Source organism: Phoenix dactylifera, chromosome 2 (assembly GCF_009389715.1).
Source record: "Phoenix dactylifera cultivar Barhee BC4 chromosome 2, palm_55x_up_171113_PBpolish2nd_filt_p, whole genome shotgun sequence".
Lineage (NCBI taxonomy): Eukaryota > Viridiplantae > Streptophyta > Magnoliopsida > Arecales > Arecaceae > Phoenix > Phoenix dactylifera.
The window spans coordinates 21,755,854-21,827,942 of NC_052393.1; the positions used below are offsets into that span (position 1 = coordinate 21,755,854).

The 72,089-nt window shown below is 38.3% G+C and overlaps 3 protein-coding genes across 3 annotated transcripts; all 3 read left to right on the forward strand.

The window, feature by feature from the left end:
* The first annotated feature begins 4,426 nt into the window (after window positions 1–4,426).
* On the forward strand, window positions 4,427–31,111 carry LOC103716993 (myosin heavy chain, cardiac muscle isoform-like). Its single transcript, XM_017845176.2, has 9 exons — window positions 4,427–4,689; window positions 9,758–9,955; window positions 10,152–10,274; window positions 12,222–12,259; window positions 12,341–12,503; window positions 17,341–20,982; window positions 21,139–21,243; window positions 27,604–27,743; window positions 30,013–31,111. Exons 1-9 carry the CDS (start codon window positions 4,609–4,611, stop codon window positions 30,242–30,244), a joined length of 4,722 nt encoding a protein of 1,573 aa, XP_017700665.2. The 5' UTR covers window positions 4,427–4,608; the 3' UTR covers window positions 30,245–31,111.
* Window positions 31,112–56,395: 25,284 nt separating this feature from the next.
* LOC103716994 lies at window positions 56,396–66,567 on the forward strand. Its single transcript, XM_039123660.1, has 8 exons — window positions 56,396–56,592; window positions 56,676–57,864; window positions 59,687–59,805; window positions 62,073–62,738; window positions 62,863–63,166; window positions 63,635–63,797; window positions 65,908–66,010; window positions 66,132–66,567. Exons 2-8 carry the CDS (start codon window positions 56,749–56,751, stop codon window positions 66,247–66,249), a joined length of 2,589 nt encoding a protein of 862 aa, XP_038979588.1. The 5' UTR covers window positions 56,396–56,592; window positions 56,676–56,748; the 3' UTR covers window positions 66,250–66,567.
* Window positions 66,568–67,824: 1,257 nt separating this feature from the next.
* LOC103717010 (purine-uracil permease NCS1) lies at window positions 67,825–70,332 on the forward strand. The gene has a single exon (XM_008805235.4). The coding sequence runs from the start codon at window positions 68,461–68,463 to the stop codon at window positions 70,150–70,152; it is 1,692 nt and encodes a 563-aa protein (XP_008803457.2). The 5' UTR covers window positions 67,825–68,460; the 3' UTR covers window positions 70,153–70,332.
* The last annotated feature ends 1,757 nt before the right edge of the window (window positions 70,333–72,089 follow it).

A 72,089-nucleotide genomic window follows, 5' to 3' on the forward strand; every position in this document is an offset into this window, starting at 1 on the left:
AATTATAATATAATATATTTTTATATTATATTATAAGCATAATATAACATATTACTGCAATCATAATACTATAATATTATAATAATAATAGTTATTTTAGGATAATATAATATATAATAATAATAATAATAATATAATATACTATTACAAATATAACAAGATAATATATTAGATTATATAAATAAGTTTTATTATATTGTATTATATAATTATATTATAATAGTATTATATTATTATAATGTAAATATAAAAAATAATAATATAATATTTAATAATAATATAATATTATTATACTATAATATAATTAGAATGTGAGAGGTATGGAAATTATCTTTAACTTTATATTATGTCTTCTACTTTCACAAGCCCATTTTTGACCTTTTAAAAACTGAAATACTAAATATGTTGCCACCACTAGTCCCAAGAGCGGATGTCTATCCAAGTGCAAAATGAATATGGTTCTACCTTTTAATTAGAGAGAACCATTTGGTTTTGCTTTTCCAACAAGAATGTGCTGTTCTAAAACTGGGTTTGGAATTTTAGTATGTAAATTAAAAATTATTGACTCCAACAAGATAAACCCTTCCCTTCTCTTTTATTACTTTTTTTTTCAAGTATGCAACTTGCTGATTTTTTATTCCTTTTCTTAAAAAAAAAATAATCCTCGAATGCCGCCTTCTCATTCACTCCTTGATAAGAGCTATGTTAGTAATTTTTTTTTTATGCTTTTAATGTTATTTTCCTCCTCTAGAATTTTTTGCATAAATACCCTCATAAATATCGAATTTTATATAAATACCCTCCCAAAATTAATATTTATATGTATACCCTTGTAAAATACTTATTTTGCTATTCTATTTTTTTATCTTTATTTTTGCATATGTACCCACACCATCTAACGTCGTTAAAAAATTAATAGTTTCAAATTAAAATAACTAAAATATCCTTAATGGGTAGATGTACAACAAAAAAAATTTACAAGACGATCGCGATGGAGGACAAAAAAAAAGTAATTTCAAAATTTATTTTATTTTTAATTAAAATAAATATAGTTTTAATTAACGGTGTTAGAAAAAAGAGGATTTGTGCAAAAATGGTGTTTTGTGGGAGTACAAAAATAAATATAAATTTTAAGAGAGTATTTATATAAATTTTAATTTTTAGAAATGTATTCATATAAAAAATCTTAGATGCATCATATCCCTTGTATCCATGGTACCTGATATATTCATCATGAAATTCTATTGTTTAACTAATTTAAATGACTAATTACCTTTTCTAATTATAAATTGCTCTCATTGCCCCACTCCAAATCAAATTCATGGCTCATGTGAGCCAGTAATCTCAGTGATGCCTTCATTTTCAGCTAACAGTCATTAACAAACAGTTGTACCCTTGTAATACCCTACTTTTTTCTTTAACTCTAGATAAAGATATTATGATGTCATGATAGGTGTCATCAACTGTCGGCATATGGTGTTTTGTTATACAATAACATAGAAAGGATATTAAGATACTACAAATGATTACAAATATAATGCTGTTGTAGCGGTCAGTAATGACAATTACAGAAAAAAAATTATTCTTTCCACATATATGGTGGAGTATGTATTCTATAAAGTGAAAATTCTGGGGCCATTCTCTATCATTGTGGACAAATAGCCCACATCACATGGTGGGGGCTTAAAGTGCTAAAATCTTTAACTCAAAAATATCAACCAAAAAGTCACTCAGCTGGTACGGTCTATTTTGATTGCTCTCTTCGAATTGGTATCATGAAATGTGCCGTTTAATGTAGCAACAACTGGCTTTGCAAGTCACCTGAGTGAATTTTTTTGAGTTATTTTTCTGAGTTACCGAAATGAAGTGAGTAATTAGAACTACGTTGGACTTGACTCATACATAGCCTCCCTTTTTATTGGGGTACAAATTCAACTTTCTTAGTAACTTTTGGGTTTCAAAACACTTGATTCGTGTGGGTTGCGGAGAAAAAGGAGAGAGGAGAAATAGGAAGAAGGAGAGAGAAGAGAGGAGGAGAAGGAGAAAGAATCAGGCTTTTCACCTAGCTCCGCTCAGAGTTTCACACGCCAGAGCTCAAAGAAGGAGAATCAATTTTCATTCATCATAATCTAACCCTAAACAATGTATGGACCCATATATATAAAGTCACAAAATAACAAAAAAGACTCCTACAAAAAAAAATTACATAAAGCCCTAAAATGACAATATAGAAATAAACCCATAACATAAAATCAATTCAAAATAAAATCAAGCTAACTGGTTGGCTGAACTAGTTGGATCCTGTAGCGATCGTAGACTTGAGTGATGACTGATCTGGCACTGGTGTCCGCACCACCATGGTAACATGTCGACAATTGGGAAGATAATTTTGGGATGAAATTCTTGCCCTTTTTTGAAGCTTTTGTAGAATCCATGCACTGCACCTTGTCCTTTTTTGGCTTTTGCGAAGATTGACAGGCCATCCGAAATGTGTTTGTAATACTAATCCTAACCATAGCTATTCATCTTTTTTAATCGGCCAAGCCAACCTCTCCATTTTAATTTATAATACTAATCCAAGAATGACGCAAGCAAAACAGTTCATTTTAATTTAGCATCTCTTTTTCTAGAGCCTCTTTCGTTATCTACTTTTGCAACGACCAATAAAAATAGCTCCATACGAGCTTTGTTTTTTACGTAATGCTGCAACTATCTTAAAAAAAAAAATACAAAGTCATTATTTGTGATAGAATGTTTTACCTGCATATTTGAAATCAAATAAAAAAAAAAACTCTCACCATCTATCTCATATGTTTCTTAAAGAACTAGTTACATTCACCTTCCATCCTGCAAGTTCTAATTTATGCCAATCTCACACCCTTGATCATGTTGGATACCAGAACAAAAATGCCATTTTTTGACTTTGAACTGCCCACAAATGTCCATGCATGATTCGTATTGACTTCTTGTATAATGCCATTCTTTTCCTAGGCATTATTATGCCTGAACTTGCGGATGGTAGTGTCCGCTGGCTGTGTAAAAGTTGGCCACAAAGGCAAAGCCCGTTTCCAAGGGGACAGACGGGGGTTAAAAAAAAAAAAAAAACCCTCTCATAGCACCCGTGAATCGTGATCGCTTTCGAGAAAGCAAGCTTTTGCTTTTGCCTTTTGCACCGTCTTCCTTAGACTAATCAGTGATTTGTTTTGTTTCAAACGCCAAACAAATTGTGATTAAGGAGTCGGCAATATATTTAGCGAACCCCCGTCGATGGGACCGTTACCAGTTAACCCCTTTTCTAATGCAAATTGGCTTGTAACGGCCATTCTTCAAATTCCACCCATTCGCGGTTTACGGCGGGGCAACGTGATTGGCCCCAACTTGCCTTGTGAATTAATTTTGGACAGCTGTCCGATTGCAGATTGGCTGCTGGTTTTATTTCGTACAACAAGCATTGCACGGGTGCTCGTTCAGCATGGAAACAAACGTCCGTTCCCTTGCGCCCGCGGCGCATCCAAAGCTGCCAACTGGCTTTGTTGGAGAATACTCCGAGGCCCAATCGGTTACCATCCTTTAGTAGTCTCATATACCACCTGGCAAGCGGGCACTTTTTTTTTTTTTATTTTTAATTTATTTTTGTTCTATTATTTTTATTAACTCAATAACTTAATCTTTTTTGCTGCTCGCCCGCAAGAGTGAGCGACGGACTGATGACGAGCTGCACGCGAGACAGAGAGAGAGCGCGCTATGAGAGAGCAGAGAAAAATCCCATTAGGGTTAGGGAGAAGGACCACCAACTTTTCGACAATAAGATGAAACAATCCGGTAGATAATTTTAGCTAGGTTCAAAAAAAAAAATAGGACAAGAAAAAACACTAAGGAAGAAATCATAAAGCAATTAAAAGAAAAAAATTGGTACAATATTTACGAAGACAGAGTTAGCAGAAGCATGCATAAAAAACTATTGGGGATGAGAGTAGTATACGAGGATTTCCAAGTTGTTAAGGCTATAAAATAATATGAGAATAAAACGATTGAGGAATTACATGAAAAATTTATTAAGCCCATAATTATTAATTTGGTGACTCAATAAATATATCCTACAATAAATTCCTATTAGATCCAAAAAAGGAATGAAATTTCGATATTGTAGATGAAGTCTAAGCTGGACAGCTAATTGAAATCTGCGACATTGCTTAATAAAAAAAAAAACCATATTTATTGATGGGGCGGATCCGCACTGCCACGTGGGGAGATTTGGTAACAGGATCGGGGCCGCATAGCAGTAAGTAGGTGCGTTCACATAGCAATCTCCTCCTGTTCCCCGGCCTTTATATCGCCCGACTTTCTAACTGAGAAAACGCCAAAACACCTTAAAGGCTACCAAAAAGAAATAAATTAGTCTCTCTCTCTCTCTCTCTCTCTCTCTCTCGATCGCTCTCTCTCTCCTCTAACCTCCTAGCGAAGAAAGAGACGATGGAATCTTTCCCCCCTCCTGGATCTCCCTTTTAGGATGGGGGGTCATTGATTCGCCGTCGTAGGAGGAGGAGGAGGAGGAGGAGGAGAAGAACGCGAGGAGAGAGGAGAGGAAGGGGGGCTGGGGGGTTGAAGATGTTCAAGTTGCACAGGCACAGGTCCGATAGATTGGGAGACAGGATCGAGTTCAAGTTCTCTAATTTCCAGGCATTCCAGGTGCTCTAATTGTTTTTGTATTTATTATCTTCTCTTTTTTCTCGATTTGATTTGACGCTAAATCGTTAATTATGTATTTTTTTTTTTCGTGTTTTCTTGCCCTTTTATTCTTCTTGGAACTGGGGCGGATTAGTTGGAGTCAGTGCATGAATGAAGTAAATGACTTTTGGTTTCTGGGAAGCAGTTTTGTGTGCAAAATTTGATCTTTGGAGTGCGGCATTAATCGCGCTTTGATTTCTCTCTTCAATTTTGGATTTTAATGGAAGTTATACAATTTTCTCCCTTTGTCTGCAACTGCAACTAGAAGCTACTCTAAATAAGGGATCTTTTTGGTGAAAATGGAGTAATAGGTTTTATCTTTTCTAGAGCATTCATTCTGCTGATAGTCTTCTTTGGCAATTAGAGTGATGAGTGCATAGTTTTAGGCAAGGTGGATTCTTGAAGATTATCTTCTTGAAAGGTGGGACTCTGCCTTTAAGCTCTCTTGACCTGAGACAATTAGAGAATTTGTCTGTGTTATTGGCGTGGAGGTTGGAGGATTTTTAAGGTTCATGCAGGAATGTGGGCATGAAAGAAGCAGAATGCAGTGGAATAAGGTTCTATCACATACCCATACAACCCAACAACGTAGCATGCAATAATTTTCCTCAAAAACATGCAAACAAGTGGATAATTGGTTAATGCAACTTTAGGAACCTCAAAGTCACATGCATATACTTGTACAGTTGCACCGATGTTAAATCCCTGCTTTGATAGGCTTGTCTGTCAGCATATCTGCCAGGGTTTATCATGTACCTCTTGCACCAAGAGCTAGAGAGGAGAGAACAGAAGAGTGCATAAGAGAGAACAGGAAGATGAATAAAAGTAGTGCCTATGGGTGGTGGGGGCTGCTTCCTTGTTATGTGAGGGTATGAGGGAAGCCCCGCTAGTTATTCTCCTGCTTATCTAAGGAGAGGGGGGCGCATGCTCTCCTTTATCATAAGCTAGGCTCACTAGCATGCTCTTCTTTGATAGGATTGGAACTTTTCCCCTTGAATTTAGGGCCAAGCAAACTCAGTGCAATTTGTTTACTATGCTTCAGGAGCTAATGTGTTGAGTCTAGGCCTACATACAATACTTATGGTCTCATCTAAGCGGCAACATGCGTTTCTGCCCTTTCAGGTATGCCAAATCACAATATAAGCTCATAGGACTCCACATGTGGGCTCAACTTTTTTTTTTCTTTTTAATAAAAAGGGTACTAGGTGTAAGATCAACTAAGATTAATTAATTGGACTTATGAGTCATGACATCTCATGTGAACCGATCAGCTAAGTTTTTAGTGATATGGGGAAAAATGTCGCAATAAGCTCTAAAACAGAATATCATGAGATACATCTCCCTACATGCGATGGTTCAACTATTTGTATTTTGCCTATCTACCCTATCAGTAACTTGTACTAGTCTTCCAGATATAATATTTAACACTATTGAATCCATATTTTCCAGAATAGGAGCATGTGGCGAATGAGGAACAATAGAGTTGACCCCACATAGTTGGGACAAGGCTTGATGGATAGGCCATGGTCATTTAACCCATAATTAATATGCTAACTCTATTAGGTTCTTATTTGATCAGACATTGCAGAAGATAGATATTTTATATTTATTTCTATGAAAATATACTTTACTGGAGATATAAAAATGAATTCTGATAGAAAAGTAGATGATTGAAAGATATCTGCTATGGCTTTTTTCACTATCTTGGATGTTTTAGTATAGAATGATAGAGGGAAAGATGATAGATGATGGTAAATCTAATATAGTTAAATATGAGGCGCTACTAACAACCCAGACCTTGTTGGGTACTCGGGTTATATCCATTCCTCTAGGTCATTGAGAAGTTAAATGTTTTTTAGAGAGTCTTGTACAATGTATGCTTGCACTAGTGGTTGTCATCTGATGTACACATGACTACAAGGTTAGAGCATCATGTGAAACTTGAAGTAAATCATTGTTAAAATAAATAAATAATAAATAGCTCATTATTAAAATTTGAAGTTCATTTTAACTCGGAGATTTGAATGATTATGCACCTATCATTTATATTTTAAGGATGTTGTGTGAACACTAACAACCCTAGAGGAAGGAAAAGTGGAGAACTGGCAATTATACAATATAGGCCAGTGAGCAACAACAATGAGAACAATATGTTGTAGGTAAGGTGTAAATGGGTAAGATGAGGCTTGTTTGAGCTGGGCTAGGAAATAAAATGGCCTTGCATGAGCTCGAGTCAAGTTGAGAAACCCCAACTCAAGCTTGGCTTATAGATAGTGGAGCTAGCTCGAGCTTGGCTCGTTTGTTTGAAAATCAAAACAAATCCTAACCCGAGTCCTAATTGAAACAAGAGAGAATGGCAATGAACTCATGGGGGCTAATGCTTGGATCTTCTACCCCTCGATGACCTTGATAGAGCGGAGTTGGTCCCTTTAGATTCCATGACTTCATCACCCCCACTACCAAAGAGGGGACGCCTCTGCCTTCTCTCCCCTTCCTACCTCCCTCTCCTTGGTGTCTTGGAACCGAGGTTGCATTCACCTCAATCCCCCCCCCCCTCTTGGGCAAAGAAAAGAGAGGAGAGGACCACTTTCTCCCCGCCCGCTGCCTTTTGGTGCCCCGGTGGCTAGGGATCTGGTGATCTCACTGGCAGAAACCTTCATGTACAAAAGGAGGCAGGGTTGGAAAACATTGCACGAAGGAAAGGGGAGGGAGGTTCCAGCTTTGTTGTTGTGGGCTTGTCGAGTTCTCAATAGATCTCATCCACCAGGGTGCCAGTGTCACCACTGCTCAATGACCTTGATGGGGTGGATGCCATGGAGAAGAAAGAGTAGGAGAGTGGCTGTGATGGGGTGGATTATCGCCAAAGATCGGAGAGTTTGGGAGAAAGGGCTTGAGGATTTTAATCAAAGCGGAAAGTGATCGTGGCTTCTATTGGTCATCACATTCCCATTAGATCCATTGGTTTTTAATTTAATGGCTCCATTATTTACTACATACAAATACACCTCTTTATTAGTTTCATTCACCACTCCGTAGGCTGCAATTTATGGATTATGATATATATTATCTATAATAATTATAATATAATATATAACAAAGAATAAATAATACGATATGTAAATAAATATCATATGATACATAAATACAAATAATATGATATAACCTAATGAGCTAACTCTTGATCCAAAAACAAACAAGCTGAGCCCAGCTCGAGTTTAGCTTGTTTAAACTCTGATCTTGGAAAACCAGCTCGAGCTCATCTCATCAACCAAACAAGTGAGCTATGCTCGAGCTGAAATTTGAGCCAAACATAAGCTGGCTCATGAACTGCTTGTCCGTTTCCAGCCCTAGGTGCTGGTGGAGATTAAATTTTTTAGATGGCAAGGGTAGACAAGAAAGGTGTTAAATGAGGATTACACATGGTACCAAATTGGATAAAATAACCCTTTCATGATCTACAATTTATGTTATAAACATGGGTCATTAGCTCCAATTGTCTGCAATAAAAGTCTTGCAGCACTATATAGCAAACTGATTTCATGGTATAAAGCATTAAATGCCTTGACGCAATCTCCAATCCTTAATAATATTATCGCATTTCAAATTTAGCACGTGAAAACTTCATCATAATATAAAGGAAGTCATAAGTTAACATTTTTAATAGTTATAGATATTCAAGTTTTATGCACTTTTTATTATACCACATTATTTTTTTTGCTTCATATCATATCTAAGGTTCATCCATGATATAATTGTTTAGGTCATGGTATGCCGTACCGGTCCGGCTTGAGACCGGTACCGGATCAGCGTGGAATCCGGTATCGGTACTTTATTGTTGAAGAACCGGTACGTGACTGGTTCGGACCGGCACGGGACCGGTTCGGACCGGCACGGGACCGGTTCGTACCGGGCGGGGCCACCACCGGTACGCCGACCGGTACTGGTACAGCGGATCTTGGTTCAGGTGTGTATGATCTTTTATAATAGTTGTCGATGACAATATCAATTGCTGACCATATTTAAATTCCAATATCAGAGCTACTCAGTAACATTTAGCTTTTATCCTCTGAACTTGCTTGATCTTTGAGGTTGTCACTTCATTATTATCAGTGAAGATTCGAAATTATATCTAGGTTCTTCATGGCGGACATGTTTTCTGTATATATACTTGATGCTGGTGTGTTTGTTTACTGTTGGAGATCTCTTATCTTTGAAAATGCTGCTGGAGCATATTGTAAGTGCAGTGCATTGTCTTTACGGAAACATGTGAATCCTAGAATTACATCTTGTGTGATGAAAATCTTAGCTTAATCTATCACTGGGTATACCTAAAATATCTGATCATGGCTACTCAGTACCGTTAGCTTCTGTCCTGGGAACTCATTTGAACTTTGAACTTGCCTTCATGATTACAAGTGAAGATTTGATACTTCATCAGATTCTCCTACCTTATGTCTTTTACGTATACATTTGATGCTGGATTTTTTAGCTTTCTACTGTTATGCAGAAACCACTGAAGGATAATGTAATTGTAACACTGCATTGTTTTTATTGAAACACGTGAACCTAGAATCAGTCTTTGAGCATGGCCATGGAAATAAATTCATCCAGTAGAAAACCTTAGCTTGCTTTGTCACCAGATACATCTAAATTATGCAATCCTAGCTGCCCAGAAACATTAACTTCTATTCTTCTGACTCACCAGATGTTTAAAATTGCCATGTTCATGATTCTCAATGAAAATTTGGAATTGCGTTTAGGTTATAACTTTTAAATACGTATTTATTGCTGATGCAGTTATTTACTAGTACACAGTGCTCTTATCTTTGTGAATGCTGCAGGAGATTGTTGTAATAACACTACACTGTCTTTATTCAAACACAAATCTAGAATCATTCTTTGAGAGTGGTCTTGCTAACAAAATTTCATTGATGAAAAGCTTTGCAATTTGATTTGTTCTCTATGTTATGAGCTACTTGAACTTCCATTCATTTAAGTGTCATTCCTTATTTATTTTTTGTTTATACAGGTTCCTAAAGGATGGGATAGGCTTTTTCTTTCTATCATCTCTGTAGAGACTGGAAAAACAATTGCCAAGTCCAGTAAAACAACAGTGCATGGGGGAACTTGTCAATGGACTGAGACTCTTTCAGAATCTGTATTCGTTTCTCAAAATGATGCATCAAAAGAACTTGAAGAATGTCAATTTAAAATTGTTGTTTCCATGGTCTGACACTCATCCTTGACTATGAATCAAATGCATATACATATACATACATAAATACATATATGAATGTATATATGTGTGTATGTGTCTCTATATATGTGTGTGTATGTATGTGTTTATCAAATAACGATTTAAAGCCAATTTTCATTGGCTGTATGTTAATGAAGTCGCTGCTCTGGTTGTTCTCTTGATGCAGGGATCAGCTAGATCTGGTATTCTTGGAGAGGTTACCTTGAATCTAACAGATTATCTAAGTTCAAGAGACTCTGGGTCTCTTTCATTGCCATTGAAAAAGTGCAACTATGGCACAATTTTACAGGTGAATGTTGTTCACTTTAGTCTGGTCCTCTGACTCACTTTCTGTAGCTTCTCATATATATACTTCATTGCCGTTGGTCTATTTTGACATCCCTATTCCAAAAAGGTCTTCTCCTTTTTATGTTGCAATTCCATTTAACTGATATATGTGTTTAAATGGAAAATTAATTATAAAAAAACTTTTGCATATTCTGAATTATGACAAAGTTACCTTCTAATAATGGCCAAGGAGATTGATGTGGTCGAAGTCAAACAAGTTGTAAAAAAGTAATAAGTGGTTAAATTTGGTTTTAGCGCAACTCTGGAAGTTGAATGCAAATTTGTCATATAATGAAAATGAACTATTTAATGTTGACATTTTTTCTTATAATTGATTTTAGATAGATGTTGGTTTTCCATGCTTGATCTGCCAATTTACAGAGAAGATTTAATGAAATGGATGAATAAATGCTTGTTACATGAACTTGGGTTCGTATGTTGGTTGTGGGTGGGTAAGTGTTGGATCATTATATTAAGAGATTTCTTCTTGCAGGATCATGCCCAAATGTCATAGCAATGTCTGTTGTTAAGTGTGGGATGTGGGTACTCTAGGCTAAATCAAAGTATACATGTAACATATAATAAATGTGTTGGGTGAAGTGGTGATTTTGATTGGTAGCTACATATGTCTGCGTGTACCTAAGGAAGTAGTTATCACTAGTGATAGGCACAATCAATGCAATTGAGAGGAAGTATGGATGGCTGCTATTTCCTATGTGATAAATGCATTCCCTCCCCTTGGCATTAAACTTTACGTAAAATGCAACCTAGCTCATTGTTGCCATTTTCATCATCATTGATAGATCCAAGGTTTGCTGAACCAATATTGGGCTCGTACTAACTAGCGACCAGTTTGGTGCAGTATTGGTACATACTACATACTGTACTAAGCCGAGGTGTATTGGAGATGAAAGATTGGGAGAAGAGGAGGGAAGAGATTGAGAAACCCAAATCCTAATCCTAGGAGGAGAACCGAGAGAGAGAAGATAAATGGGAGAAAGAGGGAGAGGGAGAAGGAGAGAGAGATCGGGGTGGGGAACATTGGAGACAAGAGAGGGAGCAAACCTAATCTTAACTCTAGAAGGAGGAGAATTAGGGGAGAGAGACAAGATGAAGGGGAGAAAGAGGAAGAGGGAGAGGGGGGAGAGGGATGGAGAGAGAGAGGTGTATCGAGGGAGAGGCATCGACGTCAATTGAGGACCCAAAATTGTGTTGGATCGAGGGAGAGGGCGTGCGCGTCAATTGAGTGAGAACCGTCGTTCAAGGGAGAGGGCATTGCTGTTGATCGCCGGAGATCGCTGAATGAGAGAGATCATTGGAAAGAGAGAGATCACAGAGAGAGAAGAATTGAGAGAGAGGGAGCGCTAGAGAGAAGCCTCTTGAACCTCTCGATGGTTTTATATATAAAAAAAAAAGAGAGAAAAAAGGGACTGCATCGACCAGTCGAACCATGTAGGTAACCGGCCGGTCCGGTTTGGTATTGCCTTAAACCACCTCATGGTTTGGTTGTCCTTGGTTCATACCAATACTCATAAATTTAAACAAATATAGAAAATCAACATCTTATATAAGATACGTCTTACTACTTCCTAAGATCTATGGTACCTTTGAACTTACACCTGAACAAGTGACAGTCTAGAATGTGATCTTCTGATATTTTTAAATTATAAATAAATACTTAAATCTGTTCGAATCATCGTTAAATTTTCCATTATATGTCCTGGTATTTAACTTTTTTTACTATTGCCAATTCTGAAACTTAGATAAACATCCAAATCAAACTAATATCTGTGTCCATACAACACTGTTATTTCATCTCTTTATTGAAGCCTTTGATATGTGAAACCATGTTGATTGCTTGTTGTGGAAATGGTTTTGATTGATACTCTTTGTGCATTTTTATCTGCAGCTCAGGATCCAATGTGCTACCCCAAAATCTAAATCCAGGTTTTGTACTTTTCAGTTGTGAATGGAGATTCTAGAACCTGCATAACAATAATGATTCATATCATTGTCCCAATTGCGCAGGGATAGAAAATCTTGGAGAGAAACATCACATCTTGAAGATCTAAATGCTAACAATGATGACATGGAAAACAAATCAGATGGATCCGATCATATGTTCAATAGACGTCTGGTGTCTTCGACAAGCAATAATATGGGCACTAATCCAGATGAACCTGGAAATAGGGTGTGATTCTCTTGCTCAAGATTAGTATTGATGCTTGCTTGAAAACACTTTTACATGGTTGCCTGATGTTAGATACTGATGTTTTTATGTTCTGGTACTAATTTATGTATAATCTAGATGCACTACATGTGTCATACACATATATCAAGGGCTCCCTTTAGTGTAGTATTGCATTTTTAGCTGACCATCTGGCAATAATAATGTTTGATGTAGTTATGAGTTTTCATAGTTGTTCCTCTTGAACTATTCTTATATGATCAGATTACTTGAGGCCAACATAAATCTGTTATCAGATCTTTGTTTGCTATCAGAGTGGAGGGCTACTAGATCTGCTTGTTAGGTCCTGAATTTACTTCTAGCCATGTTTTGTCTGCATGCTTTGTTAATGTGTTTGAAGCTTTGACCACTTTATGAAACAAAATTGCATCACTTTTTTCTCATATAGGTGTACCTTCCTTTATCTATGTACATTGGGTGGGTAGGATTATTCCATTTCCAACCACAAAAAACTATGCAGCTGGGCAAATCCACTTAAAAATCCTATTTTCTGATCCATTTCTACTCCTTGTCCTCTTCATCAAGTGGACATTTCTTACATCCTAACCTTATTTCCCACAAGTACAACAACAGCTACAGTGGCCAGTACTAATGCCAAGTTTGTGTATATTTTTTCATTTCTTCTTTTTTAGATCCATCTTGATTTTCTTCACTTTCCTTTAATTTTTTCCTTTTTCTTCTACTGCCAACTCTTCTTCATCTGACCATTTTTTCCTTTTTCCCATAATTTTTCCCTTTATTCTTCTTTGGTTGTGGCCTTGCAGCTTGCTGGCTTCTGCTTCCTGCCCTTCTCCTCCTCCTTTTTGCTAGGTATTGGCTATAATGGACGCAATATTGTTGCTACTCTCTTCTCATGGACTTTGGTCTTTCAACTTTTCAATATGAAAAATAGGTTTCACGATGCCCGTATCAGTGAAAAATAGCATATATATGATATATGCTCATGCTTTTTTGTGCATATGATAGTGATATATACAGTAAAACTTAGAAAGTTTTCCTCCCTGGCGATCCACCTAAGCACTTAGGCCGCCACCTAGCCCATATAGGGCGTCTGCCATTTGGCTTCACCTAGGTAGTTTGACAACCTTGCAATCATCTCACCTAAGGTGCGTCGTACCAGCCTGAACCCCATACCGATATTGTGCTAGTGTAGCACTGGTACATGGTTCGATACTATGACGGTGAATCTTGATCTCACCCATTGGAAATTCCTGCCTTAACATCACTATCTCAACTCACCAATGGAGACAACAGTAAACAGAAAAAAAAATATGCAGCAAGGAGTATAAAATGCCAATTCAAGAACAACTAAGATTGAGAACAAGCATGCTCTGGACAATTATGCAAATTCCCACAAATTAACAATCAAATAATAACATGCTGATTTCTGCATGACGAGACAGCAAGCACATAATTCACTGATTTCTAACTGGGCAAGAGCATTTTACTACAATGTTTGTCCCAATATTTCATCTTGATACTACAATATGCCTCAACAGAAATCAACTCATACAATCATAATCAGCTTTCAACAGCCCTCTTCCATGGCATCATGTGATTCATATGTTAAAGGAGGGCTACGATCAATTGACAAGACACATTGGATCACACAGATTCCATGCATTATGAGGAAACCATTGAAGTACAATCAGGATTGAACTTGTTGCAACCAGCACAATCAGCACAATCAAGATATATATCCCACAGCTACCCTTGAAATAGTGCAACGAGGAAACAACATGCCTTAACTGGGCTCCATACCATTGTATGGTATCAAAACAGCAGTTAAATGAAGAAATAAAAAGGTGATGAGAAAGAAGAGAAGCTGAGAAAGAAGGAGAGAAGGGAAAGAAGTAAGAGAGGAGGGATAAGAAGGATGCTGCAGAGTATAAAATTTACCATGTGGTATCTCTTCTATTGAAAAGGTATGCTAGTCACTAATTAGGGAAAAGAAGACATAAATGCCCTTAACAAGTGACTGGTCAAATATGACATAAGTTTGGGCCTTAATGGACTCCAATAAAGGACCAAAAACAACAAAATGAAATTAAAAAAAAACAGCCCCAAAATATAATAACAGCAGATTATTAAATAGAACTCCCTATTGATCAACATATATTGTTGGTAGTTGGATGTTTTATTAATTTATACAAGGATATCATATCAGTATGTTGGTTTTCCAGCTGAAAAAAGCTGTGCAATGTTTATACTAGTTGAAAAGAGGAGGGTATGGATGAAAAGACATGAAAATTGAGAATAACACATATTCCCCTGTTCTGCATGACTATCTAAATGACTAGCATCCTGTTCCTAGCCAGTTCAGAGTCTGATCTGGATTTTCCAGCATGCTATTCTTGTAAAAGCACATTAGGAAACTTAAATCCTTTATGAATGAATGCCCCATTTGTACATACAAAGCAAAGTGGAGCACATATTCCCCAATAAAATATAATTGGCTGGAGAGGCAGAACAATCAACCATCGGAGCTGAATTCTCTAACTAGATGCTTCTCATAGTACATGATTGATGCTATCCTCAATTTTGTAAGATAGAAAAAAGAGGGTAAGGGTTCTCACTTTTTTGCCTTGCTCTGTCATTTTTCATCCTTCGTTCTCAACTCTATGCCAACTTGCTTATTTCCAAATTGGAGATTAGATACAGTATACATCTTGACTAGCATGATGAAATCTTCTATACTAAAGCAATGAAGCAGCCTCTTAGCGTCAGGGCTGCAAAAAAGATTTATGATTTGCTGGAAAAAATAGAGTTGTTTGTAATGTGAAAATTCCTTTTATGAACAGTAGATGGAGATCTTTAGCGAGGTATAATAAAAGGTATGAAGATAGGAAAGAGGAGAAAGAAGTTCAGAGGGAAGAGAGACCTTAGTTGTTGGAAGCAGGGGCAGATTTGGTTAGGATTATACAGAAGCGGGTTTCTCAAAAAAATAAAAAGGAATAAGAAAACACTTAGGAAATTGGTGCAAGGATGAGTTTTCAAAGTGGGCATGCTACCTTTAGTAGAACTCTCTAGCTACTAAGAGAGAGATTAAAAAAAGCAGAAAAACCTATGCAAATGATTAAATTCATTCATAATCACCCACAGATCATACAAGATTCATCACTCTTTTTGGAACCATACATACAGGCATTCAATCAACTCTAAGACAATGTTTCCTAACCACAAAATTACTTCTTATACTTATTAATAGACTTAGGTCTGAATAGTTTGATCTAAAACAAAAGTCCTAATTTACTTCAAACTGCAGAAGATTAAAGTTGCTGCTTTCCTGAATCATCACTTCCCCAAGAAAAGGTAATGTTTGTGTTTAATGAATTTCTACATAGAAATCATGGAAGTTTCGTCAAAATGGAGCCACAATGACTAAAAAACTTTTCCTAACCTACTGGATCTGAGTAGGACATAGAGACAACAGTCCTACTCAAAATAGGATTGAACAATCTGCTAGAAAGTTAGCCCCAAGAATTAACACAAAAATCACAAAAAGTATAAAATAAAATTCAAACAACTGAAGTCAATGTATAAATTTCTGAACCTTAAGCCTTTGAATCCTGATTGTCTCAAGCATCTAGCATCTTCAAAAGAAAATGGTGAGAAGTAAGGCCAACAAGGAGGTGAAATGGGGTTAAAGTGGGGAATGGAGTAAGTTGTTATTAAAAGCTAAAGATTTATGTCTCAAAGCTGAGGTTTGTGAAGGAATGCAAGCTGGTAGGGTCTGATTGGATTTTGGAATAATCAAGACCTGATGTATTTGAATTTGGTGAAACCTTTGAATCAAAGCCTCATTTGCTTTTATGTGGTTTGGGTTGGATCAGGTTCAAAAAGAATTATTCTTTTATTCTATCCAGTTTTTTGGTCAAATTGGATTAATGATACTTCAAAATAAGCTTAGAGACATGTAAAGATTGCATGACTCTATATTATGTCACTAAACATATAATGCAAGAAAATAATTATAACACATATATTATCAACAACACATTTCATTTAAGACTAATAAGTGAGAACATTTAAAGTTACCATTAACAATAAAAATAAATGAGTACTATATAAAAGTTATTAGTAAAAGAACACTAGTCTCTTACATTTGAGGAGAGTTAGGATGGGTGGGAATATATGTAACTATGAATTTTCTGCGACTTTCAGGTTCAGATCAGGTCCCACATGACCTATTAAAATCCACATTTGAAGAGGGTTAAAATTTTTGATCCAAAACTCCAAATGATGTTGGTTTGGATGAGATCAGGTCAATTTATGTCAGTTTCAGATATGGATAGAAATCCACTTGCCATAGGATATATAAGCTTTGTACATTGTGGAATTTCAGGTCCGCTCTTCTGGATGGAGCTTGGATTTTAAATCTTCTAAATGATTTAATCACTCCTTCAGACCTCCTATTTTTTGGCTAGACGTTGGATACTCTTGTTTGCTCTCCCTGCATAGCACATTATAGTAACCAAACAGCCCCCTGTTGTCCAAAGGGTTATGTCATTTAATTAAATGTATAAGTTATTTCTCTCGGCAAGCATTGCATACCTTTTCTTGTTAATATATGTTATCTGAATTTTGTGAGACTGTTTATGTAATATAAGACAATGAATGGGAATATTTTTTGCATATTGAAAAGGAGATGGATTTGTTTGCAGCCTGTTATTATTGGTGATGTTTTGATTTGGTTATGAGCTACACTTTACTATGGGTATTTGACGTGTTTAGGCTTCTTTTTTTCCTTGTGTTCAGTGATGTTGCTTGTTTTCTTCAGGACAGAAGTTTCTCAGCATCAGGGTCCCATCGGAGTTCTGACTCGGGAGATAGTTCCATAGGAAGAACAACTTTTTCTCCCAGGAACAGCTCAAATGGGGGAGTGTACATGGGGAGACAAGATTCAACTGACTCCCATGTTAGTTCAACGTATAGTGCAGGCCCAGGTGATGACATTTCTAAATCAAATCAGTCATCCTTCAATTCTAGGGCCTCAGGATCCTCCTTGAATACAAACCAGTGGCAAGAGACTGCAGCACAAACATCCATGAATGGCCTTGCTCCATTATCAGTAAGACCCTCTGATTCTGCTAAAGATCTCCTCGAAGCTGCTGAAGAAACCATTGAGGAACTTCGTGATGAGGCTAAGATGTGGGAGAGACATTCTCGAAAGTTAAAGCTTGATATTGAGAAATTAAAGAAGGAATGTTCTGACAAATCCAAGCATCACACAGAACTTGAAATGGAGCTTTCAGCTGCATACACTGAACGTGATTCTCTGAGACAAGAGGTTGAACATGTGAAATCATCATTAGACGAGTTAATGACAAAACAGACAAATACTGATACCGGCTCTGCCAAAATTGAAAGTATGATCCATGTGCAAAAGGAGCTGGAAGATGAAGTGAAGTTTCAGAAAGAATCCAATGCCAATCTAACACTGCAGCTCAAGAAAACACAAGAATCAAATATTGAGCTTGTTTCTATTCTTCAGGAAGTGGAAGAGATCTCAGAAAAACAGAGATTGGAGATAGAAAACCTAACAAAACAAAATAATGTAAGTGAACTTGATGGGGACCTGAGGAGTCCAGCAATGTCTGAAACTGATGTAGAATGGAGAAGAAAGCTATCTCTAAAAGAGGAAGAAATCATCAAATTAGAAGAGAAGCTGTCTGATGTTCTGAATGCTCAACACAGTGAAATGGTATCTGGTGAAAGTCATTCTGACCTGATAAGAGAAATTGAAGTATTAAAAGCTAAAGTGCAGGAGCTAGAGAAAGACTGTGCCGAACTTACAGATGAGAACCTAGAACTCATATTTAAGGTGAAGGAATTAAGCAAGGACATCAAAGAAGGGAAGGATTTTCATGGTTCTAGCTCCCCCGAGTCTCAGGATAATAATTCACCTGATAATATTGAGTCTGAAACTGACTTACTTAAATCACATATATGTCATCTGGAGGAGGAGCTCAAGAGGAAGGAAATGTCAACTGAAGGATATATGGTTGAGTCATCAGCAGCCATGCTCAATGACCTCAAGAAAAGATGTGCTGATCTTGAGTTTGAACTACAACAATTTAAGGATCAAGCATGTGATCTTGAGATAAAGCTTCAGAAAAGCCGAGCGGACATAGAAGAAAAGAACTTAGAGTTAACTGAACTCCAACAAAAACTTGAAAACTTCCATCATGCTGACTTAGGGAGTTTTGACATAGTTACTGAAAGAAGAGAAACAGAATCATGGAGCACATCAGAAATGCCAAGATTATTTTTTGAAATGAATAAGCAACTTCATATGGCTCTCTCTCATGTAAGGAGCGGATGCTGTGACGGTAACTCTGTTGCAAATAGAGAGTTTGTTAGTGATCCTGATTTTAAGGTTCCCATCACCACAGATACAATTACTGTAAAGGAGCAGGCAGTGGTTATGAAAAATCTGTTACTTGAGTTGAATGAGCTATTAAGGGGCTGCAAGTTTATATTTCAACATACAGATGTAATGGTTGAGAATGGTGGTGTTGATTCCACTGAAATAGAAGAGCAGCAAAAAAATAAGAGTTTATTAGAACAAGAAATTGAAAACCTGAAGGAAGAAATGCATTCCAGAAGCAAGGGCATTAATAAAGAGTTAGAGGAAAGTAACTCTAAGATAGAGGAGCTCAAGGCTGGAATGTTGTTTAAAGAAAAGGAAACTGATATTCTGAAACATTCCAAAAGGGGACTGGAAGATCTGATTTCTAATCTTCAAAAAGATAAAAGTCAAGTGGAAGAAGATTTGGCAACTGCACATAGAGAAAACAGTATGACCTTGAAATGCTTGGAAGATGTGCGTCATGATCTTATGGAGCTTACTAGCACCATTGAATCTCATATATCTGCTAATAAGATACTAGAAAGGAAGTCAATTGAACTTGAAAGTTGCAAAAACGAACTAGAGTTGCATATATCTGAGATGGAACAAGAGAATGTACAATTATCAGAACGTATATCTGGCCTAGAAGCTCAATTAAGACATTTAACAAATGAAAAGGAGTCAAAAAGACTGGAACTAGAAGATTCAAGGTCTCTTATAGTGGATCTTAAGGATGAAATTGAAAAAAAGCAAGCTGAAATGGAAACACAAAAAGTGGAATTGAAACAAAAACTACAAGAATCACAAAAACGGTTGCTAGAGGCAAAAGAGGAAGCAGAGGTTTTGAGGAGATCCCGTTCAAAATTACAATCTACAGTTGAGAGTCTTATTGAAGAGTGCAGCTCTCTGCAGAAGTTAACTGAAGACTTAAGGAGACAAAAATTAGAGTTGCATGAACACATTACACATCTGGAGATCGAATTGGATGAGTCACAAACAAAGAGTTCTGATTTTTGTAAAAAAGTTCAGTTCTTGGAGGTAAAACTTTCTTCCCTGCAAAAGGATATTGCTTCAAAAGAGACATCACTACTGTCTGAACTGGAAAGTATTTTCCAAGAGCACAAGGAACATGAAGAGGGCTTAAGACAGGCCCATATCATGTTGGATAAGATTCAATCAGAAAAGACAGTTGAAGTAGAAAATCTTGAGAGAGAGATCGCACATCTCACTGCACAGGTGTCCTCAACTCATGATGAACAAGAAAGAGCAGCATTAGATGCAGTACACGAAGTCTCCAGCCTGCGATCAGATAAAGCTAAACTGGAATGTAGTCTTCAGGAGGTCAATGAGAAGGTTAAGCTGTATGAGACTGAGCTGCAAACTCTGCGACAGGAGTCTAAAAATAAGGTGCACGGGTTAGTTGATTTGCTTAATGCTTCCAAACAGAGTGAGGAAATGTTGATGACTGACATCAAGCATATGCAGAGACTAATGGAGGATGTCAAATCTAGTGAAGAGAAATACAAAAGAATGGCAAATGAACTGGAATTAAAGCTTAAAGCTTCTGATTATGAAAAACAACAAACAATGGAAGAGATTTCCAGATTAGAGGTTCAGCTGCAAAAAATAGCTCATCTTCAGGATGAAATCTTGGTTCTTAAAAGTTCTCTAGATGAGGCGAAGTTTGAAAAGGGAAAACTCGAAGAGTTGCTGCGGTCAGTAACTGAAGAATGTGAAGAATTGAAAACAGAGAAAGTTTCATTAAAGGAGAAAGTTGCAAATATGCAGAAGGCTTTTTATGATGGTGAAGACGACAGACGCAGTAGAATTGCCTTAGAAGAAAAGCTTCTGAGACTTGAAAGTGATCTGATTGCTAAAGAAGCATCATATGCTTATGAAGCAGAGTTGAAGAATGAACTTAATCGGATCAAGAGAACAAACAGTGAGTATCAAAGAAAAATACAATCATTTGCACAGGAAAAAGACGAGTTAATGAGGAAAGCTCAACTAATTGAGAGGGAAGTGATGCCAAACAATGATCAAAGTCGGGATGACAAAGTTTCAAGCGAGGTATGCCATCTGAATGCAGATCTGAAGTTTTTTACTTTCATCCAAAAGCTCAAGTTCCCTAAAAGCTTTTCTTATGTAATTTTCTATTCCTAATTGTTCAAGTATAAATGAGCTTTTCATATGCATACTGACCAAACAGTCCGACATTTACTACAGAGTGGGATGGAGAGACATACTAGTGAACACCATGAAATGGAGAGGCGAGCACAAAATTCTCAAAAGCGTGACAAGCATTTCAATGCTAGTGAACAAAAGATATCGGTATAATCCTTTGGTTCTATTTCATTCTTTATGGATAACAAATGCACGTTGTCAAAAGTATTTAGACTGCAAATGCATCCATATTTTTATGTGTCATATGCTAGTTTTGAACAAATATTTTTCTTGGGATCTAATATTAACAAATGTAGAAATTCAGGAAAACCATACAAGCCTTACATCTGAACGAAATCAAACTACTGATGGATATTAGTACTTCCAGTCATAGATGTAAATGTGATGTTATTATGAAATCCTCCTAGCTGAGTTCTTTAACAACTTTATGGCATGCTACAAATAAATTTTTATGTTTGCTTAAAAATGTTTTGATCTTTGTTAAAGAAGTTTAAATTTAGGCAATTCATGGATCCATCTAGAAATATCCGCACTAATTTCTTTCATAGTTTTCTTCCTTGTTGATTTTGAATATCACAAGTTCGTAACTGTTTGTGGTTATCGAATAATTGTTAGCTCTTAGATGAAGTTAATGAGAAACATCATCATATCCAACAAATGAGGGGATCTATATGCCTATATTATTATTATTATTTTAAAAAAAGCAGAAAGTGGAAATCTCTACGAGCTTTTAAGTTAAGAACTAAAATAAACAAGGTTTTTGCAAATTGCCCCTTATATTGTGCATTTATTACATATAAAGACCCCCTTTTTTATTTACAAATCAAGCTATTTTTTGTATTTTTGCATATAACATAAGGAGTTCACTATCCGCTAACAGAGAAGGAAAAGTTGTTATTGTAGGTGTTTGGATGGAGTTTTATGACAAAAATACCCTCGATACATTAAAATTAGCTAAGTTCCCTTCTTCACCCTTTCTCGTCATTGCAAAAGCCAGTGGACAAGATGAAGAGAATGAAGATGGGTTTGAGGGCATCGGTGGAGTGGGTAGGAGAAAGAATGTGATGGAGTGGGTAGCAACGAGGATGCGTTGGACACAGAGTGGAGGCCGTTGAGGCCTAGCTAGCGGATGGAGAGGGTGTTGTGATTGGAGACAAGGAACCAAGTAAGGGAACAATGAAGGGTGGCAATTAATATGGGTGGATTAGAGGACATACTTGCAAATGCAGGAGATGGCAAGGACAAAGTGGTGGAGGGTGTGGGAAATGGATTCGAGGTAGCCAAGGTTGGTGGGGAGGGGTTTGGAGTGAGGGTGAGGGAAGGAGAGGGAGAGACAGGAGAAGAAGCTAAACTTGGCATTGACGAGATGAAGAAGGGAGTGGCAGGCTAGAGGGTCTGGCTTGGAGGGATTAAGGGAGTCGAGGAGGTGGTTGCATAGGGTATGATAGCAAGTGAGAGTTCGCCGAACACCATCACTGCTAACATCCTCCACCTCCACCTCGATGACCCCTCCACCCCTTATGAACCCTCCTTCCTCAACCTCCACGTCCACTCCACCCTCCACTTTTCCCACTACTTTGCTGCCCTCCTCTCCAACCAATGGTTCCCTACTTGCAGCAACTCCCCCTTCTCCATCCCCTATTTCAACCTCACTGTCCACTTAGCAGTCACTATAGCCACTGCTAGCTACTCTTGAAGCCCAGTTGACCTCACCTCTCTGTTCTTCTCCTCCTCTACACACTCTACTTCTCCGACATAATCCTCATCGCCACTGTTGCCTTTGAGATACATGGCTTGATCTTGTTACCGATCCATAGCCACTCGAAAGTTGTTGCCATGAAGGCCTTTAGGTGAGGGATTTTGATGGAGGCATGCAGACATCAAAGGAAAAGAGAAAATTAGGAAGGTTTTCAACCTCATAGTTCATCCGAGGTCTAAGGTTCGCCGTCTCGATACCGGACTCTGTATCGGTGCCACATTAGCACTATGTCGGTATGGTATGGTATAGAGTTTTTTTTGACGTACTGAATGTCGGTACGCCATCCGTACTGGATACTGGTACCAACTGGTACGGTACGATATGCCCCATACCGACCGGAGGCGTACCATATCCATTTTGGCTGGTACGGCATACTATGCCGAGGGCTATCCTATCATTTGACAACTCAAGTTGCTTTAATCGTAGGTTGAGGTTAATTTTTGTAATGAACCATTAACATAAGATTTTATGTGCGAAATCATGTCGTTAGTTGTCTCGCTTTGTGAATAAGGACAGGAGAGTCTTTGTATGTCATAAGGGAAGGGGGGGGGGGGGCAAGATGCAGAAAGCCCTATAAAAAAATTGAACTGAAAAGTCAGAATTTCTGATTTAATATTTTGTGTAGCCAAAGAAAATATTTTTCTTAAAATACTTTTGGAAGGATTTTGTAATAAGTTATGCTTTCTTTTTGACTTGAACTATTATTCGTATCCAAATTTCCTTTCCATGGTAGAAAATTAAGGCTTTTTTGCAGATGGATTTTAGTACCTGTAAAATCCAACAATTTTGGAGTCAATGAGCATTCTAATTCCTCCCTACTTGCTTTCTCATCTCAATCAACTTCGCTCTTATTGAAGTTACTCTTGGATATATTAAAACAACATCCAAACAGCTTCCTAAGGTATAATGAACATAGATATGCCCTCATTCAAATTCATGGTGAGCTATCCAAAATGATTTTTCAACAAGTCATTACAATTTGCGTATCTTATTGTATGTTAGCCCAAATGTCAAGTGATTTGGATATTTTCTGCCATCATTTAAAATATACAATTTGTCTCTTCATTGATAATGTTCATCTTGTGACAACTTGTTATTTTTGGTAAGGCTGGGTAATGCAAATCAGGATAAGTGGCGTGAATTCTTGAATTGGATGGCCTACTATGTATTTTGCCATTAATAATAACTAAGTTATGCCTTGAGAGTATGATAACTACCCCGCTCATTTAATATCAAATCATTTATATTTTGTTTAAGTTGACTTCTGGGGATGACAAAAAGGCTTAGCTATCTACCAAAAATTTTTCTTAATCCTACTTTCACCTTGCCTTTGTTAACCATACAAAATAAATCAACATCAAAATACAAGGATCAGAATCTCATGTTCAAGCCCAGACCAGTAGATTAAGGTAGGTGGGGTATGGACCAGTCCGAGTTATTATTAGGAATATCAATTAAGAAACCTTTTAAACTTCTTTTTTTCTGATGTTTTACACCATTTGAAAGTGCAAACAATTTTGAGGCAAGCAAACTAATGACAAACAGATAAACTAGTAAATACGAACTTATGTACATGCAATATCTTAAGAAAATGGTAATAGAAGACATTTTCTTACATGATATTCATGTAAATAAGGAATTGTTCCCTATTTGACTTTAATAAAATAACTCAAAAGTACAAATATCTTAAGAATAAAGAGTGGTTTCTTAGCTTTAGTTCAAATTCCAAATTTTTATGGCTGGGCTTTTAAATGCTAAGATCTTTCTCAAATCTTAAAGGCCCAAAACATTTTTTTTGTCTAATAGTGTCAAAACTAAAATTTTAAGTTTGGCTAAAACAAATCCATTTTTGCCAAAACAGTTTGGTTTCGGCTGTGAGATTGAACTGAAATTAACATGAAGTTTTGGGTTTTAAATAATTTCAGCAGTCTCAGTCAATCTCAGTCAAAATTGACAAGTTTGGTCCAGTTTCTGCAACTTTGCCTAATTTTGGCCAAAATTGACTGATTAGCCATACATGTCTTTTAAGTTCTATTTTGATTTTTACAACCATATTAGGGTACATCTTCATTTAAGTAGATAGGCTATATAACTGGTTTTGAATAGAATTTTATTCAAAAGAGGTGATAGACAATAAGTTTAACCATTGAGGGGCTGAAACCTCTAAAACGACGCTTAATACAATACTTTATAATGAATAAAAATACATGCATTTGACTAAATAGCCACTTAACCACAAATATATTTAACAAGCCCAAATTCAATATATTTATGAGTTTACTTGAAATATAATATAACAGATTTTTGAACAATTGATGTTCAAGAAGCAAATTAGACATACATAGGCTTCTATATTTCACCTAAATGCAATATTAACCTCATCATAAAATTGCAAAAACTACAAAAATAAGGACCTACGTAACACAAAATACTCTAAAATGTTGGTAGTCATATTCCTTTTTTTTTTTTTTTGAATTTTCGAATTTTTCACCAAATCTTTGAAACTTAGAGCGAAGATTGCAAAATTACTGCAAACTTCCTAGCCCTGGCCAAAATAAAATTGAAACTGAGTTTTCAGACCGTGGCTAAAACCAAAATTGCAGTAAGAAAACTATATTTTAGTCTCCAAAGTATCTTGGCTAAAAGGGCACAAGACGACTGTGAACACTAAAACTAAAATATTCAAATGCAAGCATCATACACAGACAATGTGTGTATATATTCCTCTATCTACATGATGGGATATTACACATGCAAGCCTGTGAGGCACTTGATGTGACATAGAAGTGGGACTGGATTTCTATGTTAGAAACAGGGTGGACAACAATACTATGTTCCTTGGTCTAGTCAATGCTGATAATAGACTATTTCATCCTACATGCACTATAATCTTCAATATAAATTATTAATTTATTGATTTTCCAGTAATCTAGTTATATTTTCTATTGTTATGGAATATAGTTTTAATTGCAAGTTAGGAAATTATATATCAAACTAGAAATTAAGAAAAAAATTCAGCATGCATTGTGTGGGATGACTAGGGCATTTAAAATGAGTATAATTATCGTATTTATGCAAAAACATATAACTACATTAAAATGATTTGGAAATAAAAATTAATGACAAAAACGTAAGACCTTCACTGTAATGACCCGGGGCCTTACCAAAAAAGGTCCCAAAAAGTTATTGATTGGAGTCCATAGCCCTGCTTAAGTACCTAAGACCTCTCCAATGCACTCCCAATGTAAAACTGCTCTCAAATTCACAGATTTCATATGTTAAACAATGCACTAATGGAAATGAGACTTGAACTAGGTTTCTTTAACTTGGTGGTTTGATGGATTAAGCACCATAATTGCTTTCAAATTAGATGAAACAAAAACAAGGAGGTTTGCTTCCACCTAGTCTTATGTGAAGGGCATGGCCTAGTGTTGAACTGTTATTGAAAAATCCTATTCCAGTCGCTTACCCCTGGTTGAGGGAAGAGAAATAGGGGAGTTTTCAGGACTCCTTGAGGAAATCATAGAAAGAATAAATTAACCAGGAGTATGTGGATTAGCTTACTTCTAGCCCTCCTTACACCCGAATAAATGCTCTACCTTGTAGGCTGTAGTTTATTCTGGCTTAAGTGCAAAAGATAAAAAAGCTCTACTGACTTTTCAAAATACCGCTTTACCCTCAGAATAAATGGCTGCTTTTCTAGCATTTGGCTGGTGGTTGGACTAAGGGGGCCTCATTTTACCCGCAAGCAAACACAGCCTTAGTATGTGTTGTTGGATTCTGGCAATATTTAAACAGCATTCTGGGACTCCACATGCTTGTAGTATAATGGAACCTTTAGATCAAGTAGTTGAGATGTATGGTAGGTAATCTGATGGTATTCAAATCTTGCATTAAAAGATCTAGTAATGAAAGAGGATACAAACATCTGCTTCATCAATAGATAATATACAGTGGTGTTATAATCTTCATAGTACTATCAATACAGATGTACGACAAGTACACAAAATGAATAGCATGTAAATCACATGTAACTCATTAGTCCATGCATACTCGCGAATATGACTGCAACATGATAATCTTTCTCATTTTAACTCTCCCTTTCTCTCTTTTACTCTCTGACACACACACACAACCTGGAGGACTTTGTTTTCCGTATTGAAGTTAGCTGGCACTATGCAAAGGTTCTGTTACAGAATATTCCATATCTTCTAGTACTCTAGGATGCTAGCATCATATAGCCTCCAAACTTCCTAGAAAACTTTTAGTTGTCACCCCCTTATGTTTCAGTTTCAAATCCATATGGCAATAGATTTTATTCTTCCCAAGTGATGGATTTAATTTCATAGCTTTGTTATTTATATATTTCGAGCTTGACCTGAGGGTATACTTAAATGGCAAAAGTTCTAATGTAACTCACTCATTGAAATCATAATTATCACAAATGCTTAATTTCTTTGTCGTGGCTTATATTCTCAACTATTTCGATTGTAGTATTCATTCATGTCTTCAGTAATGAATATTGACTAAGATTCTATGTGCTATTTCTTTCATTTAACTTCAGTGTCTTTTTGGGTTTCTAGATTGTTGTCTAATGAACAGGTAAAGTTTGCATTATAAATTAACTACCTAAGAGAAAGCAATGGTAGGAAAACATCTGCTTGGTTTTGATTATCTTAATGTTATTTGATGTCTCGCAGATTTAAATAATTATGCTTTTGGTTTTTCTTTTCTTTTTGGTGATTTAGGGGGAAAATGAACTTCGGGATCATATGGAAAGGCCACAAGTCAGCAAAGAAGTTGACCTTGAATCAAAAGTCCACTTACTTGAAAATAGACTTGCTGAAGCATTGGAAACAAAAAACATGTATAAAGTCCAACTTCAGAGGTAAGTGAATTCATATTTATATTTATTTCTGTTCCAGGGTCTTGTTAAGAAAATTTGGTTTCATTAAAACCTTTTATGTCAATTAACATAAATGATATAATTGACCATAGTTTTGAGAAATTAACCTTATAGGAGTCTCAGGGAAAAACCTAAGTCTCAATTAACTATTATTAAATATATGCCAAATTGTCGTTCCCTTTTAGACAATTGCAATATAATGCGTAGTAGCATGGCAGCTGACCATAGGATAGGTCACACAAACTTTGCCATTTCATATAATAGGTCATGCATGTATCAACTACCAAGGCCCCATTTGGGGGAGTTTTTGGAAGGCCAAAAAGCATTTTTTAGCCCTCCAAAAGCGCTTTTAGATAAAATAAGGGTGTTTAGTAAAATTTTCAGAAAGCTGTTTTAGCTTTCTGAAAAAGCTAAAACAGCTTTTTGGAAGAAGCTCTATTTTCGAGCTTCTCCAAAAAAGCACTTTTAGAAATTGTCGGAAAGCTGTTTTGAGTTATAATAATTTGTTTTGGACCAAAATATCCATAATAAAATATAATAATTACATAGAGAGATAAATAGTCATCGAAAGGGTGGAAAATTAATTTGCGCTAATAATTATAATATTTTATATCTTTATTATTGTATTCTACTATAAATATTATATTATATTATATCATAATACATTAATATGTTATGTTAAATAATTTAATATTATGTTATATTATGCTACAGTCATCGAGAGGATGGAACATTAATTTATGCGAATAATTATAATATTTTATACCTTTATTATTGTATTATACTATAAATATTATATTATATTATACCATAATATATTGATATGTTTTGTTAAATAATTTAATATTATATTAAATTATTATCTATAGTATACAATATTATATTACTATATTATAATAAGATGATATTACATTACATTAATATTATATTATATCATATATTTATATATTAATACATATTATATTTTATTATGCTCTATTGTATAATACTATATAATATCCTTTATGGTCATTTTGTCATATCAAAAGTACTTTCTCAGTTTGTTTACCAAACATATGTTAAAATTCTACAACACTTCAGAAATGTAGTTATCAAACAGCAAACAGCTTTTTATAAAAACTCTACTTTAAAAGTTCTACTGCCAACAGCTCCCCCAAACGGGGCTCAAGTCCCATTAAAATTAAGGTAGCTCATTCTCCAAACGAATGCCTTGCAGAAAATAAACATGTGCCCCACTTGTGATCTATCAGCAACATGCCTTGTAAAAAGTAAATATGCACAAAAGTAGCAACATCAGTGAGCATTCTTACTGACTGAGAAGTTGATCGTGCATGCAAAATGAGCTTCATCCAATTTCTTGCTTGCAAAAATGAAGCTTGAAATGTGGAATGCAAAATTTATTGAGAGAATGTTGAGCTTTGTGAGGGTTTCAGCACCTTTTGTTGTGCCACTTTAGGTAAAGAGTCAGGGTAGATCCCCTTATTCACCTTCCATATTTCAGCTTATGACAATCTTCTAGTGAAAAGACAAGTTCTAGGCACTTTCATAAGATAATTTTAATGGAAGGATGGTTAAGTAAACAAAATTTCTGAATGCTATTATTCTTGATAACTAACCATTGCTAGCTGCTATCTGATGAAATCCTTGTCCAGCTTATTCCATTGAGATCCACCACATATAAAACACCAGGCAACATGTGACATTGTTCAAACAAAACACACACTAGTGTAGCTGGCTATAATTTTTTGTTCTTGTTCTACTACTTAGTTCAGGCACTTACAATGCAGCTGCAATTCCTGCTTGGATTGTGCTGCTTCACTTTCCTTACCCTGGTATTTATGAAAAAGGATAGGGAAGATTTCAGAGTCTAGATGTGTGGATCACCTGTTTTTGAGTCAGCATTCGTATGGTTTGCAACAAACAGTGTATGCATGTTTTGAGCCATTTTTGAACAGCTCTAACAACTGCTTTACTCCAAATCGTTATGAAAACAAGACACAGCACATGGTATTCTTGAGAAGAATGCTATTTGAATACTTAAATCGTTGATGTTGGGAAAAATCTTTATCTGGTCTATCAGCTTCTACCCTGGTGATAATATCTACACATGTAGGCATTTTTTCTTACCCGATCATTAGAACTAAAGGTCTCTAGGCATTTTTCTCCACAATTAACTGCCCGTGGTATCAAATTTGATTAGAGCAAGGCTCATATTTACCCATTACTTTTCCTGTGTCATATTTTTTTTTAGATTTATTGATGAGGAGGGAAAAAATCAAACTGAAGTTCTCAACAAAACTACAAGCAATAATGACACCAAGATCAGCAACAATGACAAGATATCATCATTAGAGGTGGAGTTAAAGGATATGCAAGAACGGTACCTCCAAATGAGCCTCCAGTATGCTGAGGTGGAGGCCCAGCGCGAAGAACTGGTTATGAAGCTCAAATCTATGAAAAAGGAGAAGAGGTGGTTCTCCTGAACTGGAAGGCCTCACCAGGTCACTTTTTCTTCCACAAGGACACGTAGATTTCTTTCCTCACTGGTATATATTTATCGTCATGTCATTCATAATCTTGGTCAATTTCCATTTTTTCGTTAATGTCTTGTATGAAAATTTTAGAGATGTAAGCAAGCATCAAGGTGTCCAACTTATGATGGCACCGAGGAATCCGAAAAGTATATAGTGTATCCACCAAGGTTATTGCTCTTCTGAACCGAGTCCATAAGAGAGTGTATATATGGATTAACCTCGTTGTCTTGGAGGATTGTTCGGCGGAAATATATATGGAGATCATAATGGCTGGATGGTTGTCACGGATCTTATACGAGGCCTGACTGATGCAAACTTCTAGATTTTGCGGAGATGTATGACTGAAACCAGAGTTATTCTTCGAAGAAAAAGCTAGAATCTGAGTGGTAAAAAGGACTTTGAAAGCTCAGTAACTTTCAGGGTCCCACATATTCATCTGCAAGCAAAGCTGGGTTTTGGTTTGCCTCGCACGCATGCAGCAGGAGGTGGTAAGAGTAAGTTTTCTATTGTAAATAAATGGGCACATTTGCTGGATGGAGGTATGTAACCTGGAAGAGGACACAAATCTGGAGGATGTGTGCTGTTATTATTGAAGTATTTCAAAGATACTGCCCATCTGAGCCCTTTTTGGATCGTTCGACGAAAACAACCTGGATCAGTCTAAACCTGCAAACAAAAGCTCACAAAAAAAAAGATGCTGAACAGACCTAACACAACCTGAAACATATGTTGCGTAGCAACTTTGAAGCTGAGAAACGCATTATAATTTGTTCTTTCAAAAAAATAATGGCAATATATCTTGCCCATCTTATTGAAGTTCATATTGTATGCAGCTCTACTTTCTCCATACTCGCAAAGCTATCCCCATCTCATGGGATTATCATTTATCAGCTCTTTTTAGACAATTGTACTACATAATATATTAATTAACCATTGCCGGGGCCTTGTGGGTTGAATTGGATCAGTGATTCTAATCCAGGACCAATCAGTGTTTATTGAAATTTGAACCTTCCATTAATCCTTTACTTCATTTTAGGCATACGATTACAGATATTGCATATAAGAGGAACTTGGTTGGTGGCACTGAACTACTAAGCAAAGCAATTTGTACTCGAACCAAGGTATGCCTAGCTGCTGACGGTGTTTCTCATCCGATTAGAAATAGGCTATTTCTATATATGATAGCGATTGTCTTCGAATAGCTCATTCTTACTGACCGAGTCTTGGCAGTCGTATCAGACTCTTACTCATCATTGTGAGACTCTTCGAATGGGATTTCATGGAGTATCTAAAGCTTCTGTCTGTTCCGTCGATATTTACATTGTCACTTCTAGTCCAAGGCGAGCAAATTCCAACCCCTAGTTGCTAATTACCTCGAAATATATATGCCAAAAAATGGGATTATTTCATCTTGTTTTGAGCTGATCATAATTAGATCAGCTTCAGGTTGAAGGTTTCCTGGCCCTATCGGTACACCCAAAATAACCACTCTGAATTTGCATTTGCTTATTTTGACCCAATTATAATCCGTTAGGTTAGGGTTAAGAGGTATTCAGCCAATGGACCTTAATTCAATGCATAGCCAGTTAGTTTGTGGGACACTGGTTCACCAGATAAACAGTATGTTGCTTCTCCTCAAGTAGCCCAAGTGGTTTGCTATATATAATGTCAGCACCCTTTGAGAAGCCACCTTGGATCCATTGGCAACAAAGTTGGGTGGTCCTTACCCTCATAAAGAGCATGAGATAGCCGACGGGGTCCTAACCTACAATGCTGGCTAATTTCCTTCTTCTATGATGACAGTCTATATCACTGGATGAATGCTTGTGGATGTCTTCCTAGATGAATGCTGTGACCTCCTCCCTTAAGGGAATCCCTATTCCAAAAATTATTTTAAGAAAAAAAGGGTTGGAAGGAAATCCCACACATATACAGGCACTTAGCTGGTTTGAAACTCATTCTAGAGTTTTTACTAGGGGAATTTTTACCTAGCGTGCATGGAGAGAGATTAAGTAGATCATGCCTTTTGAAAGGAGTTTTAGAGGTACCATTTATCTAAAATTATCAAAGAGAGTGATTAACTAACGAAGTATCACATACACTGGGTGATACATCTTTGGCATTTATATTTCAGATGTGTCATATCAGAGAACGCAAAAAGAATGATCAACTAATTTGGTATCATGTAAATGATTACTCTAACATCTTCAAATGGTGCCATTGTCTCCACAAATCTACTATAAATTATTAATGGTCTCTCTCCATCCACTATATCTAAAATCTCTCTAGTAACAAGAAGGGGAAAAAAAGAGAGAGACTTCTACTTACTATTTCATTTACTATTTTCTACTCCTTATTCACAATTGTTCAACCAGTTATGCCACTTTCTTTTTCTTGATGGAAATTAGTTGTGCCATTGAGCTTTTTCTCGCAGTGAAATAGCCTAGAAAGGTATAACTTTTCTCATATTATGTTATAATTAATGAGCAAATATAATTCAATATCTATTATCATCGTGTAGATTGGACCACTATAATCTTTTTCTAAATACGTATTGGCCAGATTTAAGATATAGCAACAATGTACGGCTTTGGAGACATGATGGGATAATCATGTACAACTAATCCGCTCACGAAGTTTGCTAGGTAATGTTTTCATATGCTTAATTTTTTTTAATTTTATTTCTATTTAATCTTCTCTCTTCTTGATTGTTGTAGGAATAATACTAAGTTCTATTTAAGTATTTCGACATGCTCAATTTAGGACTGCTCTACAAACATATAATCCAAATTATATTTAGATTATAATATAACCTATATTTAGATGATAAGTTTGCAAAGCACTTCTAAATTGTAGAACTTGGTATTAGTCCTACAATAATTAAGAGGAGAGAAGATTAAATAGAAATAAGGTTAAAAAAATAGCTCAAAGGGTAGACCGAGCATGGCCTGTGGTTTGATTAGACCATATCTCTTGACAATTGGACCGAATATGGGCACCAAATCCATTGAAATCAAGGAATATATATATTTTTTATTTTGTTTGTTATTTTTTTATACCAAGAATATTCTTTCTATTTATCTTAAAAAATATATTAATTGTCTCACTAACTTTCTCAATCATGTCAATATTACATGCGCCCTTTCCTTCTCTTCCAGAGAAATTGCATCCTTTCATGAAACTCCCAAAGAGACTCTTTCTCTAGATTTGATTCCAATATAAACTCTTAGAAAGATTCAACTCTAGTATCCCTCTCTTCCCATATGCATTGCATGCAACAAATTGGTAGTATATTATAATAAGAGATATAGATGCATATCTTAAATACTATAAAGCACCAAAAAATTCTATTAAGAGAGAATGTAAATTTTGAGATTTTTTTTTAAAAATTTATTTGACTAAGGCCGCAAATGGGTCAATTGACCTATGACTCGGCCCGTCCTGACCTGCTTAGACCCAATCTAAACTTGATTTAAGGATCTATAGGGCCAGATCGGGTTCCAAATTTGGACTCGTTCCATATTTCGATTCAGGTTTAAGTTTATTAAATTCTGATATGATCCGATTGTTATTTGGGTCTAATTTGGGTTTCCTGACCAATTACTCAACTCGACCTCATCCGAACCTAGTATAGCCATTAATCCAAGGGGGGAGGGAGATTTTAAGTTGGTCTCTACTCTCCTAATTAGGTGGGTTTTAGAAATAGAGCTTTCAGAAAGTAGAATTTTTGAAAGTAGAGTCTTTATTAAAAGTTATTTTCTCTTTAGTAACTATATTTCTAAAATACTTTAAAATTAGGCTGAGTTTGGACATGCTCTTAAAAGATACAAGCTAGTTTGGCTAACAAGCTCGATTTTTACAGAATTTTCAGCCCAATTATATAGAAATATCTAAATAGGCTTTAAATATTCTAAAATATTTCATTGTTGATTTCCTGTTTGCGTGTTGCAATGTTTTGCTGTTGGTCTATGAAACCAACACTTGGTCGAACAAGTATCGGGTGACTATGTATATGATATTAAATGAGAGATATTTTACTTACTCAAGTGATAAAAAAAGTGCAACCCAAAAGCTATGAGAATAGAGGGTTCTCTCTTTTGATGCACTAGCATTTGCAAGACTTATAACTCACAAACTGATGATGTAATAATTACATATGGTTTGTTGTATGGAAAGAAATCCGATCAGGAGCTAAATTTTTTGGATAGGGACCAGGCCATATATGAATCTGATCTGACCCAAATAATCTATTGAGTCCAAAATTTAGGCTTCCAATCCAATCTGATCTTCTATTTGATTGGGTCTGGGTTCAACATTAGAATCTGAACAAAGAAACAGGTCGGTTTGGGGCCACTCATGTCTCGGTCCAATCTAAGCCATTTGCAGCTCTATATTTGACCTATTGGATATGTAACATGCATAAATTTTGATGCATATGTTCTCTAAACTGACTAAGACGCCACCTAATGCTAATGCTAAACCATATAGGAGAATCTCACAAGCTTTTTTGAGCGACGACCATCATCAAATCTCATGCTTGCTTAAATCTACAATCCATGACCATACAACTAGAAAGGCCTTAAGGTGGCTTCAAATGGCAGGCACCCCTAGGACTTCAAAGTCCCAAATAAATAAATAAATAAATAATCATACTCTCCTCTATTATTGTTCTCTTCATTTTCCCTATGCTCATCTCACTAATTAAAAAAAATATTTTCTTGCAAGCATGGACAAATTCAAAAAAAATAATTTTATGCATTTACAAAACCCTTGTAGATTAGGTTCTGTATTTCTGAGTATAGATCCATCTAAACAAAACTGCTACCTGATAAATGTTTTAAATCTATGTTCGAAGGCTGAGTGAAGAGTAATAAAAGTCTCTAAATGCATTTATTCTACCTCTTTTAGCTAAATATTTATTTGAGCACATGCAATAAACCATCTTTTTTTTGGAAAGGTGGAACAAGTATTTTAGAAATACATACGCTATAAATCCTTAACATGTACTCTTCTTAACTCATTTGCCTACTTAACCTAAAAATTACTTTCTCCAATTAAAACATAGAATAATTTAACCCTTTCTTTCAGCTCCAACGTACTCTGCAATCTAGATTTTTAATTATACATCCGAATCCAGGTACTTACTAAAATACCCTTAATTTTTTATTTAACTTTGAAAGTATCTATTATATACCTAACTCCTAACTGTATGGCCTTGAGCCCCCCAACCTTAAATCTCGAATCCCATCTCTCTCTCTCTCTCTCTCTCTCTCCCTCCCCCCCCCCCCCCCCCCCTCCTTCAATTAAGGCTGCAAATGGGTCGGGTCGACCCGCGACCCGACCCGACCCGCGTAGACCCGACCCGACCCGAATTTTAGGACCCGCGGGTCCGGGTCGGGTCCTAAAATTGGACCCGAATCATTTTTTGGGTCGGGTCTGGGTTTACCAAACGGACCCGACCCAACCTGAATGGACCTGAAGAGAGAGAGAGAGGAAAAGCAAAAGAAAGTCTTTTCTTTTTCTTTTTCTTTTTTTTTTTGGCGTGGGTTGTGGTACTGTTGGTCAGTGTGGGAGGATGGCAAGTTAGCAACAAGCATAGGTTTACAGAATCCAAAGGAACGTCGGCCGTCAGGATTCTCTCTCGATCTATTACACTGTTGAGACCTCTGGTGTCTCGGTAGCTGCCTTTTTTTTTTTTTTTTCCTTCTGTTTTTTGGTTTTTGTTTCTTTTAACTTTTGAAGGGAGAAAGTGAGGGAACACTGCAACTGAATATGGGTCATGTGCCGGTTTTCTGTAATGGAATTGGATTTTGGAAGAAGGTCTGGGATTTTTTTTGTCCTCGTGAGAGGGGAGCTGGGAGACACCGAGTTCCGTCCAATCAGTCATATAGATAAAAAATAGTGTGATATGAAATTTGGCTTGTAGACCGACTTAGTTAGTAAGTCATGGGTCATCTGTTCTGACTGGAGCTCAATTGCAAAGTCTTTCAAGTCATGGGTCACCCAGCACCTCATAATTATGATATGACCAAATTAGATTTGCCCAAAATTTTTCCCAAAAGCACAAAAAAATTGGATCCGATCGGACCCGGACCTGACCCGAATCAGACCCGGACCCGACCCGAACCCGACTCGGACCCGACCCGACCCGACCCAACCCGATCTTCAACCGGGTCGGGTCCGGGTCCAAAATTGGGACCCGAACAAAAAACCGGGTCGGATCGGGGTCACCTAGGACCCGACCCATTTGCACCCTTACCTTCAATAGCCACCGATCTCCACCATGCATCACTGTCATTGGCCACCTTATCGTCATTCCCTCTCTTCTCTTCTATTCTCCTCTAATTGCCGCTGAATGTGGAACGAATCTCGCCGCCGTGTAGCCCTATCATCTCCTTCCGCCTCTATCTTGGCCATTGTCGCCGTAGCTTGAAGCTTTGAAATCTCTATAAATCTCTCTCCTCCTTTATTTTGGAGCCATTCTCAAGCTGCATGAAGGCAAGTACATCCGCCCAATACCCAGCTGCCTCCATCCTTGCCTCTTCTCCTCTCTTTTCCATTTTTTTATATCAGAAGATTAAATTATGTATTTTCTTTTTTTTTCTTTTTTTTTGCTGAAACGGGCATTTCATACATCACGAATATGAATACACCCATTAGAATCGGCAAACAAAAGGTCCCGTAATTTAACAAGCATCTCACCCTCCCCAACCCACAAGGTGCCTCATGAGTGGCTCGCTACATATGCTGTCACCCAGTCCGCCGCCCCGTTAGCCTCACGATATACATATATAGCCTGAAGTGTAATGCCATTCTTCACCATCAACCAAATATCACGGAGCAGGGGATAAACACATCCATCCCTGCTCGTGCCCCATCGGACCTAGCCGGTCACCGTGGCCGAATCACCCTCCAAGAAGATGGAGGTCGCCTGAAGCACGTGCCGCGCATAACGCAATCCCATCCAAGCCACCCGTAACTTCGTTCCTGGAATGAGGTGTCGAAGATCTGACACCTCCCGCTGCCATCCCACTTGAACTCGGGCTCTGATGACAAAACCGGCTCCTCCCCTTCTGCCTCCATCCAGGACAGAGCCATCAAAATTGACTTTGAGGAAACTCGGAGGTGGGGACTCCCAGGTGAAGAAAATCGTATAAAAAGCTGCTGAAGTAATGTGAGGGCCTAAGGTGTCCCGAGTTGTCAAAGGTCTGTGATCAACTTTGCTTGAAGAATCTCTGCTGCCTATGCTCAAGCTTGCTCCATCACGAAACGTGGAGATGGACTAAGCTCGCCAAATACCCGAGCGTTCTTGGCCATCCATACCTGATAAGCTATGCAAGCCGTCCTAATGGCCATATGACGCATCTGGGGGTACCCAACCAACGACCTAATTATATATTTCCTTTGATTTGACGAACAAATTTCAATAGGAGAATCTCCATAAATCCTTCTTTGTAGTTGTTACGAGCTCAATACAGTTTTATATATATATATATATATATATATATATATATATATATATATATATATATATATATATATATATATAATAAATTTTTATTAAAATAAATAGAAATTTTTAAACTTCAGATCCGAGCTAAAAGCGAAATTATAATAAATAGAACCGCCGACCCCTTCTCTGGGGAAAAGTTGGGCGGGTCCATGTACATCGAGGCACGCCTGATTAACCCTTAGTAAACCGAATCAGGTTGGACCTGGGCCGGACTTAGGCCGACCGTTTTTGTATTGGTTTTGGACACCAGCTTGGCCTGGCCCAATGAATGCTCAGGCCTGCGTCTAGAGATCGCCGGCAGGGGCCGCAGGGCTAGACTTTCCGGACGGATTTGGGCCTGGATTTAAGTATGGCGGGCCGGGCCACGGCTGAAGTAGTAGGTCGCTTGTTATACGGTCCGGACTCGGGTTTGGAACTTAAAGCCTCGCCCGGGCCTGGCCCGGCCCGAAAATTCTTTAAGCTTTATGTTCACGCCATAGCCCAGCCCATGGTGACCCGGTTTAAACCTTAAACCAAACAAGAGGGCCGGTTAAATTGATAACAAAGGTGGTTAGGGTTGGTGGTCCCTGGTTGGCCGCTTATTCAACGTCGAGGAACAGCCGAGCTCTTCTCGTCTCCTCCTCCTCCTCCTCCTCTTCGACGGAAGCAGCGCCGCCGTCGTCTCAGCGGCACCTCCTCTTCTTATCATCTTCCTATCCTAGCGCAGCCACAGCAGACGCCTTCGTCGCCGCCGTCTCCCCCTCAACCGCAGCACCGCCTTCGTTTTCTTCTTCTCCCACTCCAACGGTGAGATCCCTCCGCCCATACAACTTTATTTCCTTCACCTCTCCCATATCCCAAGTCCTAATTTGTTTCTTCTCTTTCACCCGCCAAAGCTTGGGCTTGTCTCTCTTTATATAGAATCTGTGATCGTTGTCGATGCGATTTTTTTTTATTGCTTTATGGCTCCCTACTTTTGGGTAAACTAAGCTTCTGCGAGCCAAGAAACTTGGGAATAAGACTGGTATTGGGCAAATAACTTGGGAAGAAAGAAATGCTTGTAATATTTTGGAAATGATTCAGTATAAACTTCGTTTGCTTATATATCAGAACAAAAGGTTGGCTGGAAAAGTTAGTTCATGATCAATTATTTCACCAGTTGTGGCCGTTTTGCCTCGACTACTTTCTAAGAGCAGTAGGTTGGAAATGGATTAAAATTAAGTTTGATCTACCTCGGAACCTGTGGCCAATTTCTGTAATAAGAAAAAAAGAACCGGTCCCCCTACCGCGTTCACAATGCAGATAGAAAGGGAGCAATGAGAATGTGATCTGCTGTGGTCTAGCATCAGAGCCCAATGCGTCATTGCCTAGAATTCTTCCAGTTTTTGGTGATCACATCTTAAAATCCTTTCTATCTTTTAAGATATCGATGATAGCTATTTTGCATCACATTGTACAATAAGTACATATTTGGTATCGCTAGAAACCATACAGAAACAAACCCATCAGCCCTACCAATCTCTTTCAAATATTTAATCTTTGCTAGTATTATTTTTTACAATTTTTAAAATGAAAGAAAAATCCAAAAAAATCCGAAGCCCGAGTAAATAATGTGCTCGGGCTTGGAAAGTAGGTTCGAAAGATGGGCCAGGCTCGGGAGTTATACCTTGGGATGAGCCATCCTGAACCCGGACTAGCCTAGCCTAGCCCATGAACATGTCGCTAGTTAGTTAGCTCTGCCCTTGATATATTTGGAGCATCGATTAGATACCTTGGTAAAGAGGTGTAAAATAATCAAAAAGATCAGAACTGTTTAAATAAGCGTCAACAATAATCTAGGTTTACTAGGGCTTTCGATGATATGGAATTTACATAAACACCCTTATCAAAATATGTTGAGGAGGTTAGGAGAGAGTTTCGGGTAAAACTCCTTTGGACTCGTTTGGTTCACAGGAAGAGGAGGGCGAAAAGTGTGGTCAATTCCCATCGGCTGATAATTGGACATTTTTTTTTTTTCAAAAGTGTCCTTAAACTTTTAGATAGAATGGAGTAGATGCTAACAAAGTAGATTTCATTTTTTGTGGATTTTTTTTCCTTTATTAAGGGCATAACTGATATTTTACATAACATTCATAGGAAAGTAGTTGCTCAACCAAATATAAGCCACTCTAGAATGTGCCACTTTTTCATGTTCAACCAAACATGCAAAAAACTAATTTTCTAAGTATCATATATTTAGGCATCAACTTTTCAGGAAAAATATTCCAGTCAGGAAAACCTTTTTGCACAAACCAAACAAGTCCCCTCACCACCTCCTGCAACTTATGGGTCCAAAACCCTAACCCTAAGTAAACTCCGCAGTTCAGCACCGACTACGAGCCGAGGTACCCCTTCCCTCCTTCGCTTGCAGGTGAATGATCGATGTGTTATTTTTTCTTGCTATTCTCCATTTTTGTTGATGCGTTGCTTTATTGCTCGATAAGAAAATCATGCTACTAGATTTACCCAAAAAGATTTTTTTAAATTTAAAATGATTTTTGCTTGAATTGATAAATAATTCTTGGTGGTAGGGGTTATGATTGAGCCCTGTAAATTATTGAGCTCCTTATGACTGATCTGTATAAGAAAAATAGAATTGATTTATTTTGTAATTATTTTCAAGATACTTCGTGTTTTGGGATCCATCTCTCTCTCTCTCTTTTTGTATGCTTTCAATTTGTACTGATTATGAGATTTTTCATGGTTGAAATAGGATTTTTCTTGTACTGAGTTGATGTATTGAATACAGTTTCTTATCTCATTCTTGCCATGGTTTGAGAACTCACTGATTCAAGTCAAGGGTTGGCTGAATTAGATCGAAAAACTGTCTGGCTTATGTCTGATTCTCTCGCATTGTTAGCCATCTGGATTTTCTTTTACTTCCTCATATTTAGGCATAACAGAACTTGCTATATAAGGTTTTGGCCACAACTATAGTAGCTAAAATCTTTACAATGATGATCCTAATTAAGGGAAAAATGGAGAAGCAGTCGTTGTTGATAGTACTAAAGTATCAGCAGAGTTGCAAACTTCTGTCATCATACTGAGAAGCAGTTAAAACAAATATTCAATGCAGCAAAAGTGTTATCGGAGTTATATCCAGTTGTATTTTCTCAAAGTCTGTAATTTTTTTTTGGAATAAATTTCTTCATTTTTTTTGGGAGATCATTAGTTTGATCTTTGGTTCTGACCTTTGCAAGAACCAACGTTGGCAGCATCTTGGAACATGATTACCATTCTTCATTCAGTCCACACAGTGACCTTTTGGTCGAGCATCCTCATGCAAAAATGGTGTCATACACGTCTGCCAAAAAATGTCATATTATAATGTCTTATGATACACATTATAGATCTCAGAGACCACACTATCTTAACTTTTGTATGGATCATGATGTGAAGTCTAATGTGAAACATGTTTTTGTTATGATTCGATTACAGTAGTCAACTATTAATCATTTGATTAAATGATGAAGAATGATGATTCTACTCTATTATTGTTCTTTATGTTTAAGTCAAAGTATGTTGTACCGTACCGAACGGACGGTACTGGTACCGGTGGCGTACTGACACTTGGTACGTCCGATGTACTGCATATCGTACTGACACCATGCTAGTGTGGTATAGGTACGGGGTCCGGTATTGGTACGGCGAACCTTGGTCTAAGTTGAAAGCTTTCCGTTGTGAATTTCTGGAGGATTCAACTATTGGCTAGGATAGTTAGCAAAGTACAACATACTCACACATAGGATATGTACAATTGACATGAATTTGATAGGCTAGTCTCACTGTTTATGCGTATATTTTACTCATATTGCTTAAGGGACAAATAGATATAACAATTTACCTCACCTTCTTAATCATCTAAAGTTAGCTATGACTTCCATGAAACCTATAGTTGTATTTCAGTTTCTCTATTTCTGTCTTCAGATATTTTTCTTCTGTTTATTAACTTCTCAACTAAAATGCAATTTCAGAAATAATCCAGGTTTCTGGATAAGTATTGATAAGATGGTTCAATACAACTTCAAGAACATCACGGTTGTGCCATCTGGGAAAGATTTCATCAACATTAACCTTTCGTGCACTCAGCGCCAGACTCCAACAGTAGTCCATAAGGGATGTGGCATCTCCCGCCTTCGTAGCTTCTACATGCGGAAGGTGCAATTCACCCAGCAGAACTTCCATGAGAAGCTCTCTAACATAATTAATGAGTTCCCTCGATTGGATGACATCCACCCATTCTACGGTGATCTCCTCCATGTCCTCTGCAATAGAGATCACTACAAGCTTGCCCTAGGCCAGGTCAACACGGCGAGAAACATCATTGCAAGGATTGCAAAAGAGTATGTAAGGTTGCTCAAGTTCGGGGACTCCTTGTACCGTTGCAAGTGCTTGAAGGTTGCTGTATCACGACTTGGACCCAAATCCGTGACACGGCCGTGCTATTGCCGACTACCGCCCACAATAGCACGAAGCCACATATCAGGATAATAAAGTAGTCAAAATAGTCAACCTTCATTTATAACAGTCCGAGTATAATTTTCAGGATAACCCAAAATACAGAGCTACTAAAACAGTTTATGTGCACAAAATGTTTGTTTTTACCCCCAAAATGAACCTGATGCAAGAAGTCTCTTGCTGCTAACTCTGATGGTGATCTGACAAAAAATGTAAATAAACTGGTATGAGCTACACGGCTCAGTAAGTAATTATGCATAATCTTACCGGATCAAACATAATGCTAAACAGTCAATTATCATTATCATGCATGATGTCGATTATTGGTCTGTTCGAGTATTGGTGGCTTTTGCAGATAGATGCCTCACTCTTTTGCAGTTGGCCTTTTCTATTATGGTGTAAAATCAAGGATTTCGACATCCGTCTTTCTTGATTCTTTTTTGATTGTTGTGATGTTCTCATTCAAGCAGCAAAATGGTTGAGAAACAACTGTGCAATGAATAAAATTGTGGTATCAGTTTCATCTCGCCACTGCTCTAGGCTGATGTGTTCAAAAGTTTTCTCTATTTGCTTCATAGTTTTTCAACTTCCAATTACTGGTAGCATATCCAGTAGGAATGGTTCTGCATGGCCAGAATGCAAGGTGTGGTTCAGGGACCAGGGCTCCAGAAATGGTTCCCATCAAGAAATTATGAGATGCCGGGTTGGAGTTGATTAGAGATTGCCTTCCTGCAATTTGCAGTCTTCCATTTCAAGCAAAAGTTTTTGGTTGGATTTGCACATGGCAACCAGGCTCACTGGATCTGAATCTAGGTACAATAAGTTTTGGATCCCATTGGGACCCATGGCTTTATATTGTAGGATCCAAGGGGATTGCTTTAGCACTGCAGCTCTTTCAAGATTTGTGTGCTATTGATAATGGTGGCACTGCTCTATCAATGATTCCTTAGAGGTGTTGCTAATTTATATGAACCTTACTGACTTCTGAATTCCAGTCTAAAGATCCTAGAATGTGATCAAAACCTGTCCAATAACACTGCTGGATGCTTATTTTTTTAACTTACGAATGAAATTTGTCATCTTAAATGAGATCTTCAATGGTGTTGGGTGAGTTTCATTGTCTGACTAATGTTTGGCTGCTAGTAATCTTGTAATGAGATCATTGCTAGTAATACTTCATGGTCTGCAGGATTTATTTATTTCGAATAATGCGAAAACCTAGAACTCAATAGTACAGTCACCCTGCTGGTAAAAATTTTGGTGGTGGTTGTACCAGGATGGGCATAATACATTGATGTAATGGTATGCTGCATAATACATCATTTAGTGGAAAATGCTGAAGGTCAGGGATTCATTCCCCATGTATTGCACCAATCTCCAACTCCCACATATATTACTCTGGGAACTGAGCAGGATGGGCCCAGGAGGTGGAATTGGATCTCTCCAATCCAGGCCCAGTACAGCCCACAGGCCATTCCACACAATTTTATTAGGAGCTAATTTTAGACCTATTGGAGCTCAGCCAACCATACATGCTTAGTATGGTTGCAGACTTGATATTTGTACATCTTGTATCGAGATCACCACCAGGTAACTAACTTCAGTTTACTCCCAGGAAGATGTTTATTTTATCAGCTTGCTTCAGCCCTAATATATAATCAGATCAGATTCAGGGTGAAGGTTTCTTGGCCCTCGCCGAACTCACTTTCGATAATTGGCTACTGCTCGTTCAGGTTGAGAGGTTGTCGGCTCGATCCGAATTCAATTCAATGCATGGCCAGCCCTAGTTTGTGGGGTATTGTCTCACCAGATAAACAGTATGTTGCTTTTTCACCAAGTAGGTAGCTCATGTTGTTTGCTATCATGTTACATGGGGTTGCACCCTTTCACTAGCCACTTTGGACCCTTTGGCAACAAAGTTTTTTGTTTTAATTTATTGATGGCTGACCCATTGGCAACAAAGTTGGTTGGTTGGCTGGCACCCTTATAGAGATCATAAATAAGCCTATCTGGGTGAGGTCCTAACCCACAAAACTGGTTGGTTTCTTCCTTTTATGATGATGTTCCATGTTACTGGAGGAGGAAGTGTTACCATTGGGACCAGCAACCTTAGAAACGTGCCTTGTGGATGTCTTCTTGGAAGAATGTTGTGGCCTCCTCCCTTAAGGGAATCCCTACTGAAAAAAAAAAATAATTATGGCTGGTAGGAGATCCCACCTATATGTAAGTGGTTGGTCATGTCTGAAGCTTAAATCTAGGATTTTTCAACCTTTATTTGAGGTGAAATCTTGAAACAACATTGCTTTAAGACTCAAACTCCGGACCATCCGGCTGTAAGCAGATAACTGTAACCACTAAGCTAATACTTAGATCATTAACTTCAGCAACAATAATAAATAGGCTCAAGATAGGCATAAGAATAACAAAATTGGTCCTTATGGTTGCCCATTGGTATACCTATAAGCAAACACTTTACTGGTCATGGTGCACACACAAATATATATAGTTGTTAAAAACTTTAGTTACCCAATACTTTAATTAATTATTACAAATTTTTAAAATTAGAATTGATCTATGAATTTTGTAAGAAAATGGTTATTACGAGTGAAAGGTCGCATAACATTCAATCAATAATGATGAAGAATTTTTTGGATCATGAGTTGGTAAGGGTGGGAAAAGGCTAGGATTGGTGGACTAAAAGATGGAGAGGAATTCAACGGCATGCTTAGAATTAGGAGAGTGCACTGAGATAGATTTAGGGGTGGTGATACCTTTTAATGGAGATAAATAGAGATATTATGGGAATTTAAAATCTGTAAAGCATTTTAAAACATTGTTATATATCAAAATATGATGTTTGGAATGTGTTGGATGATTCAAGTGCAAGAAATATTTTATGGATAATTTTGATCTTGTCAGCCATTTCTATGCTATGAGTGCTGATGAGCAGGCGTTTACAAATAGCTTAGATTATATACAGATAGATAAATACTTAAATCTTTAGTTAGTTTGCCTTCTCTCTTCTCACTCTCCTAAAGGGAAATAATATGGAGAGAAAGCTAAAAGAAGGAATGGAACTATTCTATTTACTTTTTGGACACATTGGCATTGTTGTAATCCAAAGTGAAGTGTCGGCTTTTAATACATAGAGATGAGTGAGAAGAGTCAACTTCTACTGTGGCTCTGGGGAGCTGCTTGTTTCTGAATACCAGGGGCCTAGAATAAGGCAACCAGCAAATGTTTCAAATAGACATAAACAATAGGAAGGCTTTGTTGCATATATTTGTTAATCATACTTAATTAGTTGATCTGCTTTTATTAGAATTGCCTCTAGATTAAATACTTGTGGAACAATAAACAAGCAAACTAAAGGTTTAAACCCAAATTCTCCTATAGAGTGATCCCCATGTTTCTCTAGTTTTTTTTAGATGTTATTTTCTCTGTTAGAAGTTAAATCAAGTGTGATAATATTTAAATGAGAAACAAGCAACTTATCTTAGAATGCATGCATGTGCAAGAAGTTGGATTTTATTGAGGACCAGGTATATATAAGGTTTAGTCTTATATGGAATAATAGTGGGAATTAGAATGATTGATATGTAGATGATTGAGCCCAAAATATAATATGATAAACTTTTAAGTTGAATTGGGTTCCCACATGCATCTCTAATTCTTCTGATATTAGAACTTCCCGTCTTCCTTATAAGTGGTATCAGAGCCAACGATTACTACATAGAAATTCTACACCAATTTGATGCAATTTGGAAATGATCATTACGATTTGGTTCGACTACCTTTTAACATTAGTTAGACCTAGTATAGCTTGCAAACAACATTTGTTATTAACTTACGAAGCTTTTGCAGCATATTAAGTGTTCTACTATCACCGAAAAGGAAACAAAAGAAGGAAGTTACACTAATTATTTTATGGTTTAATGGGTTAACTATATGATCATCCATAATAACATGCTATCATATGCTTCAAACATTTCCGGGACTCTAATTTGACCAATGTAAACTCATTATGATATATCAAAGCCACCTTGGATTCTCAAGTATTTGTTCTTTTGTTTGATGCAAAGGGAGGTGATTCTTTAGGCATTTGTGGCTTGAGCCACAAGCGTCTCCATGCTTTCTCTCTACACCTAGATCCATGCACCCTCGTATTTAATGACTCCACTAAGTGGTCAAGAGTGTGACTTTCTCCCCTAAAGTGGCTCTTGTCATGGTCCATAATCCTCCAAGATTCTGCTAATTAACTTAAGAAAATTCCAACAAAGCAATAGATCATGTCCCAATTATCTTTTGGCTTCTAGGGAGTGGGCGTGTTGTTAAAATCATAGAGGGTGATGGGTGGTAAGGGAACAACGTGCATGGATGAATTCGGAGTGGTTTGTGATTAACAACTAAGCCACCATGAGGAGGCCAAAATCCATGACCTAACTAACCTTTATCTCTTTCATTCCACAAGATCGATTGGACCTGCCAAGTTTGCACCTATTTCTCTAAGTGAAGATGCCTCTAAGGTTTTTGATCCAGGATGGTGATATTCTCATTATATTTGTCCAAAAAGAATCGATTCATTTCACGATTGAGATGGTTTAACTTCATAAACATTGAGTATTTTTTGGTACAATAACTTTTAATTAGGAACATTTGCATCCATGCCCTTGTGCTATTGGCGTAATTATGAATAATGTTACATTTATGTTAGAGTTGGATCATATACTATATACTTTGATATCAATGGAAATCCATCCAATTTTAAGATCTAGAGTATTGAATATGATCTACAATCAAAAAACTGTCTAGAAAACAAAAATTAGGTATTTTGCTGGTGCTTAACCTAACCAAAAACCTAAGTATCAAGTTTAAAAATACTATGACGTGATCTTGAACCTAAGCATCAAAATGGTCATAACACATCATTGATGAGGCAATTACTTATGTCCACACTAAGGAAAACATTCATTCCAATGGTACTCAAACATGGAATCTCCTCCAAATGGAGGATGAAGAGCAACAATTATGCTTTTATCTTGTTTGTTCTATCGTATGTTTCCATTCATTGATTAATTGTCTCGAACTCACTAGTCAAGTGTAATCACTAATCACGCTTATTCTATGCTTGTTCGATCCATTGCCCTTAGAAATGACAATGTTGGCGAATCAATTCCAACTAGCACAACAATTTGAAGATTACGGATATTTTTTCTCCATCTTGCAAAAATAATGCTAATACAATAAAACTTCTACTTCGATCCAAAATTCTACCATTTTAACTCAGAATCCCCTCCTGTGCATGTTTTGAACCATAAAAGAGCTGTAGATAGCCACCAAATCATCCATCTGGATGATGAACGGCTATCACTCATCCTCTCGATGCGCTCAATGTCCAAGATGAACGATGTAGCGACTATCTAGAATTGTAAAAACTTCTGCGGTGCAAAAAAACACCATGCATAGGATCCAAACTCTATCATTCTAGCCATCAGGCTATCTCAATATATCAAGACAAAAGTATCCCACTCCGGATTAATCCTAAAGTCTATAATCCTAGTCACAATATCTATTTGTAGCTACACTGCAAGTTGTTATAACATATCCACTAGCTGAACCAAATGTCCTGCACCCTCATCCTCTTCAGCCAAGTTGCAAAACCCACTTGCAGCTATGATGGCAACCATTCGATACATGCTTAAAAGATTCAAGTGGACCCATCGTGAATAAGGCATATGCATGCTATATGTGACAAGATATATGGAAGCTTCAATTATGAACTTTGTACTAATAATAATGAAGAAGATGATGATATTAACTTTTGTTAGTAGGAGCAAATTTGTTCCAAAGTCTAAACGGAATGAATGCAAGACAATCCTCCTAATTGTAGAAAATCCACGCAAGCAGGAAACCCCTTAGCCCTATATATTAACCCGGTTTGGATACCTATTTAGGCATGCTGTACTAGAGATTAAATTTATAATAGCCATAGAAATTAATGAAAAAATTAAATTGTCATTGACAGAAACTAAAATGGCAGTCAACTCAGACGATAAGCCCTAACTTTTCCAAAGAAAAACAGCCCTCAGCCTAAAAAAAAAAAAAAAAAAAAGACCGAAAGAGGAAACAGAAAAAAAAATTTAGTTGGATCAGGTCCACCACTGATGGAATGGTTCAACCAGAAAGCAGCATGGAGGAACATGCCCATGTAGCTCTCTTTTTCATTCTCTTTCTTCTTTGTTCGTGTTTGTGCCTGTTTCTTTCTGGTTTGACTGGTTCACCGCTGAGCTGATGGATTTGATTCAACAAATAAATTTTTTTTTAAGAGAGAGAGAGAGAGAGAGAGAGAGAGAGAGAGAGAGAGTATTAAAAAGAGAGTCTCCCGCGGCGACTCATCATTGGCTGGCATTCCACTCACATAGGAGTAACACCAACGAAACAAGGGATTAAAGAGTGGTCAGGGGACAAAGTGAAGGGGAAGTGAAGATGAGCGACAGCTGACCATGCTCAACCCCACTTCCTTGCTTTCTTTAATCCGAGTTCTCTTTCAAGTCTTCAGGCAGACGACCATATGCCGAACAAAAAGCTGGCCATTCTTCTCTAATCATATCCTCTACTCTCCTTTCCATGAACTTCTTTTTGGTGGCATTCTTCGGATTTAATAATCTCACATCTGTGTAGTTTGGTATACTGGAATTAATATCAGTACACAAAAGCTTAACAGATGCATAAAATGATATTACAGATGACCTTTTTCCACTTAATTTGCTTTGTTCATATGCTGCACTTCTTAGAAGATGGCCAAGGTATATTATAATTCAGTGAGATCATGAGCAGTGGTGAAGGTGAGATTCCAACTCCGAATGCTTGCTGGCGCCGAAACCCTATGAGCCAGTGATTTTATCAACCAAACTAGTCGGTGCCTTTAGATGCATTTCTATAATGCATGCCTTGCATGTGGGCAAGAAATTAAATCATGGCTTAGATTTCTGAAGTGGAAATCCTTAATTTTAAGGAACAATTTGTCGATCATGCTTTCTCTATTATCATGATTTTTCATGTACTATCTTAAACATCATCTAGAAAGTGCAGTTCCATGTGGGTTTTTATATCAAGCCTGACATACATTGTGAACCCATTTAATTGCTAGTTTCTTAATTAGATTGGTTTTTTTTGGGACAGAAAAATGTAAGGTGAAAAAAAAAAAAGAAATGATAGATCATTGATGTTATTCCACTAGGGTTCCTTTTAGGCTCGGGAACCACCTAGGATTGATCGTTGATGTTATTCCACTTGCCCTATTAGGCTGCATTCTCTCATGGCAGCTTGATGAAACCCAGGATTTGAAGGAACTCTGATACAAGAAGCCACGTCCGTGAGACATGTCAACCGAGTGAGTAATCATCTCCTAACTTAATTTGATTGTGAGATCTCACTACCAAAGTCGATCCATATCCCCAAGAGCACTGACCCCTATCTCAACAAGGTGAAAAAGGGGGGAGAAAAGTGCACCAAGATTCCTCTGAGAGTAGCTACAAGGAAGCAAAGGATCGTGTCTTAAACTATTTTTGGCACCTAGGAGGAAGAAGCCTAGCTAAAATCTCATGGAGTGATGGGTAGCGGGGGGACAAGGTGCATGGATGCGAAGCAATGGAGGACGACTGACCAAGCACACTCCTTTGTCCCCATGCAGACAAGCACATGAACACCAAAAGGCCAGCTTTCCTGCCTCATGACATGGGTCCGGGAACATCTCTTTTGTTTGTCTTCTTCATCTAGTAAATATTTATGGTCTTGTATACCGGTTATATATATATATATATATATATATATATATATATATATATATATATATATATATATATATATATATATATATATATATATATGCCTGCAAGGTTCATTATTTGCTCTTCAAAAAAAAAAGCTACCAATTTGGATTTTAGAATTCTTAGGTATATATAAAAAAAGAAGATAAGTGGTACAAACTTAAAGTAGCAAATGCGAACATGAGAGAATTGCTGGTTTTCAGGCACTTTATAGAAGATAATGTGTTTATTTAGAAATATCTTTTGCAGAAACTCAGACAGAATGCCCTCGGCCCGATGAAAAGATTGTCTCAGTAATGCGATTCTCCATGCAGGTCAAGACATCCATATACTGGGCTATCACTTTAGAAAAAAGATATGCATTGTCCCCCACAACAAATAAACCATCAATCTCAAAGGCATAAAAATGATTTAGTGCGGGAGTGGTTTAGATAAAACACAAGGGAGAAAAAGATAAGTTAGTAAAGACCAAGAGAGGTGATAATCCAAATTGATGATAAACATAGCAGAATTATGATAAAGAACGATCTGGTGTACTCAGCTCAACACATGCACGCGGACTTATGAAATGGTTCTTATTGTCAACTGAAGGTTTAATCCTTTGTATTCCTTCTCCCAAAAACAATCAACTGGTCTATGTGAAAGACAAATTTGTCCACAGGAATTGAAGTTTTGAGCATAGGAGATTGAGCCTTCTAAAGAAACAAGGAAGAGGAGGAATATAAGGTTTTCCTGTTCTTAAACCACGAGAGGCTTTCATGGGGATAAGGGAGGCTATTGTACTATATGATTGAATAGCAGATAATATTAGTTTGTTGTATCAGTTTATCTGTTGCTGGATCCAAGTCTTCTAAGAAAGCCTCGGGAATGCCCTTCAACTATACCATAGGCCTTTATCATATAAATTTTGTTTTTCACTCTCTCCTTTTGTTGGCTGCTGTACCTTTCGGCTCCTGGAGCATATAAAACTAGAATTTATTTCATGATGGTATGTATCTCTCATTACATATTCCAATAAGCATAGATGGTCTAAAATAGGTTAAATTTATAGAGGAAATAGTTCTAATTGGATAATAGAATAGAGATTCAAAGAAAATGAGAGAATCACAATAAAACTTGTGCCAGTATCCACTGTCAAATAGCTGCATCATGCTTTGTGATCATGTGGGTATTCATCTAAAGTTGTTGGCTTGATTAACATGATATCCATCAAGTAGCTAAACCTTGAATGAGAGATCAAACTGCTTATAAATGGCTTGCATCGAATGTCATATGGAATGTCAAGTTAGTAAAGATGCATTTTCTCAGAAAAGGTACCAGTAGCAATTAAGAATCCATGGCCTCAAATTTCATGAGGGTTATCGACCATGGATATATTAGGTCTCTCCAATAATGAAATTAGTCTTATATGCATGCATGGATCTTACAAGAGGACGGAAAGTGAAGAACTGCATGCGTAAACTCCTCTAGAATATATATATTTTTTTAGATACTGAGCACCATCCTACTTATCTCTTGGAAACAATATTGGAATCTTTGACAAGCTCATCAGTACTAAATATGATCTGACTGATACTCGTTTAATAAGTTCAGTTAAATATTGCGTCGCAGTCTACCACTTCCTGTTTATCATTCCTTGCTGCATTTTGCTAAGGCGTGCATAGACTCTGAGAAAAAACTTACTACGGAGTGTTTGATCCTGGTAACTCCATCTTTCAAATCTCTTTCAGTGTGACAGGTACAGCACCAAACAATTTCTTAACATTTTCCTCAATAATTTTACCTATTAATTGTTAAAAACTTACTCTCTATTCATATAATTAGATGCTTTTACTAGCATGCCGCCGCACATGCGTAGCCAAAGCGGATGAGACAACCACATCCTTATCCACAGCACGTGCCACGTTACTGTTTCAATTATCTAGATATTAAGTTATTTTGTCCAAGAAGGCAGCTGCTTCTGTAAATCCACAAGGTACACATGGAAGCAAACTCTTGTCACAGTTCTTCCTATTTGCTGCTTCTATTCTAGCTATCAAATATAGGATCACACACACATGTGGATGTGTGTTTAGTCCCTGTTTAGTTACATATCAGTTATTCATGATGGAGATCTTAAGTATTTATACCGCACTAAAAAATCTAAAATTATACCTTTTCTGGTCATTTTGAATATATAAGGTTTTGGTTTGTTAAAAATAATATAAGAGCAGATCTGACCTATAACTTATGTGGACTAAGAGACACTGCAATACGGATTCATTGAAGCTGACCACGGGCCGATGCTTGATGAGAACATTAAGGCCTAAATGGAAAGAGTATGTCGGAATCCGTGTGGACATGTGTTTAGTCCTACATCGGTTATTTGCTGGATAGGTTTTGTTGGATTGAAAAATTTAAATAATATTTTTTGGTTAGCCATTTTAGTTAAAATTTTGATTTATTATATATATATAATAAATTATTTTAAAAAATAAAACAAAATATATATATAAAAAATATTTTTTTTTTCCTTGGAAACCGAGTGTTGTCTGCATGTATTCGGACGAGACTATCTTTAGATGTCAGCGAAAAAAAATTCTCCTTGCATGCATTTAGTACGACGGCACGCACTTAAGAAGAAGTGACTTCACCTTCTTGTCCACATGTCCCTGACTTACCCTTCCCCTAGAGAAAAAAAAAATGTTACTAAGGGCAGTTGCATTCTCCTGCTAGGGGACAAGCCGCGGCCTACATGGAAAAAAAAGTTTATCTTCAGAGGGAGAAATGGTTCAGAGTTGAAAAGGTACTCCCTTGGAGGATGTGCGAGCGTGGAGAATGGAGTGAGGGGGCAGCGTGGTATGTTCCCCCACTGCGTGGCTCAGGTGCCACTGAATGAATGGCCAGGGAAATTGATCAGGGTCATGGCAGAAACCACGTGGCCTCGAATGGTTGGCATAAAGTAACCATGGAAAAGGTTTGTGCTTGCGTGCGTGCAAGGCTTCGTGCTTGTGGTCTTGTACGTGATTGGCTGCATGGCTCGGGGATGACCCATTTCATGCTCCCATGTTAACGCCTTTAGGTTACCCAACCTCGTGGAGACAGTATCACTCAGTTTTTTAGTTCAAAAGACGGGAGGACCATAGAGTACATATAGACTAAGGACAATCCTGATCTTTTTTCCTCTTTCTTTGGTGGGTTTGTGCATGTTAGCGAAGCTTGTTCGAATCCACAAAAGGAGATACGGGTTTGTATATGGTGTGTATATATATATATAGGATGAACAACACATCAAATTAATGATGCTCTTACACAAAACCATGCATGGTTTAGAGTTGCAGGTTCTTGCGTAGTAACTATTGCTTGTACGTACAATAAGTGAACCTCTGCCTTGAATCATAGATAGATATGATTCGCATGGTTTAAAAGGATCACCTAGCTAAATGGTGCCACATGGTGGCGCGTCTCACTCGCACATCCATCAATATAAGAGACATGTAGGTGATGAAGGAAAAAGAAATTTAGATGCCAAGTGGAGAGGTTTGGTTGGGGTGGATATAGGCTTAGTCTTGATTTGATGATTTAGTCAAAGAACGAGCTGCACCATGTTAATCATTCTGTCATTGAAACTGGTTACCAAATTATGTTAGCTGTTGGTTTAGATGTATGTATTTAATTAGTTGAGAGCGAGGTTGCCCGTGCTTCGTAGGCACATGGGCTTCATCAAAGCAAGACTAAACAGGAAGCAAGGATTAAACAGGAAGGTTTAATGATTATGCATAACATTAGAATTGATTTAAGATATGTCTCAGAAAGAAAGGAGAAAAAAATTAAGACGAATTAGATCAACGTGTATATGAAAGGTATAAATACTTTAATTCTAGACCCTAATTGCTTTAAGTCTAGGAAGAGATGTAAATGAACCAAACTTAGCTCATTGAGTGGTTCATTTAATTCAATCATCACGACGTGATGTCTATTTAGTTTACCATAGGTGATTAAAAGTGAAAGCTATAAAATAAGTTGCCGAAAGTGACTTAGGACCATCCAAACCAAAGTCACTACAGTATTTTTCACAAAGTCAAGGCATAAGTTAGACATTTTGGTGACTAATACTGTCAGACTAAACACCAGAAAGTCACTTTTTTCACTTATTTGGTCACTTAGGTGAAACAAACATACTCTATTTGATATCACATTTTAATGTTTAGCAAACAAAGGTACCTCACCAAACTTCAAGATTAGATAGCTAGAAAATCAGCTTAATAAAGTGAAGCCAAAATAGATCCTTAATTCAGCTGAGGACTCATTTAGTCATTTTCCATTGTCGATTAGGTTATTTATTAAGTCATGGCACAGGTAATGCACATGATTAATTTATAGGAGATTTTAATTAAGGTTTTGTAAATAAAGAGAATGAAATTAGGAAAACTGCGGTCTGTCCACTTAATTAAGTTTCCATCCCTTGCTTTGAATTAGGAAAAAAATGTTTAACAATATATAAGTATGTGTGTGTGTGTGTGTGTGTGTGTGTGTGTGTCTGGAGGAAAGATTACAAGAGCACCAAGATCATAACAAACTAATTTGTGTTTTATACCTCATGTATGATACAATGTTGATGACATCTAATTTGTGAAACAAAAATGTGTGACCATATCCAAGTCTCTAAGTACTGGTTCGAACCATCTAAAGAAAAAGAGAATGCGTGTTAATTAATACATGTCATCCACAAGTTTGAGAAATATGAAAGAATTCATCACCTTATGGCATGATCACCTTAGAATTCCATATTCTTTGCTCCATGATAGCTTTGGGATTAAATTCCGATTTGTATCTCTCTTATAGCAATGGTTCTATCCATCTCCGTACAAGGGGATGTAGATTGGCAACACAATTGGAAACTCAGGAATCAAATATCCCAAGGATTAAATTTAGTGCTGCAGCAATTGATATATAGTCAACTCTCTTGCACCAGAGCAGTAGGAAATTAATATAGGGAATTGCAGCGACTTTGGAGCTGTAAATTAAAAGTAACAACAACCTAGGATTCAACATCAAAAATTATTTGGAATACCTGCCGCCAATAACACAATTTAAATACATTGTTAAGTATTGCACTTCATTATGCGTTCATGACAAAGTTGAAAAGTAGCAACTTTTCCCTGCCATAAATATAATCTCCATTACATGGGTAGTAAAAATATAAAAATTATTATTTTCAAGGAAAAGACAAGAAAGCTGGTGCTCCACTGTCTTTCTTGCCTCTAGGCATAGCCCCCTATCAGATTCTTTTAATCGTGCAGGAATAAGATCCGTTAACAAATCTTTAAGTTTGCATCCATCCTCGGTTGCTTTTTTTTATTTTATTTTGATATATATTTAATTTATATTAATTATTTGCTGAATAAATTTTGAATGCCTATATAGAATTAAGAAATTCAAATAATACATTCAAGCTAGTTTTTTTAGATGAGATTTAATCTGTGTAAACTAAGAGACATTGTAGCATGGATCTATTAGAGCTGATCATGAACCGATCGTGATCTGATGAGAATGTCAGAGCCTATCTTTTTTTAAATTAGATTCTGAATTATTATAAATTTTTAAGCTTGCATTTATAGTCGGTTGCTTTTTATCATTTTATCCCTGTGATTCTATGGAAGCAAATTTGTCATACGATGGACATATGACATAGCTTCCTGAGATCATGTCTCCAAAGAAGGAATACATTGAATGGCTTGACTAACTTAACGGATCCAACTATAAATATTTATGGACTCGAATAAAGTTGAGGGCTCAAAAGCCTCACGGAAGAGTGTGTTCATGGCAAAAAAACCCTTGGCGCTTTTTTGTCGCACGTCATTTTAGATTGGAAATTTAACCACTAATAAAGTACATGCCTTTGGAGTGAAAAAACATCCTCCTCCCTCCTCACCCTGGCGGTTGGGTCCGTAGCTAACCAACCGCTGCGGCTCTAACATCCTGCCCCCCCTCCTAATCCGTATCCGAGAATGCCCATGGTGCTCCTACCAATTTCAATCTCGACCACCTGATTCTAATCACCCGGCTCCAGGACAACTCTCCAATCAAGTCTAAAACAAGGACCGTCAAAATGCTGGGGCCGTCCACGTACACCGTACCGAATTTATTAAGCGGATCCAAGAAGATATGGTCCGACGTCCGGATACCATCACCACCCCTCTTTCCATCGCTTAGACCTTGATATTATAAATAAAGGGTCCCCGACGAGGCGTCATCGTAATTTCGCTCACCAGCCGCGCACAAACGGACAGATCGACTCGGCCATCATCCAAATTATTACCACGTGGAATTGAAAACCCAAATAATGCCCATAATCGCCAGTTTTCTCTTTTATTTTTTTTTGCCTCCTCCTTCCCTCTTTCTTCTCCTCTTCGTCCGCCGCATGGGGATCGGTGGCGTTTCTCTCCTTCTCCCACACTCCAAGAACAAGAGCTACAAATTTTAAGCAGCATTGAAAGGCGAATTTTTTTTCTTTAATCTCTATAAATTACCCCATCGCTCTCCCCCTTTCTCTCTTATTGTGTGGTTCTTTTTCTAATAGGATCGATCGATTCCATCGCGGTAGATTTTAGGACTCATGCCGGCCTAGGGTTCCGTCGGGGGAAGGATCGGATATGGTGGATTTCCGGCATAAGCGGGAGGATGCCGATCGGCAGTTCCGGCAGGGGCTGGAGGAGCTGGTCCGTGGCCACATCGACGGCTGCATGACCGCCCTTGCCTCCTGCAGCTCCGTCGCTGACGACGACGACGGCCCCTCTGCCGCCGGAGGCGGCGGCGAAGCCCCCGATCTCCTCGCCCGGCGGCGGCGGCGGTCGGACCTCGAGGGCGACGACCTCGCGGAATCCTCCGCCGCTGCTCGACGTCACTCCCGGATCCTCAGTCGGTGGGTCGCCCGGCAGGCGGAGGAGATGATCACCACCATCGAGCGCCGGAACCGCGAGAACGAGCTTATGGCCCTCGCCGGGCTCCACACGGTCTCCATGCTCGATTCGTCCTTCCTCCGCGAGTCCCGGCGCGCCGCCCAGTCATCGGTCGAGCGCCCCGTGGCCGCCCGGGCCTCATCCATTCTCCAGCGGTGGCGCGAGCTCGAGTACGAGGCCGCCACCGCCGTGAGGGACCGGGGGAGCCCCACCGTGTCCGGCAACCGCCCCGGCAGACCGGAGGTGAGCCGGGCGGCGGAGCGCGGGGGCACGTCGGAGGATGCTAGCGAGAGCGACGACAATGAGTACCATCGCTGGGCTCAGGAACCATTGAGTCCGGCCGGGAGAAGGCGGGATGCTCATTTGGTGGACGATGACGAGGGCCGGGGTTCGAGCAGGGAGCAGTCCCCTGATCTCGGGGACGGCGAGAGGGAGAGGGTGAGGCAGATTGTTCGTGGGTGGATGACGGAGAATGGGATAGCGGATGAGGCATCTCGGATGTCGCCGAGGGCCGAGTGGCTCGGCGAGACGGAGCGCGAGAGGGTGAGGCTTGTGAGGGAGTCGGTGCAGATGGCGAGCCAGCAGAGGGAAGCCCGGGCTAGCAGGAGGGACGAGCGGGGCCGGGACGGGTCGGTCACGGATCACGAGGAAGGGCAGCCGGAGCACGTCCGGAGAGACCTGCCGAGGCTGCGCGGGAGGCAGGCTCGGCTCGATCTTATCACGAGGATCGTGAGGGAAAGGCAGAGGGAGCTGCAGGGTTTGTCCGAGCATCGGGCTGTTTCAGACTTCGCTCACCGGAATCGCATTCAGGTCAGTCTGCTGTCATTTTAGTTTTCTTTCTTCTCCTTTATTACATTTTTCTGTTAATTATTTGAAATCAAGCACTTATAGAATATCCTAGATATTTGTGTTAATTGCTTTTCAAATTGTGCATTATATGTTCTATAATTTGGTCTTCTATAACTACTTTACATATTAACAAAATAATAAACTCAAAATTCATATTAAACAATACAGTGGAACACAATTAAGCTTTCTCATCAATAACATGCTTGGGATGTACACATAGTACCGACGTTGTAGCTGGCTCTGATGTTATTTTATAGCGTAACCCATGTAATCCACTACAGCGGGGAGGAATGAACTGCCATTCCTGATGTTAAGTGTTGGGGGCTGCCATGGATGGTGTAATTATAAGTGCATACCTGCGAAACATCCATTGATGTAGGGATTGAAAATCATTTGTTGTTAAGGGCTATTGTACGTAAAACTTACATCTGATTGTAGGTAAAAAAAATGCTGAATACAGAGGTACTGAACATCCCTAATTGATAGATTTATTAGTGTGGTACTATAGAAATAAAAGAGCTTCTGTCAGCCTATGACAATTTATCTTAGGTTTATACATGCCCATCCGTATCATTTGGCATTCATTCTTAATTGTCTACAAGCTCTTAAGAGTAACACTTGAGGTCATAAACATTTGGTGCCTTTCATCTTTTAGTTGCTTCAAATTCCATAGTCTAATTAGAACCTAAATCAAGAAAAAGAAATATTATTTTTTCAAAAATTATAACAAATAAAGAAAAGTCGGTTGAGCTTTTCATTTGATTTAGAATGGTTTCACTGTTTGCGTTTCAAATTGATCAGACCCTTACTGGTCAAAAAAGTAACAGAGAAGAGTTTTGAAGTATACTGGATAGATTCAAGGCTGTCTAGGAATAACAAAAATAATTCTGCTGTAAAACCTGGTTATATTACTCGAGAACAAAGCAGCCTCCATTGATCAAAATAACCAACTTTATAAACCCAATTTCTTGGCATCCAAGAATCTCTTTCCTTCTTAATAGTTTCTCAAGGCTAGTATCTGTTTTGTCAGGTAATATTGTTCATTAGTTTGAAGGAGGACAAAATCTTCATTTATGCTATGATTTGAATAAACCTTGAGTAAATATTTATGGCATACTTTCAGATTTTGACTCAGTGAAGTAACCTAGTATATTTGCAAAGGACGTACTTTTAGAATTTTCTTATTTGCTTATGATGATGCTCATGGTATTCCATGCTGAACCTTATATTTCCTTGAAAAGTTTATTTTGCTAGTGAACTCAAATTATCACATGACTACATGAATATTAATATCATGGTCTGCCATACCGGCTGGTACGGGTTGGCACGTACCGGTCCGGTTTGGGACCGGTACCGGATCAGCGTGGAATCCGGTACCGGTAGTTTATTGTTGGAGAACCGGTACGGAACTGGTACGGGGCCGGATCTGATCTGGGCCGCCACCGGTACGCCGACCGGTACTAGTACGGCGGATCTTGATTAACATCATATTAGTAAATTAAGGCAGTACCCATCATATCTTTGACATAATACCCATTCTTACAGACAAATGCCATTCAAACAGGTCAAATCGAAATAGTAAATTATAGTAACATGTTACCAATGAATATAAGATGATATGTGCAAGGGAACTAAATATGAAATACTAAGGTGATATCCTTAGAGTTTGGAAATATTACTACTTCCAATTTACATTTATGTTCATGTTTTTGCTAAGAAATACTGAGATAATGTTTTGCTTGTATGACTATTTTTTTGGAATCTAATGCAAATCATCTTCCAGTCATTACTCCGAGGTAGATTTTTAAGAAATGGAGGATCAACTGAGGAAGAGAGACCACCGTCAGTTGCAGCAAGAGAGCTGGGTCAGCTAAGACAACGCCATCCTGTCACTGGCTTGAGGTATGGTTTCCTTGATGGCCTGCTTACAAGTTGATATTGTTACTACTATTATTTTTCTAGAACTTATGAATGATCAACATTTAGAAAATGGCCATTTATTTAGTTACAGCTGGCTCCAGACTCTTTGATTGTTTTATGATTAAAAGTTTAAAACTTTTTCCATGTGTGGTGACCTGCATAAGCGCTCTAATATTGAAGTTTTCTATTTCCCTATTTAGGGATAGGAGCAGCATATAGGATCTGAATCTTGCATTCAATTACTTTGCATGATTAATGAAAGATATGCATTAGCTGAGGAATAAAAAAACGTAGACATATTCAATTTCATAAGATTATTATTGTTATTATGAGAACATTATAAGGGCTTTGTAGTTTCAGAATATCCTCACTGATTAAAGAAGGAAAAATTAGATACATTCTCTTTTATCAAATTGTTGTGAATTATCTTGCAAGTGCACAGATGGAGGCACTAATTCCTAAAGCTCTGCATATTTAATAAATGATAATGTTATGCCTTTTATGCTTAAAGTCTTGAGGTGGTGCAAGCTACACAGTGGAAAGGGAAAATACAAGTTCGATTTCTTAGGCAAAGTCTTCAAGAGACATGTTTGCCTTAATGAGAATGTAGCGAATCCTTGACATCTCAGCTACACTTTGCCAATGTTTTAGTAAAGGCCCACAGTATTGGGGCGGTCAGGTCACTGCATAGTGCATTTGCAGAATATGGGGTGCACATGCAACTCATTGTTCAAATATTTAAAAAATAATTAATATATAATATACGTCTATAGAAGAATTAAAAATTAGAATTGAATTATTTAAAAATAAATAAATATTAAATATTAAATATTCACAAGTTCACTTGTTTGACTTCATATTCTAGCATGGTTAGATATGTTAATCTATTAAAATTACAATTCCTAGGAAGCGTAATCTATGCTCAAATTTATAGTATACTAAAGAACTTTGAAGTATACTATCTATCACCCACCTGAATTCAATTTTAATTAGCCTGACTTGTATAAATGCGTACCCAAATCTGCATAGTTTTTGGATCCGGATAAAGCAGCCCAGATGTCGTTTGGCTCGTCTACGCAATCCGCAGGCCGACTATGCAGTGCACTGCATATAGGTACCTCAAATCTCATATGCTAGTGGTTTATATGCCACCTATGCAAAAGCTTTAAAACACTTGCATTTCGTCCTTTTCTCTGCCTTGTTGTTATGTGGATAAAAATCCATCACATGTGACCTCATGCTTTCTTCTATTGCAACCTTAATAAACTACCAATGTTGTGTACTTAGTTAAGCATTAATATGTCTCTGTCTCACCATAAATTACCTTTTATTGTACAAATTTATTTGCTATTATAGAAGACACAGATTCAACTTTTTATGACCATCAACATTTGCGTATTATCCTCTTACTCACACATACCATTATTTTAAAGGACTACCACCATGATTTAATGGTTGGGGTTTTACCACTGTCAATTACTAATAAAGGCTATCGTTTCATGGTTTACACGCTACAGCTACTATGTGGTTGGAAATTGTAATAAAAATGATCGAAAATGACCCAACTGGCGAAACCTTACTAGTAACATAGAGGAAGCCAAGTCAAACAACAATTGAATGAAGTTAAAACTGGTACATTAAAAGTTAACTTAGCCAGCTAATTGAGCTGTATATCTTACACCAATTGACTAAAAAGTTGGTCACAGTGAGATTCTAAAATCCATACACTTGCTTGTATTCTTAATTCCATTCCCTTCAAGCTAATCATACCACATGCTGGACAGTCCACTAATAAACCGACGAAGCTTTATTGACTGTTGTTGTTGATACGGGATCAAATGATCAACCGTTCATCCTCTGTCTTTGCTGAAGTATCTTCTGTCTCTCTGGGTTTGGGGACTTTTTTTTGTAGATAGAGCAAGTAGTCTAATTTGATTGAGGTACCATATTCTCAATACGTACGTACGTATGTATGTAATACACACAAAAGCACGTGCGCGCGCACACACATTACACTATCTTTTTCTATGTTCTTTAAAATGGATCTGTGCTTATGGAAATTACCATTTCGTTTCGTGCCTAGTAAAAAAAGGGCATCCCAATGTGCAAGGCTCCTGCCACTATGACCCCTGCATGTGGAGAAGTTATTTCTTTGTTTCGTGTCTAACAATTTTCTTTTTAGTTTATTGTTTTGAGCGTGGTTGACAAGAACTTGTAAGGTCATGACAAAATTTATCTTTTGCATCTAGGGAAGGATTTCGCTACAGACTTGAAAATATTGTCCGTGGTCAAGCTAGCAGCCATTCCGATGCTTCGGTTAGTCATAACAGCAATGGCTCTAGGAATGATCAGCCTCATCATAACATCAGTGGCTCTAGAAATGATCAATATCAACCAAGTACTATAGTGGAGGTGTCAAATGTTAACCATGATTCATCTCAAATTACTAATGTGAATGATGAGACAAATGAAACAACTGAGATACATGAAGCCACAGAAGTGGAAAGTAACACGCTAAATGATAATATAGACTGGCAAGAATCTGATACTCAAGAGGTGAGTTGGCAGGAAGATGCAGAACATGGTCGAAGGGACTGGCAACAGTCTATTGAAGTTGGGTATAGTGAATGGCATGATGGAACCGGAGAAGAATCTGATGGGAACTGGCAGGAGCATATGGACCAGGAATGGTCTCGTGAAACACCTGAAGATGAAGATGGAGAAGATAGTAATCTCCTAGAAGCAAATGAGGAGTGGCATGAGGATGATTCTCAAGAAAATGTTGCAGACTGGCAAGATGGACATTCAGATCCTCCAAGAGATCAAGAATCCATTTCTATGAGAAGAGTCAATAGATTTATTCCACCTGATGATGACAATGTGTACAGCATGGAGCTTAGGGAACTCTTGAGCAGGTAATTGTTCTTTCTTTTTTTTCCTTTCCTTTCTTTTTTGTTTTTGTTTTTTTTTTTTGAAAGTTCCTGTGACTATTGTGTGATTTATTATCGTGTGTTGACTCCGTCATACTTCATTCTGTAGGAGAAGTGTCTCTAATCTTCTTCGAAGTGGGTTCCGTGAAAGTTTAGACCAACTTATACAATCATATGTTCAACGGCAAGGACGTGCTCCCTTTGATTGGGATCTGCAAGGAAGCATGCCTACTGCATCACCAGTGGAAGATCAGGCCCAGCAGAGAGATGATCTGAATCAGGACCAGCAGGAAACTAGTCCCAGGCCTCCACTTGTGCTGCCACGTCCACCAGTGCCACCACCACAACCAATGTGGCACTCGGAATTGCATCACAATCATTGGACTCGACAGAGCATTCATCGTTCATATATTGTGCGCTACCTTTCATAATGTTATGATTCCTTATTATGTTTCATAAAAAATGCAGTTTGAAATTTTAGAATATTGAATGGAGCAAATACTAGACACGATTTTACCCTCTGATGCATTTTTGACATTCTAGGACAATAACCTTGCCCTGTGCTTTTAGTTTTAAAATAATCCAATCTGATATTTCTGGGTCTACGTTGTCAAACTGATATATTTTAATCTTCTTGTTATATGATTTAGTTATATGCTTTTTATATATTTTCCCTGCAGTTAATAAGCTTTTGTCAATTGACAGGAAAATGAAATGCTCATTTACTTCTGTAACTGAAAATGTATTATAATTATAGGTTATACCTATTCATCCTAACAAAGCTCCTGCTGACTAACATGCTTTGAGAATCTTAGTTCCTAATATCACATATTCATCTGCAATACTCTATTTCTGAAACCGACATGGTGTTTTTGGTGCAGGAATGGGATATGATTAATGATTTAAGGGCTGACATGGCTAGGCTTCAGCAAGGGATGAGTAATATGCAGCGTATGTTGGAGGCATGCATGGATATGCAATTAGAGTTGCAGCGCTCTGTTCGACAGGAAGTTTCAGCCGCTTTGAATTGCTCTTCTGGAAAAGGTTAGTACAAATTTTCTTGAACTAGACCATCATGTTTCTTGTGAACTAGTTGTGATACCGTAAGTTGTTCTTGCAATGTTAGTGTACATTTATTTGTTCATGCTGCATGATTTAATTCTATGAAACATAAACTGATTCAAATTCTTATTATAGATGTAGGCAGTGTGCCTGTAACAAGAGATTCGTGAACCTTAACCTTTATAAATGTTCTGGATACTTAATATGAACATAACCATAGTAACAAAATGGATATGTGGGCCTGTAACTGAACCATAGATGGATAAACTTAAACACACATATATGTATGCTATATCAAGAAAAATATACTTATGAATTTTGGGGTTAGGATTTTCTTGTTGTTGTTGTTTGTGGAGGGGTTGGCAGGTCAATGCTACTAGGAAGAGCAAGGAAGAGAGAATGAGAGAGGAAATTTTTGGTGGTTGTTAATGCCATAGATGGTGGGGGTGGGTTGGTCATAGGGCAAGGGGGGCATGGGCATGCAGATGGGAAGGTGAGAGTGCGCGCGCGCGCGCGCGCACACAGAGAGAGAGAGAGAGAGAGAGAGAGAGAGAGAGAGCTACTAGTGATGGTCACTGGCAGCTATGCCATCAGGGATAAGTGGAGGGTGGGCCACAAAGCTCGGATAGACATGAGGGGAGTAGTCAATAGAGCTATCAGATGACTAAACTGTTTGCTAGCCAGCTTGTATTTGGCTCAATATTCAGCTCGATTAGTGAATGAGCTGAGCTCGAGCCAGTGTTTGGAGCTGGAAAATTAAAGAGCTGAGCTTGATCTAGATTGTCTCATTTGGCATCAACCAGAATATATAGATATATGCACACTAAAAAAGGAATTTATACAAATTAAATTTCTAATTATATATATGTATATTGTATTCTAATAAATAATATGTATTATATATTAGTAAATAGATATCTATTATTGCTTTGGTAAAGGCTAACTTGCCGTTGGGTTTTAATCCAACTGTAGGATCTATTAACAGTCATAGGTCTTAAGAAGCCAGAAGCACTAATGACCAACTCTACCAAATTTCACAGTTGCTAAACACTCACTTTCCCTTTTCTCCATCCTTATCTGCTCCCGCTCCTACCAGCCACCACCATACCTTCCAACTCTCCTTGTGCATCTCCAGCTCCCTTGGACCTCTTTAATCTCCTCTTCCTCGAGGTTTCTAGGTTTCCTTTACCTCTCTAGTACTCTCTACTTCCATTCATGTTGCTTTGCCTTGAGATCCTCTCTTTCCCATGAGACCTCGGTGGCAATGTGTCAACATCCTGGCAAGATCCTCTCAAGACACTGGTGCTTCAAGATTCCCCGTCCAAGACACTATTTGAGAAGGCAATGCTATTTTTCTTGTTTCTTTTTTTTTTCTAAAAAAATACAAGACTCCAGTGCTTGAAGATCAAGCTTGTAATTCCATCAAGGTATGTCTGCGATCATATCATCTCTTCATCTAGTTTTCTCCAAATTCAAATCTAAATAGAAATTTCTATTCTTCTTTGATTGCTGCACAGGTTTGAGCTAAAAGAGGAATTCTCTTTTCTTTCTGTGACGAGGAATTCTCTCCTCGTTACAGAGTTTTTTTAGTTTTTGGATAAAAGCTTTAGTGCTTTACTACTTTAGATAACTTTTATTAAGCTATTTTCATGATGAAATTGAGCTCATAATCAAGTTCACGAGCTACTTACTAATTCAAGGCTATTATTGAGCCAAATTAAATGTCGAGTCAGGCTTGATCTGAGCCGAATTAGCTCTAGCTTGGCTTGGCTCAAATTTTTGAGCTTGCATGAGCTGATGAGATCAAGATGAGCATGAGCTATCCCAGCTATATATGGGCTAAGCTTGAGCTATGGTTTCCTAGCTTGATTTGAGTTGACCCTTGCTCGAGCTGGTCAGCTTGCTCATGTTTGGCTCATTTGCACCCCTAGTAGTCAGGTTATATGCGTGCGCCGGACTCGCACACACATGTATATATGTATATGTAGGTATATATGTATGTGTAAATATGTTAAATGCATGCCCACTTCAACTTAAGAACATCTAGTCCTCAATACCAACACCATTGAATTCAAACTACTCTCTGTTTCAGGGAGGGGTGGAGAATCATCAGAGGATGGATCCAAATGGGGTCATGTTAGGAAAGGAACTTGCTGTGTCTGTTGTGATAGCCATATTGATTCCCTCTTATACAGGTCAGTGCGTCTCTTCCTCAAACTTTTAACATGGAGCACAATTTTTAAATTAAGTAGAGTAGCGATCACAAGAGGAAACAAAAAGGTGGCCAATACATATATTTCTTTCCCTCTCCTCCAGATGTGGGCATATGTGTGCTTGCTTCAACTGTGCTAGTGAGTTGGTTCGAAGTGGAGGGAAGTGCCCGTTGTGCCGTGCACCCATTGTTGAGGTGATCAGAGCTTATTCCATACTATAGGATTAACAAATTAGATTAAAGGGAAGGAGGGAAGAAAAGTTGCAGGGGCCTGGAGTTTTGGTAGCAAAATTTGGATATCAGGTTTGTCCTGGGTGTATCGATTATTCTCCATTTTTTCTTTGCCTCTCGTGCTCCCCGATTATTTTTGACGTGGAAATGTTGAGTGGATTCACAAGCGGCATCTTTTGGTCCCATCGATGTCTCAATAAAAGAAATTGAATGGAATTCCTTTTGTTTTCCTCTTTGTTGGTTGTAGGAGACTTCTAGCCCTAGATTTTGCTACTTCAGAACTATATAAAAGTGATTATATTTTCCAACTTTTCAGTTTGTGAAATAACTCGAGTTAAGGATTTATGGTCTTTCTTTTGTGTTTGTGTTTTCAAAAAGTAGTCCAAGAAGAAAAATGAACTAATCTGGGGAAACCTTTTTTGTTTTTCTGAAAAATTGCTTGTAAAACATTTTTAGAGCTTCCAGCAGCAAATATTTATTGCTTTTAAAAAAGAGTGAAAATAAAACTAAGGAATAGCAGGTAGTTGTGCAAATACTTTCTTCAACACCAATTTCTATATGTGCGCTATTCTTTCAGTAAGAACATTTTTTTAATTTTAGATATGGTCACTGAAGGACCGTCATTACACAGTTCTGAGGAAATAGATCTCAGAGATGTCAGAATATAGCATCTCCCCAACCTTATTGGGGTGAAACCCTTCTTATACGCAGGCAAAATTGACCAAGTGGCCTCCTGCTTGTGGCCATTTCCGCCTGTTGCTAAGAACATCCTCAAAATATAATATATGGGATCTACAGTCGTGAATCAAAGGTAGTACCTGCCGAGCAGCCTCTTTATTAGATTGCATCAATCGGACCAGAGCTTGGCAGTGGCTATGATACTTGGGTGTCAGCCTTTCTCCTTGGCAGGTCATCAAAGCATCTATGATGGCCTAGTCCTGAGCAACCATTAGGGTATCAGTTTATTTCAAAGTCAGCATCCTGTGCTTGTATTGTAGTGCATGCTTCAGATGTGGCCCGTCTCTCAACCTGCCTTATTTGGCATGCTATCTTAATTTGACACAGTTGAGAATTAGACGGACAGGTGGGCAATGTGTCGCCCCATCTAAGCATGCACCGTCCGCGGCGCGGAACAGCTTCTAGCTCGGAACAGATTCTGTTAAAACTCTCGATCTTCATTTCCACGTAAGGCTAGGTTACTTGGTCCAATGTTCTTTGTCCCCAGCTACGTACACTTTTCTGTTTGCAAGAACTTTTCATGTGCATGAAATTATGGGTGTGCAAAAAAAAATTGAGCCGAACTGTGAACTCAATTCGAGTCAGTTTCTTCAGTTTGGTTTATATTAGTTTTTTTTTTCTAAATTCAATTTGATTTTGATATGAGAAATCCTTGAGCTGAAAAAAAATGAGTTCAATTTCGATTTGAATTTTTGAAAAATCGACTCCAACCAAGCTAATCCGATTCAACACACACACACACACACACACATATATATATACAAATTTTTTACTTTTTATATATATTTTATGTATATAATAGAGTTTTTATATATAAAATATAGTGGTTATGTTTAGACTTTGCCAGTCTATTTAGTCTAATTTATTGAATATCAACCCTATATAAAATAAAATATTTTATGTTTCAATTTAATTCAGTCCATTTAGTCTAGATCATTGAATATTAACCTAATAAAGTTAATCGAATTGGACTGAATTTTTCAAGTCGGTAAACTGTCTTTGTTGATAGTCGATTTCGGTCTTAGAAAATCAGTTTAAAATAGTTCAGTTCCGCGTTTAGCTTACGCTCCTAGATAAAATATGCAAGATTCTTAATCTGCCAAACTTTTGATGCATTCAACATATTATCTTGTGGTCGACGGCTTTGACAAACCAACTACCAAACTAATATATATTTTTCTTATTTTTCGAAAATTACTATCAATCACCGGTAGTCTAAGCAGTACACGAGAGCGGAGTGGTATCAGATGATCGCCGCCTTCCACTTGGTGATCTCTAGCGATAACATTTTATATTAATCCAACCTCGAACGGGCTGTGGCTTCCCACTTGGTCATTTGCTGGCGGGGACGTTCCTCGTGAGAGGTTCACAACCACCACCTCTCATTCGATATCTTATGGATCCATCCCCCTCTCCCCGGCCCCAGATTCCACACCCCGAGCCCAACTAGATTCCAAGTCCCTCATGGAATCCTCCTGCCTCCGTCTCCATCGCTTTCCCCGCCGTCCCCTGCTTCCCACCCCTTCCACCACCGCTCCAAACCACCTCCGCCCCCACTCCCACCCTCTCACACTCAAACACCATGCCTTCCCCGCCACCATCACTCCTTCCGGCCATCTCCCATCGCTTCGACTCCGACGCCCCCCACTTTCTCCCATCTCCCCAAAATCCTCCGACATGGATGACGGCGGCATTCCTACCGACTCCGACCTCGCCCCGACTCCGCCGTCCCAGCGCACCTTCTCCGCGTGGGACATGGCTAGCCTCTGGGTCGGCCTCGTCGTCGGCGTCCCCTCCTACTACCTCGCCGGCAGCCTCGTCGACCTCGGCATGGCCTGGTGGCAGGGCGTCGCCACCGTCGTTCTCGCCAATTTCATCGTCCTCGTCCCCCTCGTCCTCACTGCCGTCCCCGGGACCAAGTACGGCATCCCCTTCCCGGTCCTCGCCCGCTCCGCCTTCGGCGTCCGCGGCGCCCACGTCCCTACCCTCCTCCGAGCTTTAGTCGGCTGCGGATGGTACGGTATCGAGACGTGGATCGGCGGCGAGGCCGTCTTCCTCCTCCTCCCTCCTTCCTTGAAGGCATCATCCTCTGCTCCGTCTCAAGTCCCCTGGTTGGGAACTTCGGCGCTCGAATTCTCCTGCTTCATGGCCTTCTGGCTGGCCCAGATGGGCATCGTTTGGAGGGGAATGGATGGAATTCGGGAGCTGGAGAAGTACTCGGCGCCGATCCTCATCGTCCTCACCTCCTCGCTCCTCTGCTGGGCTTACGTCAAGGCCGGCGGCTTCGGCCGAATGCTCTCGCTCTCTTCTTCTCGGCTCTCGTCAGCTGAATTCTGGTCCATTTTCTTCCCATCCCTCACTGCAAACATCAGCTTCTGGGCTACTCTGGCCGTCAACATCCCGGACTTCACTCGCTACGCCCGGAGCCAAAAGGACCAGATCCTCGGCCAGGCCGGGCTGCCGCTCTTCATGGGAATCTTCACCTTCGTCGGTCTAGCCGTGACGTCCTCCACCGAGGCGATCTTCGGCCGCGTGATCTCCGATCCGATCCACCTCCTCGGACGGATCGGAGGGTTCTCGACCACGCTCGTCGCCATCCTCGGCATCAGCCTCGCCACCATCACCACCAACATCGCCGCCAATGTCGTAGCTCCTGCGAACGCTCTCGTGAATCTTAGTCCGACTATGCTCACCTTCAGGAGGGGAGCTCTTCTCACCGCTCTCTTGGGCATCGCCTTCCAGCCTTGGAGGCTGCTAAGCTCCAGCGAGAGCTTCGTCTACACCTGGCTGCTCGGGTACTCGGCGCTCATGGGACCGATTGGCGGGATAATTCTCGCGGATTACTACCTTGTAAAGGGCACGAATTTGGAGGTCAGCGCGTTGTATTCGAAGAATCCAAGAGGTCCTTATTACTACTGCAAAGGATTTAATATCGCGGCAATGGTGGCTTTGTCGGCCGGCATCTTGCCTATAATCCCAGGCTTCCTTCACAAGGTCGGTATTCTATCCCACACTTCGGAAGCTTTCGTTATAGCCTACAACAACGCCTGGTTTGTGAGCTTCTTCCTCTCTGGCATTCTCTATTGGCTTCTCTGCCAATTGGGAAGTAGAAGGGATGCTCGGCATACCGAAACACTCATTCCTACTTCGGAGTGATGATACCCTGTACAAAGACTCCTTGAGATTATTGTAGAATAGAGCTGTTGAAAAAAAGAAAAGTGTAATAGAGGATTCAGAGGGGATCGAATGATCGATAGAACATTTTTGTTATAATTTAACAAAGTTGTGCAATACATTGATATGTCATAATTTAACTTAATGCAAACATTTTTGTTAGGTTTTGTCCTTGGCATGTCTTTGACTTGGAAAATGCCTGATATATCCAGAAAAAGACCTTAATGAAATTTAACATAATATAGAAGTGAACCTAACTGCTTGAAATTTTAAGCCACTTTGATATGAATCTGTCTTGAGGCATGCAAAACTTGGGCTTTACATAATTCTTTCTTGAGGTTAATTTATAATAAGATAAAGTATTGCTAATTTTCGAAACTAACTATTTTAGTTACAATATCTTTTTTTTCTTTGAGTGTGTATTTTTAGTTACAATATCAATTCATAATATATAATTATTAAACTATTCATGCTAGATGCCATATTACAACTCAAATCTATCTAGTTTACCTCAAAGTTGATAACATGGTCTTTATAAGGATCGCATGATATTCTAACATTGAAGTAAAATTTTTTAATACAACACTATATTCATTTTTCTGAGAAGAATACATATTTATACTAGTAAGAGTATATATTGTATTATATATTCTTTCTATTATCATGGGAACTACCCATTTCAGCTCTACTCTGGTTTTGACTCTAATTTTTTATTATTTTTTTGAAAAACATGATAGTTTCACCTCTTCAAGTTTGGATTATTCCTGCACCTCCCCTTCTTATCTTAATAGCTGTAGTTATCTTAATTTTAAGTGTTTATGTTCCATATTCAAATAAATTATATACAAGTATTTATGAATGTATATAGTATTTTGTATATTTAAATGTACAAACCTGTGTAGCTTCACATACATCAGCCACAAAAGATACTTTTTTTTGATGAAAACAATAATTCATATAGCTCTAACGTGAGTACATCTTGCCAAGTTACGAGAAAGTAAAGAGTGCAACAGAATGGGTATATCTACTGCAAATTTCCAGAGGAACTCTCTAGTATGCCAGATGACAAAGGAGGTGACCCAGTTTGCTAGCCGGTTCGCCTTCCGGAACACATGTGCTACCTGAAAATCGCTCATCTTCTGATCTTCTGAACCAGTCTGCGAGTCTTCCGGATGATAGGATGCCCATCTCCAAACCTGTCCACTCTCCGGATCTAGTCGATCACCATAGCAGAATCTTTCTCAAGACACACCTGCATAGCACCAAGTACCTGCCTCGCATAGGATATGCCTTCTCAGGCTGCCCAAAGCTCCGCCCGAACCACAGTAAGTCCAGGCGTACGCTGGCCACCAGCTGCTATCAGTCTGCCTAGGTGATCTCTAGTCACAAATTCCACTCCTCCAGATGCACCATCCACCGACCTGCTACCGTTGAAGTTTACTTTGAGATGACCAAGGGATGGGGGAACTCAATGAACTAGGATGAACCTGGGCGCTATGATAGCGGCAAGAGTACCCCAAATGTCCCTAGCCATCTCGAAAGAGGATAAAGCGCGGCAGTGGTGACCTCCCACTATCCTCAAGGACGCCCTCCTGCCCTCAAACAAACTAGCGTTTCTATCCAGCCAAATATAATAAGATAAGTATGCTCTAAGGATGCCCCCCTCAATAGTACTAGGCCTTCGAACTGAGGCCCTTAGCATATGGATCAGGTCCTATGCCATCCTCACCGAGTGAGGCAAAGAAATAGGTGATCTACTCCATATCTTCCTGGCCCTGGGGAATTGTAGCAACACATGATCAATAGTTTCCTCGGTATCCATGCACACCTCACAAAACTGAGTAATCCTCATACCTCACCGCGCTAGCAAGCCCCTGGTCGGTAGGCAATCCCATGCCACCTTCCAGATGAAAAGTGGC

Bases quoted from the DNA above. Each gene is read 5' to 3' on its own strand.
- LOC103716994 (XM_039123660.1), top strand. From the start codon at position 56,749: ATGGTGGATTTCCGGCATAAGCGGGAGGATGCCGATCGGCAGTTCCGG. The intron at 62,739-62,862 runs GTAATTGTTCTT...TTCATTCTGTAG, and splicing joins CTTAGGGAACTCTTGAGCAG to GAGAAGTGTCTCTAATCTTC. The intron at 66,011-66,131 runs GTCAGTGCGTCT...CCTCTCCTCCAG, and splicing joins ATTGATTCCCTCTTATACAG to ATGTGGGCATATGTGTGCTT.
- LOC103717010 (XM_008805235.4), top strand. From the start codon at position 68,461: ATGGAATCCTCCTGCCTCCGTCTCCATCGCTTTCCCCGCCGTCCCCTG.
- LOC103716993 (XM_017845176.2), top strand. From the start codon at position 4,609: ATGTTCAAGTTGCACAGGCACAGGTCCGATAGATTGGGAGACAGGATC. The intron at 21,244-27,603 runs GTATAATCCTTT...TTGGTGATTTAG, and splicing joins CTAGTGAACAAAAGATATCG to GGGGAAAATGAACTTCGGGA. The intron at 27,744-30,012 runs GTAAGTGAATTC...ATTTTTTTTTAG, and splicing joins TATAAAGTCCAACTTCAGAG to ATTTATTGATGAGGAGGGAA.